Source organism: Gymnoscopelus microlampas (genome assembly GCF_963454915.1).
Source record: "Gymnoscopelus microlampas genome assembly, chromosome: 11".
NCBI classification, from domain to species: domain Eukaryota; kingdom Metazoa; phylum Chordata; class Actinopteri; order Myctophiformes; family Myctophidae; genus Gymnoscopelus; species Gymnoscopelus microlampas.
In genome coordinates this window covers 29942508-30009609 of record NC_139948.1, presented here as the reverse complement: position 1 = coordinate 30009609, position 67102 = coordinate 29942508, and the positions used below count along the sequence as shown (strand labels likewise).

The window sequence follows — 67102 nt, the reverse complement described above, 5'->3', positions numbered from 1 at the left end:
TTTCTGCCCCATACAAACTCGGCCAGGCCCACTCAGGCCCAGTTTCACAGTAACACTGAGTACAATTACAATATGCTTTGTACCGATGTTCTACTGTTTCTAATGTTAATCACCCTGTAACTCAACCACTTCGGAGCTGCTTTTAGCTTTAGATGCATTTTCAATGCAAAGCATGGATTATTACCATAGAATAGTGCAAGGATTGTTATAAATAAATGCTGGTTAGGCTTATCAGATATAATAGCAGTGTTAACAGCGAGCATTCCTGTATCGAATAGTTTTAACTTGGCATTGAAGACATACTGTATTGAAGATTCAAGATTTTGCTGTGCTATGTGTAACGGACCCGACGACGTCAAGACTTTTATTTTGAAGGCTATAGCCGGAACGCAGAAGCCAGGGTGGCTGGCTGTGTGAAGGGGGGCTATTTAATCCTAGTTCAGGGACAGCATGAGCAGGGAGAAATGTTTGTTACTGACGGCACGGAAGGAAAGGACTGCATAGAGAATGTATGTCTAAAATGGACCTGAAAGGATGGTCAAGGAAGGACGGATGGTTACAGAACTCTGCCAATATCACCTAGCTGGAAAGGGAAAAAGTTATTATTTTTGTGTAACTGTTTTCTTGGTACTGTTGTCACTGTGATGCTTCATTGAGTTTATTGTTTTCTTATGGTTGTTTATGTATGCTCTGTCTAATGCTATGGATAATGTAGGCTGTTTAAAGGTACAATGTATTGTTAATGATTAGGAGTTTATATTATATTTTGTCATGTTTTATTGATGCAATGATTTATGAATTGACTTTTGATGTATGTATTGTATATTTCTTTTCAGTTTTCACGTTGAGACACAAAATAAAAATGGTAAACTCATCAGTCGATCTTCAACTCCTTCATGTCCAGCTGGGTCCGGATCAGATGCGTATCAACGTATCAGATACGACGTCTCGAACGTTTTTTGGGTGTACCACTGTAGAACACACCACTGGTCCTCAGTCATTTCTATGTTTTTATAGGTGTTTCTGCAGGCTTTGTATAACGTAGTGGTTCTAATCTACACGCAAAGCACATCAGTGCATGCAGTGCAGGTGGTTTCAGAAAGTTACAGTACTTCTCTGGAACAAGAGTTACAATGTCCTATAAATTCATTGTGAAAACATTACATCGATTCGTTGATATAAGAATTAAGAAATATACATCTACTTTTACTTTTACTTGTACTTTAAGTATTTTTCAAAGCATGTACTTTTGAATACTTAAGTATATTTAAAAGCAATGACTTTTTTACTCTTACTTGAGTAACATTTTGACTGAGCTACTTTTACTTGTAGTGGAGTAAATTTGACCAAGAGTATCTCTACTCTTACTCAAGTACTGTGTGTGTGTGTGTGTGTGTGTGTGTGTGTGTGTGTGTGTGTGTGTGTGTGTGTGTGTGTGTGTGTGTGTGTGTGTGTGTGTGTGTGTGTGTGTGTGTGTGTGTGTGTGTGTGTGTGTGTGTGTGCGCGCGTGCACGTGCGTGCGTGTGTGCGTGCGTGCGTGCGTGCAAAAGAAACTAAATGCACAGACGGAAATAAATAAAAACTAGAAAAAGTGCTCCTCGGAGTCCGCCAGGTCAGGTAGGTTATTGTGGCATCCTGTATGGGAAGAGATTTGTCTCAAAATTATTTGTGAATCCAATTCCAAGATGCACAAATATTCCTTGATTTGCAAATGTGTTTCCATGATTTACAAACGTGTTTTGCAATCTACAAACACAAATTATTTATTTGTGACTTTTGTAAATATGAATTTGCAATTTTTACAAAAGATAATTATACTTGTGTGTGCATTTATCATTAAATATAATTTGTAAATCGTCAATTCTGTGTGTGAATTGTTGAATGTGCATTTGTGAGTAGACCAACACACGCATACATTCCTTTTTCCTGTTACATAATTTTGAGACAAACGTCACGCTTTTTTAAGAACATTTTTACAAATGTAGTTTCCTATGTGCAAACTTACTTGTAACTTGTAAGTTAGTATTTAAATACATGTGCTATGATTTGTACACATATATGACTATTTGTAAATATATCATTTGCAATTTGTAGAAATAATGTATACTTGCAGGCGCATATATCATGAAATATTATTTGTAAATCTAATTATGCGTGTGAATTGTTGAATCTGCATTTGTGAGTACACCAACACACGCATTCAGTTTTGAGACAAGCTTCACACTTGTCTCAAATTCACTCACAACCTGCAGATCCACACATGTGCATAGACTGCCCCACCCCCACCCCATGGCAATTACAGCCAGGTGGGCACTGCCTCTAATCAGTTAAACAGGAGGCATTTGGGGGTAAAAGTTGGGAAGCTGACTATTTTACATAATTCAAGGGTGCTGAATCTGAGGGGTGCATTTCTCCTTTCCGACATGTCGCCTTTCCGACGTTGACGAACCCTATACCTAACCCTAACCCTAACCCTAACCGCACGCGGAAGCCACTAGTCGGAGTGGTGAGATGTCGGAATGGAGAGTGAACACCGAATCTGAGTAACATGGTTCCAAAAAGGATGTTATCGTTTTTAACCTTCCAATTTGCGTAAACAAATGGCTGCCAAATGCTAATGTTGAACAATTTCTTCAATAACTAAATATTTCTGCAAACTAAATATGCACATTAGAGGCCACAATTACAGAAAACTGTTTAGTAAAGAAGTGCATGGTCCATACGCACCCCCCTTATTTTCTGTTCTTTTCTACTTACAGTATCTGTATTTTTGTGTGCACTTCAGACATTTGATATTAATTTAATCAGTTGCAGGTGTTCATACATACATACATAGGCCTACATACATACATACATACATACATACATACATACATACATACATACATACATACATACATACATACTGTTAGGAAAATTAGATTTAAAGTCTAGAAGTATAATGAATGTGTCTGTAGAAAACTGCATAAATGGAGTTTAGAAGAGTAAAAAGGGGGGCACATAGTGGCTACTGTTTATATACTGCTGTTTAAACATATAACTGCTTTAAGTTCAGCTATTCTAATCACTTAAGCCACACAGTGATATATAGACTATTATACTGTGTACTGTATATATACCGTATATTTTAATCATTCGTATGACTAAAAGTGTTAAGTTTTAGTATAACTGTTTTAGTACACCTATCCATTGAAAAAATGATCAAATCGTTTGGCGTTGGCTTGCACATGATACATCTTAATGTGAATTCTCTAGCAGGAGACAAGCTAACACAAATCAAGCAGATGTTTTATGATGGTAAGGTTGACATTTTAACTTTCTCTGAAACAAAACTTGATCAAGCGATAACTGATTCTGTGATTGAGATTGAAAACTACAAACTCTTCAGAAAAGATAGGAACAGAAACGGGGGTGGTGTTTGCATGTATGTTCATACTGACAATGTCTGCATCCTTCGGGAAGACCTGATGGATGAAAACATTGAAGCTGTGTGGGTCGAGATCATTTTTAAACATGCTAAACCTGTGCTAGTCGGTACCATATACAGACCTCCTAACCAGACTGATTTCTATGATAGACTTGATGAATGCTTAGCTAAAGTGGACCATGCGGAGACGATTCTTCTTGGTGATTTTAACACTGACATGCTCCGCAAGGAAGCGTCAATGTATAAGTCATTCAAGGCGCTTTGTGATCGGCATTCACTCCACCAGCTGATCACTCAGCCCACAAGGCTGTGTGTTTCCTCTCAAACTACCATAGATCTCATTCTAACAACGGACAAGGAAAAAAATCCTAAATAGTGGTGTTTCTACCTGTGGCATATCTGATCACAACATGATCTTCTGCACCAGAAAGAAACGTAAACCTAAGACCGGTTACCACAAAACAGTCACAATCAGAGACCTCAAAAATTATAAGAGTGAGGACTTAGAACACAGACTGGAGGAACAGGATTGGTCCGACGTTCTAAACAGCACACAGGTAGACGAATCCTGGCTTAGTTTCAAAACCAAATTCATTCAAATTTTGGACAGTGTGGCTCCCATGAAAACCATCAGGGTCAAAACCCGCTCGGTACCATGGATGAATTCGGACATCCTTACTGCCATGAAAGTCAGAGACAAAAAGTGTTCTGAGCTTCATAAAAGTAGGATCAAACTAGCCAAATGTTTTAACAAAGGTCTCGAATCCCACGTAGCTAAACTTGAAAAGGAAAAAAACAAGCTAAGAAACAAGGTAAACAGCATGCTCCTGTTAGCAGAAAAAAGCTACCTCGATGACAAGATTGAGGAAAATAAAAAAAAAACACGAGAGCTTTGGAAGCTACTCAAGAACCTCCTAGGCTGCAGCAAAAAAATGAAAACCAGGCTTTCAAACTTAAGCCTCAAGGTGAATGACACTCTCATTTCATCCAAACACGAAGTGAGTAAAATCCTCAACATATTCTTCACGACCGTAGCCTCAGATTTGGTTGAAAAACTTCCTCCACACTCTGGGAATATGGTGAGGAGTATGTTGTCTCATTTTACGAAAAACAGGGTGTTTGCAAAGATGACTTTAAACTCTCCCCTGTGAAAACAGAAGAGGTGTTTAAAAAATTGAGTGCTCTTCATCAACACAGAGCCACAGGCCTCGACAATATCCCCCCCAAATTTCTAAAAGACTCAGCCGCCTCCATTGCTCCAATCCTTACCCACATATTAAACCTCTCCACCATACAGGGACAGGTCCCTAACGACTTCAAAAAAGCAAGGGTGACCCCTCTGTTCAAAAAAGGAAACCAATTAGACCCTGGCAACTACCGCCCTATTTCTATTCTAAGCTCCATCTCGAAAGTCATGGAAAAAATAGTCTATGAACAGGTCGACAAGTATCTTGCCGAGAAAAATCTAATCTACAAATTCCAATCTGGCTTCAGAACAAACCACTCCACTGACACATGCCTTCTCTATTTGAACGACTCTATCAAACAAGAGATCGAAAAGGGCAAATATTGCGGCATGGTCATGCTGGACCTCCAGAAGGCTTTTGACACCGTTAATCACCCAATTATGATCAATAAGCTCAAAGCAATAGGTTTTGATGACACGTCAGTGAACTGGATGAGATCCTACCTGGAAGGGAGGGAGCAAGTGGTGGAAGTAAACGGCACCCAGTCCCCCCCCCTCCCAGTGACTTGTGGTGTTCCCCAAGGAAGTATACTAGGACCCTTACCGTTCCTGATATATGTGAATGACATGTCGTCAGCCTGCGACTGCAACCTGTTCCTGTTCGCAGATGACTCGGCCCTGCTAGTCTCGGACAGGGACAGGCTGCAGGTTGAGAAAACTCTCAGCTCTGAACTCAACAAGATCTGCATCTGGCTCTCCGACAACAAGCTCTCATTACACCTGGGCAAAACGGAATGCATCCTCTTTGGGTCCACTCCTAACCTCAGAAAGGCAGAGAGCTTCACGATCAAAGTGGGTGATGATATCATCAAAAGAAAAAACGAAATTACCTACCTGGGCTCTATCTTGGAGGCTGACCTCTCTGGTGACAAAAATGCTGATAAAACGATCAAAACGGTCCACAAAAAAACACGCTATTTGCGGAGTATTGATCGTAAAGTCAGTAAGAAGACTCTGAAGACTCTTGCAGTGGCCCTCATACAAGGTCATTACGATTATGCATGTACTTCGTGGTATCACAACACCTCCAAGGCCTTAAAAACAAGGCTCCAAACATCCCAAAACAAACTTGTAAGGCTACTTCTTGGCCTCAATTAGAAAACCCATCTAACCCCTGATCATTTTGATAGGATTGGATGGCTTAGGGTTGCGGACAGAGTACAGCAACTTGCTATGGGCCTGGTCTTCAAGATATATCACAACATTGGGATCCCCCTGTATTTGTCAAAATACTTCCAAAATGTTAATGATGTCCATGATCACAATACCAGAGGCAGCGCCACAAACCTTGTCCAACCCTTTTTTGGCTCAACAAAAGGAAGTAACTCGTTCTCATGCTATTCATCAAAAATGTGGAACGCCCTACCAAAAGGAGTAAAGGAGTGTAAAACCCTACTCTCTTTCAAAACAGCCCTAAAGATACACCTTCAGGAGGCTGCAATTGGAAAATGGCCCCTGTCTAAGTCCTAACCTAACCTACCCCCCTACCCCCCCCCCTCTCTCCTTCTCCTTTTGTACATATTTCTCACTCTTCATACCAGTAACCTGTAAACTGATTGTATGACATTCTATAGTAGTTGTGTATATCTGTCTGTCTCTTATATGTCATCATGATTTGTGTGCATGGGGAACTCATTTGAAACAAGCTCAGTGCTTTTATGAGTCTTCCAGTTTAGTAGACCTTGTATTGTGAATTTGTACTTCCATGTACTGTTGTTCTCATGTCTTACTAAATAAAGTACATCAATCAATCAATCACTGTGTCAATGTAACCTTAGTATTCAAAGAAACTGTGTTTATCAAAGCATGATAGGTGAGGGCCCTCTCTCTCTTCCATTCACTCCCCTTTTGAAAGGAATATTTCACTGAAAATACAGGCACTAGGGATGCCTCAAAAGTAATATTAGGTCATAACAATTGTATACTCTTGTTGTAATACTCTTATAGTAATATACTAAAAGCTTTAATATGGATATCAAAATGACATAAAATTACACAGCAGAAGTCAGAGTGTTAGTTCCCAGCCAGGAAATAGAAAACTAAAAATGCCATATACCTTGGCCAAATTATAATAGACAAAGGGTTCATAGACGCTTATCGCAACCAAAAGTAAGGGAGTGTAGGGCCATCGAAGGGAGGTGAGGAGTCAAGAGGCCTGTGACGGGGAAGGTGTGGAGTCAGCGTGAGAACAGCAGGAAGCCTCGTCCTCTGAAGCCAACATCAAGATCTTATTGATAATGTTTTTTATGATGTAACGCTGGGATAGGAAAAGGATGCTTCAGTGCAGAAATATCGCCCAGTCTGGAGCATCATTACTCTGTGATTAGGGAGAGATTTTTGTATCCAGCGCGCTGTTATTTGAGTGGTATTGTATCTTTTATTTTTGTATATGACAATTCATTTCTGATTGTTTAATAGGCTCATACATAATTGTAACTTAGATTAAAGGGTAATAAAACCATTTCGATTCATACAATTGTAATCACCTGTGTAGCAATTATTTCAAGGGGTGACTCCTCACACTATAGAACCACTGAACCAGGTACCTTATCCTTATCTAGATTTACTTTTATGGAGTTAAGGTTCAGTAATAAATCTAACAATACATGCATGCATACATGCATACATACATGCATACATGCGTACTGTACATACAGTACATACAATACATACATACGGTCAGCACCAAACTTCAACAAACTAGTCAGGGCCATCAGAATAGTCACACTAGGGGCCTCTACCGTGGATCCTGGGGGCCACAGGCACAGTGTTGCTCCAATCCTCACCAAACATGGCACTACATCAGTGTTACAGCAGTGTCTAACATTTCAAATGTTAGACACTATAACAACTCTGGACTGGATTTGAACGCCACATAGCAGGCTGAAAATCGAGTCATCTATATTTTCCAATGCTGGATGGTTTGGTTATATTGTAAAGCACATGCCTGCTTATGTCAGCTTGTGCTGGCATGCTAGACTGCATTAGCTAGCAAGCTCTCACTTAACTTGTGCTGATGATTTGGTCAATATCTGTGTTTCTAGTGTCGGCTTAAAGCTGCATGCACTATGTAACTTTTCTTTTCTTTATTAAGGTTTCGAGGCCAATAGGCTCGAAGCCTTATTACATCTGTAAGAGTTCATTATTCTTCCGCCGGTTTTGCCAGTTCTGGCCTAACCGCGTGGTCACTTTTTATGAAATTCGGCAATATGGTAGAGGGCTATGCCAAACGGCGAAAACCCGAAACTCACAAACATTGGCCAAAGGGTGGCGCTGTAGCACTCAATTGAAATATGCCAACTTTGAACAGGTACAACTCATGCCCTGTTTGACCCACAGCCATGAAACTTCGATGCACACATGCGTCTCCTCATGCCTAACAACTTTCACACTCTGACTTTTGACCTCTGACCTTTAGATCTCCCACCATTTCGAATTCTATGAAAAGCAGTAAAAAAGACTCTTCCTTCGTACAGATTGAGCAATCTGTACGAAACTGTATACACATGAACTTTGGACCAATGCCGACAGACGTGAGCAAGCGGATTTTCCATAAGTGAAAACGTTAAGCTTTTATAAGCCAATGAAAATTGCAGTTTTATGACAATTATTCATCTGCCCCTAAAACATACATGCAGACTCGCATTTGTTTGACACTTTGCAATATTGTAGAAGGTCATTCCAAGTATCACTGAAACCAATCTTACTCCAATTGGTCAAAGGGGGGCGCTATAGCAATTTTTTGAAAATGCAAACTTTAAACAGGCAAAAGTCATGCCTCGTTTGGCCGACAGCCGTTAAACCTGCTTACACATGTGCCTTGACTCATGAGGAACACATGTATCACTTTGACCAGTAAGCTCTGCCCTTAGATTGTCTGCAATTTTGAGCAGTTTGAAAAACATTTAAATCCAGGATTTCTGAGCAATTTGCGTGAAAGTGTGTCATGTGTGTGAACCCCCTTTTCACTAGTTCAGGTGTGTAGGTTCAATAGCTTGATAGCTTAATCATCTGCCTTGAAACCACAGGGTTGCTGGTTCGAATCCCACCTCAGGTAGACTTCATTATAATTGCATTGCACACAACATGACTGTATCAATGAGGAACATATCTATCACTTTGACCAGTAAGCTCCGCCCTTAGATTGTCTGAAATTTTGAGCAGTTTGAAAAACATTTAAATCCAGCATTTCTGAGCAATTTGCGTGAAAGTGTGTCATGTGTGTGAACTCCCTTTTCATCAGTTCGGGTCTGTTGGCCCAATGGCTTAATCATCTGCCTTGATACCACAGGGTCGCCGGTTCAAATCTCACCTCATGCAGACCTCAACTCAAATGCATTGCACACAACATGACTGTATCAATGAATAAACATGCAATTGTTAAATGAAACGCTTATTGAGAGTAGTTGTTTTCAATGTATGATGTACTTCATTCCCTCTTTTTTTTTTTTTTTGTGTGTTGGATTCTCCCTTCTCACTGACCAAGGCTGTTGATTGAATAGCTTGATCAATACAGTGTTAGTCTCATGTGCCAAAGGTCCACGGTTCAAACCCCACTCGTCACAGTTTACATTTAAATTGCATTATACAAAACATGACCCTGTTAATTCAGACATGTGCAATTTTTAAACAATACCATGAATTGCTTTTGAGAGTAGTTGTTTTTTATGTATGACATACTTTCTTGTGAAAATAGCTGATCTACAATCTAACACCTTTTTAGATAGCAACGCGTTGTGAGCTTGTAGATCGACTATTTTCACTAGTTTCCATTCCGAAATGTATTGAGCAGTTTGAAAAACATTTAAACCAAGGATTTCTGAGCAATTTGCGTGAAACTGTGTCAAATAAATGTTTGAGGCCCTTTTTCAAAGGTTCAGGTGTGTTGGTTCAATAGCTTGATCGCTTAATCATCTGCCTTGAAACCATAGGGTCGCCGGTTCGAATCCCACCTCATGTAGACTTATAATTGCATTGCACACAACATGACTGTATCAATAAATGCATGTGCAATTGTTAAAAATAACAAGAAATGTATACTTGAAAGTAGTTATTTTTAATGCATGACGTACTTCATTCGCCCTTTTGTTTTGTTTTGTTAGATTCTCCTTTCTCACTGTCTGATCCTGTGGATTCAATAGCTCCACCAGTAGAGTGTGAGCCTCATGTGCCGAAGGTCCCTGGTTCAAATCCCACTGATTACAGTTTACATTTAAATTGCATTGTACAAAACATGACCCTGTTAATTCAGACATGTGCAACTTTTAAACAATAACATGAAATGCTTTTTGAGATTAGTTGTTTTTTTATGTACAACATACTTTCTTGTGAAAATAGCCAATCTACAATCTCACAACTTTTCAGATAGCATAATTAACACATTGTCAGCTTGTAGATCAACTATTTTCACTACTTTCCATTCCAAGAACACAAAACAAAACTTTATTGCTAAATATTTGTCAACCAGTAATCTAGAGTAGTTAGCAAAACAGAGGCTTGGTTCATAACGGACTGAAAAACCTATAGATATCAACAGACACCATCAGGGAGGCTATATTTCTAGTTCAATAAGAAGAGAGGCAGCCTGTGAATCCATAGGTCGCTGGTTTGATCCCTGTCCCCAACAATGCATTGAGGTGATCATTATTTGGAATTCTTACTTTGTTACAAACATACTCCTGGTAGCCTGTCTGTCTGTCTGTCTGTCTGTCTGTCTGTCTGTCTGTCTGTCTGTCTGTCTGTCTGCCTCACTCTGTCACTGTCTGTCTGCCAATCTGCCACTCTGTCACTGTCTGCCAGTCTGCCACTCTGTCAATGTCTGTCTGTCTGCCAGTCTGCCAGTCTGCCACTCTGTCACTGTCTGTCTGTCTGTCTGCCAGTCTGCAAGTCTGCCACTCTGTCACTGTCTGCCAGTCTGCCAGTCTGCCACTCTGTCACTGTCTGTCTGTCTGCCAGTCTGCCACTCTGTCACTGTCTGTCTGTCTGCCAGTCTGCCACTCTGTCACAGTCTGTCTGTCTGCCAGTCTGCCACTCTGTCACTGTCTGTCTGTCTGTCTGTCTGCCACTCTGTCACTGTCTGTCTGTCTGCCAGTCTGCCACTCTGTCACAGTCTGTCTGTCTGTCTGTCTGTCTGTCTGTCTGTCTGTCTGTCTGTCTGTCTGTCTGTCTGTCTGCCACTCTGTCACAGTCTGCCAGTCTGCCAGTCTGCCACTCTGTCACAGTCTGCCAGTCTGCCACTCTGTCACAGTCTGCCAGTCTGCCACTCTGTCACAGTCTGCCAGTCTGCCAGTCTGCCGATCTGTCACTGTCTGTCTGTCTGCCAGTCTGCCAGTCTGCCACAGTCTGTCTGTCTGCCAGTCTGCCAGTCTGCCAGTCTGCCACTCTGTCACGGTCTGCCAGTCTGCCACTCTGTCACTGTCTGTCTGTCTGCCAGTCTGCCAGTCTGCCACTCTGTCACAGTCTGCCAGTCTGTCACAGTCTGCCAGTCTGCCAGTCTGTCACAGTCTGCCAGTCTGCCAGTCTGCCACTCTGTCACTGTCTGTCTGTCTGCCAGTCTGCCAGTCTGCCACAGTCTGTCTGTCTGCCAGTCTGCCACAGTCTGTCACAGTCTGCCAGTCTGCCACTCTGTCACAGTCTGCCAGTCTGCCAGTCTGCCAGTCTGTCACAGTCTGCCAGTCTGCCACTCTGTCACAGTCTGCCAGTCTGCCACTCTGCCAGTTTTCTCGAAACCGCTCATTGCTGCTTGCAGCTATATTTACCATTGATTTGTGTCAGATCCTGTGTCTAGGTGAGACATGACCTTTAACACGATCTAAATGTCTCAGAAGAGCAGCAGGCAACCACCCCAATTGTATAAGTTATATTGTGAGCAGAGGTACTCGAGTAAGAGTACAGAAACTCCTTGGTCAAATTTACTCCTCTATAAGTAAAAGTAGCTCAGTCAAAATGTTACTCTGTAGTAAAAAAGTCATTGCTTTTAAATATACTTAAGTATTCCAAAGTACATGCTTTGAAAAATACTTAAGGTACAAGTAAAAGTAAAAGTACATTTCTTAATTTTTAGATCAATGAATTGCTGTAATGTTTTCACAATGAATTTATAGGACCTTGTAACTCTTGTTTCAGATAAGTACTGTAACTCGGCACTGAAACCAGCACAGCACTGCATGCACTGATGTGCTTGTAGAACCACTCTGTTATACAAAGCCTGCAGAAACACCATATAAAAACATAGAAAAGACTGAGGAACCAGAACTAAATACTTCTACTCCTATACACCCATACAAGATGTAACAAAGATAGAGGCGAGCGGAGGGGGAAGACAGAAACACGGCACAGTATGAGAGCAGAAGTTAGGCCAATTGCATTTTAGGGAAGACAAGAAAACAGCCAACCTAAAGGACAAACCGCACCAAGAAAATGAGTCGCAACTCCTTGCAACAAAACCGTTTTAAGGTCAACCGCACCAATGCAACTCCTTGCAACTGCCATTGGGGGAAATGTTTGCAAGACAAGTAGTTGCAAGTAGTTCCATGTTGCAAGGAGTTGCATGGTGAATCATTGGTGTGGATGTGGAGTGGGCTTAAAAGTAAGTAAGAGTAATAAGTAGCAAACAAATCTAATACTCACTAAAGTACGGATCCTCAGAATCTGTACTCAAGTACATTTACTCCGTTACTGTCCACCACTGATTGTGAGTAGAAATCATGGAAACACATTTGCAAATCAAGGAATATTTGTGCATCTTGGTATTGGACTTACAAATACTTTTGAGACAAATCTCTCCTGATAGCATTTGGGGGTAAAAGTTGGGAAGCTGACTATTTTACATAATTCAAGGGTGCTGAATCTGAGTAACATGACCCATAACTCGGTGGCCATTGCTCTGATCATCAGTGCAATGTTGTTAATGAACCCCATGTTGTTAATTATCATTCATATTGTAGCTATTAACTATATTTAACTATTTGCCATAACTCTAATAGACATTCATTCAGAAACCCATGACATTTTATTGCATACCGTTTATTCCCATGTCAAAAGTGCCATTCTCAGACTCCCTAAATGGTTCTTTTTCCATCTACACCAAATCTGTAAAAAAAAAATCAAAGAATAGCAGATCTACAAGCTCACAAAGTCGCATTGAAACACATTATGAGTTTAAAATTTTGGGTTCTCAAAATACATATTTGTGCTCAAACACGAAGACATAGTACATGTGCACAGTAATGAGCAGGAAAATATCTGTATAGTTGTCTCCGCCAGGCCGAAAGGCATGGCGAGAGAGTATGTTTTCCACCCCGTCCGTCCGTCCGTCCGTCCGTCCGTCCGTGTGTGTGTGTGTGTGTGTGTGTGTGTGTGTGTGTGTGTGTGTGTGTGTGTGTGTGTGTGTGTGTGTGTGTGTGTGTGTGTGTGTGTGTGTGTGTCCGTCCGTCTGTGACCAGCTAATCTCCGGCACCGTTGTCTTGATCGCAGCGAAACTGTGCACACACACTCCCTGGATGCCAATTCAGAACCTTTACCCCAATTTTTTCTCAAGGGCCTTTTATAGCGCCACCAGGAGGCAGATTTGTGCAAAAAATCACGCAAATCGGTACACAGTATCTCTGTAGTCATTAAACGAAACAGGTCTTCCAGATTTCTCATATTCCATCCTGATTGGCTAAAAATGTCTTCCAAAGTTTGCAGGAGTGCTCCGTTTTGAACAAAATGCCTCAAATCATGAACACAGCAGGCAATTTCCGTGAAATTTTGCACGCTCATTCCCATTAGGCCGAGGAAGAACTACCATTTGAAAATGTTCAAATCAGCCTCATGGTGGCGCTATAACAGCCCGATTCGTGTTTTTACCTATAATTGCACCGATCTGTGTAAAACTTTGTATGCACACTCCCTAGAGGTCAAGGAAAAACCTTTGCCCTGCATTTTTCACATCTGCCTTTTATAGCGCCACCAGGAGGCCGACTTATGTAAAACACATTATTTTATACTTCTCCTTCCAATTTCATCCAAATTTCATGCAAATCGGTACACATGATCTCTATAGTCATGTGATCACGACGGATGTGTTTGATTTTTCATATTCCATACTGATTGGCTAAGATTGACATCTAAAGTTTGCATTATTGCCTTGTTTTGAACAAAATTCCGCAAATCATGAACGCACCGTCCAATTGCGCTCAAACTTTGCACGCACATTCACACTATGTTGAGGAACAAATGCCACCCTTTTAACATTGGCCTGTTATAGCGCCACCAGCAGGTCTAATTTAGCAAAACCAATGTTTTTAACAAAATGCCTCAAATCATGAATGCAGTCAGGGTCCAATTGTCGTGCAAGGCATAAGAACAAATGGCACCCTTTTCACATTGGCCTATTATAGCGCCACCAGGAGGCCACAATAGCTTACCTGACCTGGCGGAGACCTGTGCTCCGAGGAGCACTTTTTCTAGTTTACATATGAATTGTCTCCAGATTTAGGAAAATATACTTTTATTAGACCAAGTAGTATAGACAAACTGTCATACATAACAAAAAAGACAGTGGTGGAGGAAGTACTCACACTTCTTATTTAACACATTACCTGCCAATCACAGATATGTCCATTTAAAAAAATAAAATAATAATTGTTGTTGAAAAAATCATACTGTGGCGGCCAGATATAAGGTGTGGCGGCCCGCCACTGCTTAATGCATATAGGGGAAACACTGGGAGGCCCTTAAGGCTTTATACTAGTATCTTTTCCCTGCTGTTAGGACACCTAACAGGTTGACAAGTAGCCTTTCCTGAAGCTCCTACGCCAAATATCTCCCCTGCCAAGTGGGGATTCCCTCTTGGCTCCTATGCGGAAGACCCAGGTTCAAATCCCGGGTTTTATGGTTGTAATTAACCACTTGAATCTTAGCATCCCTCTTCAGGGGCTAACAGTGAACATCTGATCTACAAGCTCACAGCGTGTCACAAGTAACGTTATCCTGCATGTTGTGAGCTTGTAGATTTTTGGTTGGTTATCTGGTGTACAGAGAAAACAGGAGAGGGCCAGCTATTGAGCCCTGGGGAATATGGCCAACTAGTAAATGCTTGAAGTTGTTTAGTCTCTCCATCAGGAGAGGACATAAAACGTGGGATTACAGCTTTATTTTGGGGGGTTGGAGGGGTGATATTATTCAAGTCTCTTGCATGAACAAAAAATGATAGTTTGCATGTTTAAAATACTGTAAAATTGCGGATTTCATCAATGTTGGTAAGGTTGTGATGTCTATTTACACAGCTCTCCTGTGGCCAGATTATATTACAATCTAGGTAGCTGGCTAGCAGTTTGTGTGTTAAAGAGGCGCAATGTAACTTTTCTTAATGAATAGAATGTAATTTTGTCCAATCTACTCACAATCAGTGGTAGACAGTAACGGAGTAAATGTACTTGAGTACTGTACTTGAGTACAGATTCTGAGGATCCATACTTTACTTGAGTATTAGATTTTTTTGCTACTTATTACTCTTACTTACTTTTAAGCCCACTCCACATCCACACCAATGATTCACCATGCAACTCCTTGCAACATGGAACTACTTGCAACTACTTGTCTTGCAACCATTTCCCCCAATGGCAGTTGCAAGGAGTTGCATTGGTGCGGTTGACCTTAAAACGGTTTTGTTGCAAGGAGTTGCGACTAATTTTCTTGGTGCGGTTTGTCCTTTAGGTTGGCTGTTTTCTTGTCTTCCCTAAAATGCAAATGGCCTAACTTCTGCTCTCATACTGGCCGTGTTTCTGTCTTCCCCCTCCGCTCGCCTCTATCTTTGTTACATCTTGTATGGGTGTATAGGAGTAGAAGTATTTAGTTCTGGTTCCTCAGTCTTTTCTATGTTTTTATATGGTGTTTCTGCAGGCTTTGTATAACAGAGTGGTTCTACAAGCACATCAGTGCATGCAGGGCTGTGCTGGTTTCAGTGCCAAGTTACAGTACTTATCTGAAACAAGAGTTACAAGGTCCTATAAATTCATTGTGAAAACATTACAGCAATTCATTGATCTAAAAATTAAGAAATGTACTTTTACTTTTACTTGTACCTTAAGTATTTTTCAAAGCATGTACTTTGGAATACTTAAGTATATTTAAAAGCAATGACTTTTTTACTACTTGAGTAACATTTTGACTGAGCTACTTTTACTTATAGTGGAGTAAATTTGACCAAGGAGTTTCTGTACTCTTACTCGAGTACTGGGGTCGAGTACTTCGTCCACCTCTGCTCACAATATAACTTATACAATTGGGGTGGTTGCCTGCTGCTCTTCTGAGACATTTAGATCGTGTCAAAGGTTATGTCTCACCTAGACACAGGATCTGACACAAATTTTGACCTGATGGTCAAGATTCAATTTATTCCCTGAGCAAGCAGGCAGGCTCTATTAGCTCAATGGTAATAAAGAAAAGGAAAGTTGCATGCAGCTTTAAGCCGACACTAGAAACACAGATATTGACCAAATCATCAGCACAAGTTAAGTGAGAGCTTGCTAGCCAATGCAGTCTAGCATGCCAGCACAAGCTGACATAAGCAGGCATGTGCTTTACAATATAACCAAACCATCCAGCATTGGAAAATATAGATGACTCGATTTTCAGCCTGCTATGTGGCGTTCAAATCCAGTCCAGAGTTGTTATAGTGTCTAACATTTGAAATGTTAGACACTGCTGTAACACTGATGTAGTGCCATGTTTGGTGAGGATTGGAGCAACACTGTGCCTGTGGCCCCCGGGATCCACGGTAGAGGCCCCTAGTGTGACTATTCTGATGGCCCTGACTAGTTTGTTGAAGTTTGGTGCTGACCGTATGTTGAAGTTTGGTGCTGACCGTATGTATGTATTGTATGTACTGTATGTACAGTACGCATGTATGCATGTATGTATGTATGTATGTAGCATGAACACCTGCAACTGATTAAATTAATATCAAATGTCTGAAGTGCACACAAAAATACAGATACTGTAAGTAGAAAAGAACAGAAAATAAGGGGGGTGCGTTCTTTACTAAACAGTTTTCTGTAATTGTGGCCTCTAATGTGCATATTTAGTTTGCAGAAATATTTAGTTATTGAAGAAATTGTTCAACATTGGCATTTGGCAGCCATTTGTTTACGCAAATTGGAAGGTTAAAAACGATAACATTCGTTTGGGAACCATGTTACTCAGATTCAGCACCCTTAAATTATGTAAAATAGTCAGCTTCCCAACTTTTACCCCCAAATGCCTCCTGTTTAACTGATTAGAGGCAGTGCCCACCTGGCTGTAATTGCCATGGGGTGGGGCAGTCTATGCACACGTGTGGATCTGCAGGTTGTGAGTGAATTTGAGACAAGTGTGAAGCTTGTCTCAAAACTGAATGCGTGTGTTGGTGTACTCACAAATGCAGATTCCACAATTCACACGCATAATTAGATTTACAAATGATATTTTATGATAAATGCGCCTGCAAGTATACATTATTTCTACAAATTGCAAATGATATATTTACAAATAGTCATATATTTGTACAAATCATAGCACATGTATTTAAATACTAACTTACAAGTTACAAGTAAGTTTGCACATAGGAAACTACATTTGTAAAAATGTTCTTAAAAAAGCGTGACGTTTGTCTCAAAATGATGTAACAGGAAAAAGTTATGTATGCGTGTGTTGGTCTACTCACAAATGCACATTCAACAATTCACACACAGAATTGACGATTTACAAATGATATTTAATGATAAATGCACACACAAGTATAATTATCTTTTGTAAAAATTGCAAATTCATATTTACAAAAGTCACAAATAAATAATTTGTGTTTGTAGATTGCAAAACACATTTGTAAATCATGGAAACACATTTGCAAATCAAGAAATATTTGTGCATCTTGGAATTGGATTCACAAATAATTTTGAGACAAATCTCTCCCCATATCCTGGTGCGTCTATAATAGGCCAATATTGTGAAAAGGGTGCCATTTCTTCCTCTGCCTTTCACAGCAATCAGACATGATTGACTAAATCAGTTGATGATTTGAAGCATTTTGTTAAAAAAAAATGTTTTGCAAAAAAATGGCCTGCTGGTGGCGCTATAACAGGCCAATGTGAAAAGGGTGGCATTTCTTCCTCAGCCTAGTGGGAATTTTCACTGCAATTTTCACGGCAATTACACTGCTTTCATGATTTGAGGCATTTTGTTGAAAAAATACCAATCCTGCAAAATTTGGAAGCCAATGTTAGCCAATCAGGATGGAATATGACATTGAGATATTGTGTACCGGTTTGCATGATGTTTGGACAAAATCTGGAGTAATATAAAAAAATATGTTTAGCAAAAGTCGGCCTCCTGGTGGCGCTATAAAAGGCAGATGTGAAAAATGCAGAGCAGAGGTTTTTCCTTGGTCTCTAAGGAGTGTGCGTGCAAAATTTCAGCAGATCGGGTGCAGTTACAGGTAAAAACGCGAATCGGCCTGTTATAGCGCCACCATGTCCATGAGGCTGATTTGAAAAATGTTGATTTTGAAAAATGTTGGACAGGGTGCAAATCATTGTCTTTGCCACGCCTTCGGCCTGGCGGAGACAATAAATCACATTCCTTCTGATATCTTGCGAAATCTGAAATCCGTTTATGGGTTCCGCAAAAAGATAAGGGATTTATATTAGAGATAGCGGTAGCGGTGCACGGCCAGACGCAAATCCTATCACTGAAGAATACAGTAGGGCTATTATAATACAAGTGGCGTGATCCACCCGGATCCATGCGTCGCACAGTCTTCCCATTCGCCGGTCCACTCCCGCTGCAGCCTCTCTCATTAGCGGATCACAGGACGTCACAGCCCGCGGTGTGTGTCGGCATCAGCCAAGCCAACTGTCTCTACAGCGATGCAGGGGACTGACTCCAGGCCGGTGGTGCAGCAGCAGCAGGGTGATGACAAGTGACAAAGGAGAGATTGATGGGAATCACTGGACGTGCATGATTTCAGATATCTGAGTGCAAACGCCACGGACTGCACCGTGCGTCTTCTAGTTCTATGGTAGGATTCTGACGGCTTTTAAATCTCAGCCTCACCCTGACCCTGCACACATTCTGAACTGCACTGCACCGGGCATCGGTCTCTGATCATCTTCTCGCTAGCCTGAACTGCTAGCAGCACCGTTAGCCAGCTAGCCGGGATCTTGCTGCTGTATCGGTCGGTATCAAATCTCAGCAACAAAATCACCGGGACTGTTCCTGAATAACATCATCAGGGGGGGGCTAACGCGTCAACACCGGGCCAGAACGACAAGCACAATGCGCGACACACCATGTTGTCCGCGCGAAAGTTGGCGATGACCTCCTAGTCCTCTGCGCTCACACATCTGACCGCTAAAACCATTTCTTATATTATAAGCAGTATCAAGGTGACGGATGAATGGAAGCAGAAAGTGAGTAAAGCTAATGCTAGCGCACTAGCCAGTCTCATGGCTGTCAGTGGACGTGGATGGATGGATGCTCGGTGCAGAGCAGCAGCAGCAGCCGGTCATGTTCAGGTCTGTGCAGCGGAATGTCACTGAGGAGGTAACGTTGCCACGATGGTGAGGAGGAACATGTCATTATTATCACTGGCCAGCCTCCGATGGATCTTATTTATTGCACAGAGAGTCGGATGTCAAATGTAATGACCACCACGGACTCACAACATGTATGTGGTTGGCCGAGTCTTTGCCAACCCCTGCGGATGACCCTGCAGGTGCCGGTTTCTGAAGTCCACCAGCGGCTGGGAGAGCACGCTGCGGCCGGGTAGAGGCACCGCTGCGGCCCGGTAGAGGCACCGCTGCGGCCGGGTAGAGGCACCGCAGTGGTGCTGAGACAAACTCGTTTCCAGCTATGTGGATAACAGCACAACACAAACAACGCCAATGGTATCTAATAAGATTTTGGTTGCAATAATTCTGTTAAACTTGTATATAGGTGTACAGTCCCTTTTTTATCTTTTTGGCGGGGTCATTTTAACTGTTGTGGTGGTTACTATGGCATTTTTAAATGGACCCAGGTTACTTGACTGGGCGAATTCACCTCCCCATCTTCAGTTCAACAAATACGTCCTCACTGGATACCGACCAATATCTTCTGTGCAAGACTGTATCAGAAGCCTGTTTTACCTGCACAATGAACTTGGCAACATATACACTCATGGTGAGTATGAATCAGATGAGACTGGTACTAGTAGTGCATGATGTGTCAACTGTCAAGGACCCTACTTCATTACTCTGTTGCTACTCTATGGTTAATGGTAATAATCACTCAGTAAATGTGCAACTCTGCGCTTGTAAATAGATGAACTGAATATAATAGTATTTGCTGCCGCCTGCACTCCCTGCAGTAATAACTGCATTTCCTTTTAGGGATAAATACAATTGTATTTTGCCTTGATAAGTTAATCATCTGGTTGAAAACTATGTTAAGTTGAACAATGCAACAATACAGTTGTTTTGAACAGCTTCATGCAAACAAAAGATATGTTGTGGTTCATACTGCTTAATTTTCCATGCATAGCTTTGGGTGAGATTATTGGAATGGCCTGTCTTATTATGTGGAATCTATTATGCTCTCTGATTGATAGATCAAGCTTTGTCATGATAATGCGATATGCACCATGCAATGCTTGTTTTGTCCTCTCCTGTTGTGATCCAAGCTTTTTTCAATGGAGATATTCACACATCCAACTATCTCAGATGCAGGTGCATGCACTGTTAAGTCCTTGAGAAAGGAAGATCCACCACTGCTCTTGCTCAGCATCACAATTTGTTGATCATACTATGTCACAGTCCCTATGGACCTGCGTCAAAAGTATTTAAAACAATTCTTACAATTATGATCTTAATAGATAATGCTCCACCTTTTCTGTGTGCTCAGGTGTAGGACATTTATTCTCCTGTGGGAGTTTCTGTCAAGTGTCAAATTATAGTCCACTCATAAGAAAAGGATTAGAAAAACAAGTGAGGCACATCTAATTACTGAAAAACTAAAACTAAATAAACCTAATTTAGTGTATAAAACAAAACTAAATAAACAGCACTCAAGAAACTCATGTTTAGTTTCTTGCTGTTTTGATGTCCTGCCCTCACCTACACCAAGAATAAACAGTACCATGCATGGGGCATGTACCTGTTAAATAAGTCATCATTGTCTATAAGAATATTTACAGAAATTGCAAATCTAATGAATGAAAACATCGGACTTGTTGCTTTCACAAGTCATTAACAGATGTGCAATATTATGAAATGCTTGAGAGCACAACAAATAGATTTCCTTGGGTTCAATCCTGTGGGGATAAAGTTAGCAAATTAAATATCTAGTTATACTGTTATAATGTTGTCAGTGTTACGACTTCTCTCTGGCAGAGGTGTGTTTTCAATGCCCCTTGCCCAGGAATCTAAATTAAGAGATGTCATGTCTGAACTCACTCAAATATATGGCTATTGGGTAATCTCTATCATTTCTCCTTATGGAGTTTTTGTGTTCACTTATTCTCTGTTTTAATGAAAGTAATGTCTTACCACAAGGACATTTGATCACATAAATTACTTGAGAAGTCACAGTGAAACATGTGATGACATCATTGATAATATACCTTTTCCCTGTATGAGGATGAGTAAAATACATTTGACCATATCATCATATTGAGCACATTCTCTGCATTTGTAGCCCCAATGTTTTAACCAATTTCAAACTGGGATCCCTATTTTGGGAATGTCATTATAGGCCAAATACATTTAAAAGAATAGCGAAAATAGCCGAGCTTGTATATCGGCTGTACAAGGCTATCTCTGAGATTACATCCTTCAGTCTTCAATGACATATGCCCCATGTCATGGTGCATGGTGGTTCTTTTAAATCTATGGTGCTGAGTCTAATATATGTGTCAATAGCTTTTTTTAATATAATAGATAGGTATAGTAGATTGTACTAAACATAATGGAGGTGAAGTAGAAATAGATTTTAACGTTAGTTAAAGTTAATTTCTTTATTTCTTCAATGCCATTATGTTAGGCTTCCTCCATACTATCAAATAGTACAGATGTGTCAATAAAATCCTCTGTGGTGTGTCAAATTCATCTGGCTGAAGAATTGACTTATTGGTAGACCTCATTATTGGGGGGTGATATTAACAAGCTGTAAGGTGTTTACATCTGTACAATACATTTTCTGTATAGTGCATAGTGTACCAGACTTCTCATCAAGACAGGAAATGAACCCTATAATATGCTTTGAATATGGTTTAGATAGGTCCAGAGGGACAGAAATGTTAGTGTGATCAATACATTTATGATTCTGAGCAAGAGCAAATGTGTAGGATCTTACTTTCTCAATACAGAAGAAGTGATCCAACCTGCCGAAAGAAATTATAGAGCTGTACAAAAGATGATGTTAAATGTTTTTCTTTTCTTTTCTTTTCTTCACAGTAGCCAATTATCCCCCCCTCTTGCCAATTAACCCTCCCCACATATTTCTGTGTTAACAGTGACACTGCTATTGTACCCTACTGGCTCACCTGCCAGTGAAGGAATCATTGGCTTTTGAGAGTCTGCCAACTTCTTCAATCTGACACTCATTGCATGGTGCTCCAGTTGCCATTAAGAGGAGACAGGCAAGATTAGCGATCATTACTGCAAAGGATAGGCCTACTTGTCCGTTGGAAATTTTATTGCACTTAAATCGACATGTTATAGATTATCAACTGAGCAGTTGACCACAAATACTCCCTGACATTACTCTCTGTATACACCAACAACCTAACATTGGAATTTCAAGTGTGTTTGATCCAGTCGGGTATTAAAGCAAGCAACTTCTTGAGAAGACGCATTGATATGCCAGTAAGTCAAACATGCACAGTCAACGTGTGAGGACACTTTAAGTCAAGTTTCATTGGCCGGCTTGCTTGACATTGAAAACCAGAAATAGGCTGCCTGCGTTACTAGCACAGCTGTTAGACAGTAATGGAAGTGCCATGAAGTTCATGCTCAGGGAGCTTTAAGGGGGAGGCCCCATGTCCAGTAGCAAAGCACTGAGTGGTGCTGCTGAGTAGTGGAAGCAAATTGGGAGTCAAGGGAGTGTAGGAGATAACATACTGAAAATAGATGTGTTATATGGCACTGTCAGTATCACCTGGCTGGGACAAATGATTTGACATTGGGGAAAGGCAGAGCGAGCAAAAGAGAGGGAGCGAGGGGCAAGGTGTGTGTGTGTGTGTGTGTGTGTGTGTGTGTGTGTGTGTGTGTGTGTGTGTGTGTGTGTGTGTGTGTGTGTGTGTGTGTGTGTGTGTGTGTGTGTGTGTGTGTGTGTGTGTGTGTGTGTGTGTGTGTGTGTGCGTGCGTGCGTGCGTGCGTGCGTGCGTGCGTGCGTGCGTGCGTGCGTGCGTGCGAGACAGAGAGAGTAACGTGATACACTGTAAATCATGATGATAAAGTGTGCATACAGTATGCATGGGGATTGAATTTCAAGGACCATATTTCGCTCACAAAGCAGTAGGCACCTCCCTGTTGCCAAATACAGCAATGTATGGTGAGTCTTCTGCAATTTGGCCTACTGCTCTTTCAAAGTAAGTTATCAGTGCTGTTGTTTCCTTCCCTTAAGAAAACTTGTTTGAGATTGTGTGTGCCAGTATGACTGAGAATTCACTTATTTCTGTAATGCCCAGAAAACGTTTCTAGCCTACTACAGGTTGATATAACCACTTAAACCCCAGCATCCGTATTCTGGGGAAAACCTTCGCAGAACAAAGCTGACAACGCGTCGCGTTGTGAGCTTGTAGATCGGCTATTGTCAGCGAAGATATTTAATGTACAGCAAAAACAGAAAAGACACTAGTATAAAGCCCCGAGGGACTCCGGTCAACCACATACGGTTTAAGTGGATGATATTGTCGATCATCTGTACACAGCGATTGAGGAACCAGAAATAGGAATTCCCTTCACTCTGATTGTATGGCAAAAACAGGTCTTCAAATTATGCCTTTAGCACAAAAGAAAGGGGATTTTGCCAATACAAATTCTTACATTGCACAGTGAAACAGGTCTCATAGTCAGTCACCCTTTTGCAATTAAACAAAGTTACGAACGCTATCAAAGTAGATACATGAAATAGCATATTATATATTTACAATTTAGGCATTTAATTTAATTGCTCCCGATGAGCAGGTTGGTGTCATGCATGGTTTCCTCCGCCATCGGTGTATGAATGTGTGTGTGAATGGTGATTGTATGTGAATGTGGGAGGTGAGGACGATGGCGTCCACTGTTCGCCGCTTCACCTCCCAATGTATGAATGAATGAACCATTGTAAAGCGCTTTGAGTAAGTGAGTAGTTAGAAAAGCGCTATAAAAATGCAATTCAGTATTATTATTATTTAGCAGACGCTCTTAATCCAGAGCGATTTACAGTAAGCAAGGAAAACACGAGGTAATACATCAAATGTATAGAAATAGTAATCTAGGATCATATGTAAAACAAGAACCTACAGTATCATCAGTCTAAACAGTATAATATTAAAATAATCTATAATCTGTACATTGAAACTATACACACTATAGGATGCCAGGTCTACATACATCTGTCTACATAACATGCTATCTAAATTTAATTTTAGCCTTTGCAAAAGCCTGCAAGGTCTTCAAGGCTAGGGCAAGTGCTACGGGCTAAGGTTGAGTCTGAAGAGGTGAGTATTCAGACTACAGCGGATATATGTACAGTATATATATATTATTTTTAATAAAAATGTCAACTTCATGTTGATGTTACTATGTTAATTAATAGGAAGACCCGGACTGGATCTGCGGATCAGGATCTGAATCTTCAAATAGTAATATCAACAGAAGGTGATATATTAATAAAAAAATCAACAGTGTATCGGTTTCGGAATCTTAAACATTCGCAGAATGTAATTGAAAAGAATGGTTTTGAAAATCTATCAGAGCAACTACTGAAGATAGACACCAGAAACCCTTTCACCCAAAAAATGTACAATAAGTAGTAGTTTATGTATTGGTGGACTTTCTTTGTGTTGGAGCTAAAACTGTGATTTTGAAACCTGTTTCCCCCATACAATGAGAGTGAATGGAATCACACTGGAACATTATATTAGATAGATTGTATTGTCCCAATGAGGAATTGGTCTTGGAGATGCACTGCAACTGATGTGGAGACAAAAGACAAATACTAATAATTCTAATAAGATGGTACAATGAATTCATCAACTACATGCGCAAACCATCCAAGATAGAGATGACTGACAATAGTTGTACTTATATCATTCCCAAGTACCTACTGTATGCAACCCAAGGTCGTAGCAATGGTCTATATCACTTTTATATCCCTGAAGCAGAGCTCAGTTTAATAACCTTGTCCATCACCATTGCCACCTCTCTCTCTCTCCAGGCATCCCTCTGGTTTGCTTCCTGGTGCTTCTGCCGCTTAACATCCCTTGGTCTCAGATCAGCGTCACATGGCTGGGTGTGGTCCACTTCCTGGCCTGCCTGTCACCGCAGCTGGGCTCTGTGGTCTACCACCTCTTCATGAACCATGAAGGAGGGGAGCCCGTCTATCACACCCTCCTTAAACTCGACATGTGTGGCATCTGTATGATCAATACATTAGGTAAGCAAGAAAAGGAATGTGAGGTTCCTGGTGAATAACAAATATTCGTATTTCTTTGCCCCCTCCGTTTATTGAACATGTTTGTTATTCTAAGAATGGCTGTGTCGGTGCATAGGTCCGTCCAACACTTTGGTCCCAAACAAGATGAGTTGAAAATTACTTGCCAGATTGCCATGAAATTCACTGTGCAACTTCCTGCTCCCCAGAGGAGGAACATTACTGACCTTTATGGCTACAGGCCAGGGCCTTTTCTCTAGCATCATCCCTAGGTAAAAATGTACCACTTGCACACAAGATATCGCAAAATGTAATTGGCAAATTGCCATTCTTCTCATTGAGCACATTCATGCTCCTTGGAAGATGAACCATAACCATTTGAGTGACACCAGGACCTTTCCTCTTGCGCCAACCTCAAGCCAGAATTAGAGCTTTCGCAGTAACTGCACCATTGCAAACCTGGAGTGTTGTTAAAATTGTTATGAAACCCGCAGGGGAATGGAAAATAACTGCCACCACTGCTACTGCATAGCATGACTTAATTGTATATACGTAGGTCTACCTGCCCTATACTTCATAGATGTTATAAATACTTTATAAATCTTTGAGGGAGAGTGGGAAGAGAGTCTTTATATTTTTGCAAAACAGTTGATACCATGGCCTTTCCTGTAGCACCACCTTTTGGCCAAAATGTCCTGCTGTTGGGTTGAAGGAGCACCATGACCTCTAGGGGCTACTAGCCAGGCTATTAATGTAGTTTTGTTACATTTTCCTTTCTCTGCATTCTTTCTCATTCTCTCTTTCTTGCCTTGCCTTGTGTCTGTTTTGTTTGAGATGTCCCTGTCAAATCGAATTAGTTTTTGATAAGAGGACATGCAACATTATAAAAGTTGAATGTGTTGACTTTGTGTGTGTGTGTGTGTGTGTGTGTGTGTGTGTGTGTGTGTGTGTGTGTGTGTGCGTGTGCGTGTGTGTGTGCGTGTATTTGACACAGGGGCCCTGCCCATTGTCTACAGCACGCTACTGTGCTACCCCTTCACTCGCACCACAGCGCTAGTTGTCTACATCCTGCTGTCCAGCTATGCTATCTACTGCGCCATGACGGCTCGGAGCAGTGTACGCCGACTACGTTCCTTCGCCTGGCAGGCGCTATTCCGCTTCTCCTTCTTCCTGCTGCGCTGGGTGGGCGTGGGCGGCGGCAGCCCCACCTCGCTGCGCCACTTCCTCACCATGGACGCGCTGGCCGTGCTGGGCGGGGTCATCAACATCACGCGCATCCCTGAGCGCTTCCGGCCGGGCCTCTTTGACTACTGGTGCAACAGCCACCAGATCATGCACGTACTGGTGGTGGTGTCCATCCTCTACCTGCACTGGGGCGTGTTGGACGACCTGCTGTGGATCAACAGCTACGACTGTCCCTCCGACTGACGTCGCGCGGAGACAGGCTGCAGGACCTCTGTGGGAGGGAACGGGTTAATCATTGGGACTGTTGACCACGGAGGCTGTCCGCAAAGGTTAGAAAGGGAGGGGGAATTGGGTGGGGTTTGGGGAGGGGGGGGCAACTGCTGCTGATTTCATTAAAGATAATGCACTGATGAAGGGAAGGGGATGCATCATAGAGTACGTTCACATGCCTGACATGTGCGTTCAGCTCAAACAGAATGTTCATATCTTCGTCCATCCTGGTACATTTGTGTGGGGAAAAATGCCACGTCAAGTTAACACGCACAAGCATTGCACATTAGCTCACTCACTCACTACAAAGCATGCATGTACAGTATGCATGTATGACTGCATGCACACACACACACACACACACACACACACACACACACACACACACACACACACACACACACACACACACACACGGTAGAAGGGAATAATTTAATCACACAACAAATCTGCCCGAAGCATTAATTACAGTAAAGCCTCAAGTAAAGGTTTTCAGTAAGAGGTAACTACTGAATAACTATGCCTCTACTTAAATAATATACAGAAGTTTTACACAAGCAACAGAGAGAGCCCATGACTAAATATCAACGATGCTACTGAATGGCAAGTATCTTAATCTCAGATGTCAGTGTTGCTGCCCATGCAACATATCCATGTTTCACTTCAGTTGCTTTATACACACTCACTCTACATGCACATGTGTGCACTGCACACACATACACATACTGTAAGCATATATATATTTTACACTACACGCCCATAGCGATGCACAAAGCACTCCTAGACTTCTCAGAAAGTCCTGTGGAACTACTTGAGTTTTATTTATGATAGAGGATCTTCTCTCTCTCTTTTTCCATGTTTACCTTCCGGGTTTATCTTTCTTTCCTCATTCTCTTTGTGTTTATATCTGTGTTGGTGTGAATGATCCTCTCAGTGGTTAGATGACCTATGAATTGATTATATTCACATGGCGGTCACTTTGCTTGTACGTCACCCCTGTATGACTTAAGAGCAAAATGGCTGCCGTTGGAATACGGTCAATTGGGAAACGGATGAGGGGGTTCATTCCTTGATTTGGTTGCTGTGGGGTTTATGCCCTTCAGGTGGCTTGGGTTACACAAACTGAAGGCTGCAGTGTTAACAGACTGCTTAGTTTGCACCTGAACACAGTGCCAATGAATTCAGGCTTATGTTGATTGGGTAAAAAAGTGCACACGTTTACAATTTCTGTTGTTCAGTGACATTGCTCTTTTCCAACCTTGATATTCTGACACACTTGTTCTAAATGTTTATTCATGTATATTTATAATATCTCACATTGTGAGGAAGAGGATTTTTTTTTTAAATTATGACTATTTATGATGTTTCAGTCATGGAACATTGGATTTCATGAGCTTTTAAAAGTATATTTAACATACTTTTAGATGTAATATGCATTATTTAAAAATTGCTCTGATGTCCAGTGTAGGCACATACATTGATATCATTCCATGTATCAACAGTTACATTTTTTATGTTTCTCACTCAAATGTTGGAATGTATACTTTAACAGGAATGGTATATTTGTTGTCAAAGAATGTCGGACAACCTCCAGTTGTCAACTTTTACTTTAATCTTAAATTGTCAGAAAGCCACTTGGGCTTTTAACTCTGGTTTCAAATTTCAAGCAATTTTTGCTATTATATTCGCCCCAATATGAAGGGCCGCAACTAAAGACTGAGTTGGTTCTGCAATGCAGTTTTTTGACTAACACTAATTGTTTCCACCCAGTTTTAACAACAAAAGCTGGGATATTGTCCTCAGTCTCTAGTTGAGTGAAGCGTTTAGAGACTGACTTGTGAGTCTAATACAATGCCCAGACTTTTGAGACAAACATGGCACAATGGAAAATACAGCACTGAGAAAATATATTCCATTAATTGTGCTTAATTGTTAGAATGCCCTACTGATGCATGCATCTGAAAGCATTTCAGTTACAAAGAAGGCTTTGCCAAGCATTTTCACATTCCATGTTGACTATTTTGTTTCCAAGCTTCAGTAGTTTTCAGTTTCCTGAATTCAGGGCAGCGCAATTTGAAACATGTTGACTACTGCAGTTTTTAAAAATGTTAGGCTGTTTCCTAAACAAAGTGCTCTTTGTAGGGCTAAACTACTTGAGTAGAGAGGCCGCCTGGGAAACAGAAGGTCCCAGGTTAGATTCCTGGCCCTGGCTATGTGTCGAGGTGTCCATGAGCAAGGCACTTGACCCGTAACTTCTCCCCCCTGAGCAGCCATCAGCTGGGTGAAGCTTAAACTGGATTTGCCCCACGGGATTAATAATGTCTTCATTCATTCGTTCAATCATTTTATCAAAACAGCTAATCCTAAGATTTAGCACCACCTACTCATACTTTTCTATGCGCTGAAAAAAGAAATATTTAGAATAAGCTCTGTCCATAGCTCTGTTTTAGTTAAACAAGGTTTTACTGTATTTTTGACCTTCACTGTTAAATTAACCAGATAGAACTAGGTTGATTCATTATAGGACCACATACCACACAAAGGTCTTTTGCCACATTTAGTAGGAATGGTTGTGGCCAAATTTTATGTAATTTAAATGCCCTGTATACTGCTTTGCAGTTGGACATACTGTATATCCCGACACAGGGCCATGCCAGCGTTGCACTTATTTAACCTGAACAGAGGGAGTGTTTACACTCTGACAGACATAAAGTTGCGTAGTGTTTTAATAAGCTTGCCTAACCAGGCAGGAATGAACCCCCTAGCCCCACCCTTGTATTTAAATGAGAAAAACTTTGTTTGTTAGGAGATTCTCAACTCTTAACAGTCAGGATTTTGTTGGCACTACATTCTGCACTGATGTTTCTGCTACTGCTTTGAGCAGTTGTTATGAGTTATGTTTACTTATTATTACTTTGATATGCTACTTGATTTTGCAGAAGATTGTTGGTTGAGACCAAGATTAATTTTCTGGATTATATACCCCCCACCCCAAATCAATGGTACTGTTGGTGGTGAGAGAATAATCTTACTTTGTTTCTTAACAACGTTGCACTTCTATTTACCATTGCCATGCAACCCACCCACAAGTTCTCTGTACTTCACCCACATGTTGCCAAATTCTACGTGTCTAAAGCGTACGTAGCACTTCCCCCGCTCACATTCATAGGTGAGACTGAGAGGACTTTGCATAGTCTCACATGCACATAAGCCTCCCACCCCATCTCTGCAGCCTCGCCAAAGAGACTGCTGTTTCTCCTTGTTCTTTGCCTCGTTGTCATTGTAGTGATCACATTATATATCTATATCTATGGATCCTATGTAAAAGCTATCAGTAATGCATTGCTGGCCAGTGAATGAAAACAGATGTTTGCATGATAGTAGCTCTGAAACAGAAGCTGACCCCCCCCCCCCCCTCCCCCATTGGAGGGGTGGTCAAGCCCTTGTGTTAGCTAAACGCTTGTGCATCGTAATCATGGACACGTTGTGTCACTCACTCCAGGAAGTGTTCTTCTCACAAGCTGTGGGGCGCATGCAAAGATTATTCAAGGCGTAGTCGGTGGGGGCAGGCATAGACCTATAGTGGTGGAGTATATGACCTAGCAGAGGCAATACATTGATATCAAATAAACTGCACTGTTTATTGTTTTGAAAAGGGCTTTGGATCAAAGTGAATAACAATAACTAAACTTATTTCAAGTCCATATAAATAATGTAAATATGTGTATGTAGATTATATATACAGTACATACAGTGCAAACAAATATTCTCAGACAAACCTTTTTATACAAAACGCGGTATATAAAGAAAAGACAAGATGAGCAGACGTGGAATTACTTATCACACATCAGACAGTCATTGACCATATTCACACAGTAACCACTAACCAGTTTGTTCTTAGGTCACACCACAATGGCCAGTGTGTGAATACGGTCAATGAGACTTTTTTCAGAGGCAGAACGTAGTATAGAGGAAAACAGACCGAGGCTAGGTACTGTGCATTTGATTTGATTAATATCGACACATCTGTTTGCTTAGCTCTTTTATTTGTGAAACAACACAGCAAACGAATGGGTTAACTTTATTATTTTGAAACCCTTACCAAGAATGTTTTTTGATCCATTGGAAGATTCTGAAAGATTCTGGGGTTATTATATATACAGGTGTGTGTGAATACCTCTGACTACAACTGGTTAATCTATGCATTTATCAGATGACTAAATACATAACAATTAAGTGTGTGTGTAAGTGTGTGTGTCTGTGTGTCTGTGTGTGTGTGTGTGTGTGTGTACGCGCACACGTGTGTGTGCGTGTGCGTGTGTGAGAGAGAGAGAAAGAGCGTGAGTGAGTGTGTGTGTGTGTGTGTGTGTGTGTGTGTGTGTGTGTGTGTGTGTGTGTGTGTGTGTGTGTGTGTGTGTGTGTGTGTGTGTGTGTGTGTGTGTGTGCGTGCGTGCGTGCGTGCGTGCGTGCGTGCGTGCGTGCGTGCGTGCGTGTTTTAACAGGTATATCTATAATGTTAAAAAGAGACAAGCCAGTGGGCTCTCTGCTCTTTCATCCTTTGTAAAGGAGCGCTTCAACTCCTCAACATCCTGGGGTCTCCACTTCTCAGGGTGTCATAACAGTAGCTGTGTTAGCGTTAACTGGCCTCGCCTCTGCTGTCTGAAACAAAACAAAAAGACTCCTGGTCCACTCCCTCTGCCCACTCTGAAATTTGTGCTCTACAGTAGGTTGTTTCGTACAGCCTACTGCAGTTGGAGAATGACTTAAAAAAATAGTGAGAGATGGAGAACAGGGTAGAAGCAGGGACTTTAGTGTGACTTTTGTATGTGTGACTCTGTGTGTGGGTGTGGGGTGGGGGCTTCTCTGAGAAAAAGGCATTTTCAGAGGTGGAACTAGGCCTATCGGTCATTGTCCTTGTCTGTTTGTCCAATGATTATAACGGTGGTATAATGTACGGAAAACGTTACTAACAAAACAGATATGTTTTTTTTTTCTTTCTTTTTTTCTAATTACACAGGTGCCGGATAGCCTGTTAACGACTATTTATAATGGATTAATTGTCAGAACTATTGTTATATGATGATTATTATGATTACTGTTCTTCTGTGGCAGATTGGTACTGATTATGACACTTGTACAGTTGATGAGACTACCCCTTTCCTTTTGGTTGAAGGGACCTGGAGGGTCTGTCTGTTTGTCTCTTCCTGTCCGATCTGTTGTGATGTTTTAAGTCGTAAGTGAGTGGCACCATCTAGTGGATGTATTTGCGTACTGTTGCAAACATACCATGCCTATACACCCAAGCTATACTTTGTACTGTATTGGATTAGCTGATGAGGCATAACACTTGTATCAATGGTATGAAGCTTAAGTGTGCAAAACCTTTTTTTCTTCTTCTTTTCTTTGGCTAGGGTTGCATGAGTTTATTTATTTGTGTATGGACCATGTTTGTATGTATGTATGTATGTATGTATGTATGTATGTATGTATGTATGTATGTATGTATGTATGTATGTGTGTATGTGTGTCTGAGTGACTGTATAAACTGTGTTATGGATTGCATACAGCCAGTTTGAAAGTCATGTTTTAACTCAATTTGTTATTTGTCATATTCCCTCCTCGTGTGTTACGGGGAAGCTAACAGCATCCCTAGCGTGCCTCATTGTCAAGTCTGTCTTCTCACAAATATGCGAGTGTGTGCATAGACATGCAGCGTGTTCCTGTGTGTAGTCCAGTGGTTCTCAACCTTTTCATGATCAGGGCCCACTTGAAAATCTCGAAAGCGTCCGCGGTCCACCTATCTGGCCACTTAACACGGCAGCCGAACAGCTGCGGTGTTAAGTGGCCAGACGGGTGGACCGCATGCATTTTTTTCAGAGCATGTTTATTTTAATGATCCATCAATCAGTTGTGTTCCGGCTTGGATTGAACATAGTTAGGTTATTTGGTAAGTTCCTATTTATCGGTATCACAATGACCCCACAATCTCCTTTTTCAAGGTTTTAAGGAAAGAATATAATTTTGTTTTTGTATTAATGTTATATTATTTTATTATCAATAACATCTTAGTGATTTTTCAATTATTTGGGGGCCCAGTTGCAGTATCCTCATGGGCCAGCAGTGGGCCCTGGCCCACAGGTTGAGAAACACTGTGTCTAGTCCTTGAGTCTGTCCTACAGTAGTGTTATGTTACAGACAGGCCCTCGCACTCTTCAGTCTCCAGCAACGATTGTGCAATAAAACTGAAGTCTATATTTTTAAACCTGCCTATGGTCATCTGTTTTGTCTTTCTCTTTGTTTAATTCCAGTGTGAGAATCTGTTGTGGTGTGTCTGTCTGTCTGTCTGTCTGTCCCTCGGGCCATGATTGATTTATCAGAGGGGTTGAACACTTTTGCAAGACATTTTGATAAGTACTGTATGCCTGACACATGCCTGACACATGCCCCCCCCCAAACTAAGGAGGCAAACTAAAACACAACAGAGCTTTCAAATTAACCTTTAATAATGAACTGCTGTTGTTTTTGTTTTTTTTTAACCCATACCTCACTACAGAGCTTGTAGATCGGCTATTTTTGGCTAATGTTCCCCCCAGAATATGGATGCTGGGGTTCAAGTGGTTAAACACAACTTTCCATTTTCCTAAATATCTCACATAGTACCTCCATGTACCCCTAGGGGTACACTGCTCTACTGGCCAGGTTTGATCACTGAACTCCCCAGACGTCAACCAGTTTTTTATAAAATAAAATGCCACCCGGCAGAGATCTTCATCTGGTCTTTGACATCTTGAGAAGAATTCTTGCATTTTACATAATTTTTCGTCTCACAATGTTGACAGAGTGGTTTCATGAACAAAAGTTGCAAATGCAATATAGTTCCAGATCGTCTTTCACATCTGCAGGCTCTTCAAGCTCAATATGTAGAAGAAGTCAAAGAGGAGGACACCTCCCATTTCCACCTTCATGTCTCACTTCCTCCATCACATACAGATCTACTTAAAACTACCGCTTCTGGGTCCTCATTCCTGTTGGCTGTGCTGCTGACCCCGACTTGAGCTGAACCAACCACTCCAACTCCCAGGTAAGCCTACCGCATCCATCTCCTGCACAGTAAAATACCCTTGAACCCTGAGAGTGTACACATGTACACTTACACCCTTATGCGTCCATTTGGTTACGTACACAATTGGATAAATGAACACTGAAGGATTTCACTGTGCTTCTCCTGACATTCACCTATGCAATCAGTTCATCTGAAGAGATTTAATTTAAAATCTTACACAGTGTATACAAAACAGAAGGTTAACAAGGTTAAGGATTTTGCATAATTTTACTAAAGTTTGAACTCTTGTCCTGAAGTCACTCTACCCTTTATGTTGAGTTAGTGAAATGAAATGTGTGAGCTTTTGCCTGTAGCAGGCATGTCTTCCACTTTTGACAGTGAGAGTGAGCAACCCACATTTAGGCCACTGATGAAATTAAGGCTCTCTCTATAAAGGATTATTGAATTAGGTGCAGGGTGGCCAAAGGGGTCTTGTGATGCACATGCCAACAAAAGAACTGTACGTTTTAGACTCAAAGCATACTTTAGGCGCGGCTCTGGATTTGAGGAAGTCAATGCTGCAAATGGAGGTAAAACTAAAACATATTAAGTCTATCAGTCTGATGTTGATGCAGTTTGGTGGGCCTGCACTTATTTCAGTCATAATTCACTGAAATTCCATCAGGTTTTAAGCTTAAGGGTAAGACACATTTGTTTTTCAAAATTGAATTTCAGCTTTGCATCATTTACATTTTTAGTTTGACAGTGGAATCATTTCTTTGCATGCATGTCCATTGACATAAGCGATCAAAATCATACAAAACACATGAGAACAAAAGAGAGCATGTGTGTGAGGGGAAAGAAACTGTGATAGATATGTTGTGGTTTGCGAGTTGCTGCAGGATGTGGTTTAACCGTTGCTTGGTGTAAAGGTGCATGGTTGTGTACAGCCTGCTTCTTGTTCTTGATGACACATTTGCACTCGTACAGTAGTCCCATGCAACTTTGTGATACTACACTGGTATACTGCACACTACCGTGCTGCCGTCCTTTAGTTTGTATGCATAAGTATCAAGTAATGCACCAAATATGAAGCATACCAGTTTCAGGCAGACTGGAGGAAGTACTTGTGAAAGACTCTTCTTCCTCTTTTCTCAGTTTTCCTGTATTGTCTGTTTCCTGCAACTGTGTGTCTGTTACTTGATTTCCACATGATAAATCAGCCTTGTAGCCTGCTAGGCAAACAAAGACCTAATGACCCTGAAGTTGCCATTCAGTTCTCATTCACAATCCCTATACTGTATACTGTATATTCTGTCATTCAAATGAGTAGTGCGCTTTGTGCCTTTGTATTTATACCTCAGAGTAACGTTTATAAGCCACAGTTAAGAAATTAAGATGGCTGTAAAAAAGGTCTCTGTTCTTTTGTATTTGCAACTCACTCAGTATGAGGGATTTTAAACAATTTAGTTAGATTTGATATTTTGCATTAAGTACCAAACATCATTACATGTTTTGTGTTACAGCCATAAAGTCCTGCTAGTGACATAATATACCTTCCATTCTTTTCCCCCCCTCCTCTTCCTCTACATGATTTTGCTGCTTCCCATCAACAAACAGTGCACCATGTCTCTAAAGGGTATTGTGAGGTCCAGTAAGTTCCGCCACGTCTTTGGCCAGGCGGTGAAACATGACCAATGCTACGATGACATCCGTATCTCCCAGATGACATGGGACAGCAACTTCTGCTCTGTGAATCCCAAGTTTGTGGCCATGATCGTGGACGCCAGTGGAGGGGGGGCCTTCATGGTGCTGCCCCTGAGCAAGGTGGGCCTAAGCAAAAGTAATATGGAAGATCTATGCATGAGGTTATGCTGGTGAAAGTTGGTAGGGGGAAGTGGCCAAAGGTGATACCGTATAAACTTTAAGACAGACACTTGCATTGAAGTCTTACCAGGAAAGTACTGCAATGTAAAATCAACTTAGATTTCAAGTTTACATGAGTAAAAAAGTGGGAGAAAAATATTATTCTGTACTAGCTCCCACACTTTGAAATGACAAAATATATCTAAGAATAGAGAAAGAAACAAAGCAAAACAAATAAAAGTGCTAAATGCGAGATGAGATGACATGAGAAATTATATGATACTTTAGTTTAGTGTCTTCTGATGCAGAAAATAGCTTTTCCTGCAAAGCAGTTTCCCACCAATTATATTTGAAATGTGTTGAAGCTGTAAGTCTCCACCCTTTTACCTGCTAGATGTGTCAAATTAGGTCATAATGCCAAAGAACCATGTTTCAAAACACATTTGTCTATGTTTGGCTTATAGGCGGCATCACACATTCAGCTGAAAAAGGAAGTTTCATGTGCCATTTCAGCACTACACGTCACTCACTCTGCTGTTGCGAGTTTTTTGCCATATTAGGAGTGCTTCACTGTCACATCAATATAGACAGGATGTGGCGTGGACTTAGTTGTTTTGCAGTCACTTACGTATGTGGAGTACTTTGGTGGCTTGCACAAGTTCTTTATGGTATTTCATTAGCAGGCAAATTACACAGTAAAATCCTGTGTTCATTTAATTTTGAATTCATACAGAATTCAGAATTCATTACAAGCCTATAGGCCTACAATATGTACCACATTGATTATGTGAAACCACTCAAAGACTTTTCCAGGAAGTATCTGTACTGTATGTTTCCTCGGGCCAATGTTCCTTTAGTATTAAGCAATGGCACTGGCACTTCATGGCATTTATGGTTTAATTTTCAATGTCATATAGCTGTTGAAGGAAAATATGGTAAAGAGAGAACACATTTCTGAAAGAATGCACCGCACGGACCCTCTCGGTGCGTTTTAACAGCGGGCAACTCTGGGCGACGTCGCCCAAAAATACAATGAAAGTCTATGAGAGCCGGCGATCGGGCGAAGTGGGCGGGGGGGCGATGAAAGATGGATTTTCTTTATCTTTTTGGGCGATATCGCCCGGCATCGCCCGGAGTTGCCCGCTGTTAAAACGCAGGGTCTGTCTTGGGATGAATACTGGTGCTGTCAAGCTGGTCTAAGGGTGTATTTAGGTACCAATAACTTGGTCAGTGGTTGTCATTGTTCCTGTGTCAACCAGAATGGTTAATGGACCCTCTTGTGTGATTTATGGGGGAATTTACCATTTAGCACTTAAGTCAACGCATCTCCTCTTGATCAAATGCATGCCTCATAGCAATGGGTATTGGAGATAAAGCTAGATTGGATTAAAATTAGTAAAATGAGTATGACATAATATGCTTGAATGCACTCTTAATATTCCAGGACTGATTTGAGCTGACATGACAATTAAGGATAAAGATGGCAGCCCTGGCTGGGCCAGACGGCCACAGGACTTTGTGATCTCACTGTTGATTCCTCGCCACTCAAACCCAGTTAACAGGCATTAGGGGTAATTGGGAGGCATACATATACAATTTCAGTATCAGCTGACTATCAAGTTTCCACGTCCTATCTATGGTAACACATTCATGTTTCCCAATCTCTCATCCAATTCCAAAATCACAGTGGCCCTTTACATTGCCTCTGAATTCCTTTGTGTTAGCCAGTTTGCTATAATGTTTTAGCTCCTTGTCCTATTTAGCCTGAGGTACTGAGGTTGGAAAATGAAGTGTCATGTTTTGAAATGTATTTGTTTAATTGTTTTTCCTGCCCTCTAATATTTACTGCCTACTATTGCTTCCTTACATTTATTGAGTTGTTGCTAAACTTGTCTTTTACAATATTGTATTGCTGTTTAGTTAAACACTTTGTGTGATAAGTGTATATATTTATTATTATTACTACTACTACTACTACTACTACTACTACTACTACTACTACTACTACTACTTTGTTTATGTATATATATATTGTTAAATCACATTTCTCTCTCTCTTTAGTCAGGGCGCATTGACATGTCATACCCCACTGTATGTGGCCACACAGGACCTGTTCTAGATATTGAGTTTTGTCCTCACAATGACAACATCATTGCCAGTGGATCTGAGGACTGCAGTGTCATGGTATGATATTGCATCACTGCAATTTCTTTAATGTTTTCAATATGAATCTTGCAAGGGCGTTGAGTAATTGTTCTAAGTTATTAGGCAAGTCAATTAAGTGCTTATGTGCCTTTGCTGATGTCTGACAGATTTGGGAGATCCCAGATGGTGGCCTGGTCACGTCTTTGACAGATCCTGTTGTCAAGCTGGAGGGACACTCCAAGCGTGTGGGCATTCTGAGTTGGCACCCCACTGCCCATAATGTACTCATGACTGCAGGTATTTCACTCATCCATAAAGCATGCCTGTAAACAGGGTTTGATTTGTTGGGGAGATGGTGGGAAATCCATGCCTCTACTTTTGATATTGCCCCTTTGGTCATTATCTCCGACAGGCTGGGAGGTGGAGATTGCGTTTTCACCCTTGTCGGTGTGTGTGTCCGCGTGTGTGTCCGTTTGTCTGTCCGTCTGTATGCAGCTAATCTCAGACACCGCTAGACAGATTGGCATCAAACTTTGCATGCACACTCCCTGTAGGGCTTGCAAAGTTAGCCTGTAGAACATAGTAAGTAAAAAAAAGTAAGTAAGCCATGCCGAGCTATGAGACCCATAGGGCAGGAGCCTATCTACTGTTTCTGTAGCGTGACGCAGCTTGATGTACAAGTACACCCCCTGGACATGACGCTAGTATGTCACAGGGACTTAATCCCATCCAACCCCTGATGCTGTAGAACATAGTAGTTCAAGTAAAGGTTTTCAAATCTGCCTTATGATGGTCGCTTTAACGGGCCACTTTACATTTTAACTTGTGACTCCCTGGATTCCTTGGGTCATGACGTAAATCCCCACATAGGCCACACCCATTTCTGATTTTTTTTACACCCATTTCTGAAGTAGTTTTTGGTACCGCTTGCATGATGAGGCATCCTCCACCACTATCACAATTTATAAAAATTGTGATAAAAATTCTTACTTATGTTTGCTTTGATCTCCATTGCATGCTACTGCCCCCTGCAGGTTGTGACAATGTGCTGATTCTGTGGAATGTGGCATGTGGTGAGGCAGTGATGAGGCTCGACACAGTACATACCGATTTAATCTATAGCGCCTGCTGGAACAGGGATGGCTCCAGGATCCTCACCTCATGCAAGGACAAGAAGCTGCGTGTTCTGGACCCGCACAAGGGGACAGTCATTGCTGTAGGTTCTACCTCTAGTATTACTGGTCACACTAATAATAATCTTTACATTCCACAGTACAGGTATGTACATAAGTCCATTTTCTGAAAAATGCCCCGGCATGTTTATTAATACTCAGAAAGTTCATGTCAGCCTTCAAAATGTCATATCTTTGATGCCACAACTTTCTTACAGGGCAGAATCTTAAATCTCCCCAACTCTTTTCTGGAAAAGTTTTGTTAAAATCCCCTTTTAATACAAAACATTTTTATGGGGCCCAGTCCTGGTTTACAACTATTGATTTTCTCACAGAACAAACCTCTGTGTTCTCTGTTCTCTGGTAGCCTACACACACTGACACCACCTTTCTGTCTTAGGAGAAGGACAAGCCTCATGAGGGATCCAGGCCTATTAAGGCATTGTTTGTGTCTGATGGGAAGATCCTCAGTACAGGCTTCAGTCGTATGAGCGAGAGGCAGGTGGCACTCTGGGACCCGGTATGTGTCAAGTTTTATACATAATAACATATACATGTAATAGCTCTTCACTATCATCTGCTTGAATAACATGGAACTACAATTTTAGTGTTTAATTTAAGTTTTGTTTTACTAATGTGCCAAATAAGTTACATTAATCACAGCAGTCTGGAGTCATTTTAGATTTAATTTTATACTTTGGCTATTCAAAAAAAGCAGATACACAAACTCATATTGGAAGAATTGTGAATATGTGTGCAAATCTTTGAATATATATATATATATTTTAAAGCTTTTTTTTAAAAACTCAAATCTTTGCTTCTGGGGGCCCCTGGCGTAAACTATTTTGAGATGGGGGCCAAATACATATCATTTTGGTGGATCCTTGACATAAAAAGTTTGAGGAACCACTGATATAGCAACATGCGTTTTTCAGAAAACTGTTCGACATTTGTAGAATCGGCATGACACATTTAATTTCACATTATTATATATAGACATGTACATTTTTTCATTCTTTTTTTAATTCTAAAGATTTTCCTTTGCCTGAATGTGTGTTTCAACAGAGCAGCTTTGGAGAACCACTCACCTTGCAGGAACTGGATACCAGTAGTGGTGTCCTCCTCCCATTCTTTGACCCAGATACTGGCATTGTCTACCTCTGTGGCAAGGTTGGACTTTTAGAGATCTCTCTCTTGCTCTCTCTTCCTCTCTCTCTGGGCATCTCACCCTGCTCTTTCCCTCTGACCCATACACACACACGCACGCACGCACGTCTTCAATTGATCATGTCCCCAGTTAGACATGTCCCCATTTAGACATGCGGTCACCAATAAACAGGTTTGAAGTAAACGTTTCTCCCAAAATTAGGCCTATGTGGCCAGGAACACAGATGCATGCATATGTGCAGTGCATGCACACGTGCATGCACACACACACACACACACACACACACACACACACACACACACACACACACACACACACACACACTAGAGTTCTCAAATTTTGCCCGAACCCGACCATGGGAAGAAAAAAAAACATTATGGTAATTGTTCGGGCCGGGCCCTGTTCGGGCTGGCCCAGTTAGGACCCAGTTAGGGCCCAGTTAGGGCCGGCCTTAATTTTCATAACTCTAACGTACACGCATGCATGCACGCACAGTCGCACACACACACACACACACACACACACACACACACACACACACACACACACACACACACACACACACACACACACACACACACACACACACACACACGCGTGCACGCACGCACACACACTTAAAACATGTAGTTTCTTTATCCTTTACATAGGGGGATAGCAGTATCCGTTACTTTGAGGTGACAGATGAGGCTCCATATGTCCACTACCTCTCCATGTACGGCAGCAAGGAGAGCCAGAAGGGGATTGGATACATGCCCAAGAGGGGACTGGAAGTCAACAAATGTGAAATTGCAAGGTAAAATATTTACAGTTGCAAATTGATGAATTAACACGGCAGATTTTACTGTGGTGCCAAAATGTGGACATAATATTTTGTATTTTTTATATCCAGATTCTACAAGCTCCATGAGAGGAAATGTGAACCCATTGTCATGACCGTGCCCCGCAAGGTAACTAAGATCTTCTGATCTCAGTACAGTTTCATATTGTGTTATTGTTAAAAATTGATGCGTACCAGAAAATATCTTTGCCCTCACAACTCTGGTTCGCCTGTTCAGTCGGATCTGTTCCAGGAAGATCTCTACCCAGACACCATTGGTCCAGAGCCATCCGCCGAAGCTGACGAGTGGTTCGGTGGCAAGGATGCCCAGCCTATTCTGATCTCATTGAAAGATGGGTTTGCAACAACCACAAAAGCCAAGCAGTTCAAAGTTCACAAAAGTCTCCTGAAGACCACAACGGCTTCCATGGGAAATCAACAAGACAGCTGCGGGGTGAGGAAGTTCAATTTAGCCATCCTTATATAAATTATGCAAGTCTCTGTGTGAGTGTGTGAGTATGTGTGTATCCGTCGGATCAATTTGAAACTTCAAACCGAGGGAGTGCAGTACCCAGCGTGAAGTCGGTTTGGATCGGCGGTTGTCCAGAACCACCAATCTGACCCGATATGCCCATATAAACACAGACGGGTATAATAGGTACTCTGACAACGGGTACAACGGGTATTACAAAACCGGGTAGGACATGCATTCACAACTTGCATTGTTCCCGACTTGCATCATTCCCGAGTAGGCACAGGTCTACAGTATATATAAATCCTTAAATCCCCATACATGGAGATCCCTGATGTTGTCAATAGGACATCATAGTACTGACAACTGGCCTCCAGGTACTGCATGCGCTAAGTACTCTGACGACAGGTACAATGTGTATTGCATAACCGAAGGGGCATTGTACTAGTTCTATTGAAAACACTGTCTCTGTTCTCTGATCAGGGTCTCCTGAAAACAAGTGTTAGACTTTTTCAAAACCGTTTAAACTTGTTCCACCTTGGCAAGTGAAAGACACAGTTAATTAGCCTTTACTCTCTGTCTTTGTTAGTATGACTAAGTCTCTCTCTCTCTCTCTCTCTCTCTGTCTGTTTCTTAGGAGGTCCAATCTTTGCGGAATGAGGTGAAGCAGCTCAAAGAAGCAGTAGCAGACTTGACCAAGCGTATGAGCGAGATGGAGAGCAAGCAGTAGAGGAGAGAAGGAAAGAGGTCTAGCTAGAAACAAACAAACAAATATGAGTGTACAGTGGAATGAAATGATGTGTAGAACAGAAAGAAAAGTGTGACTTTCAGTTTTCTGATAGCACAAGAGACAAAAGGGAGAGAAAAGAGATTTAATTAAATTTCAGGTGCCACTGCCAAATATACATTTTTGGTTTTGTTTTGCTTGAAGCTTGAATTCAAAAATTAAAAAAGAAGAAAAAAATGTTTTAATATATGCTTTTTCATACTTTCAAATAAAGTCTTCATTATTTTCAAAGAAATTGAGTCATGTCACTTTACCTATCCTACTGATTTTGGTTGACCCCATGCCTTTCCTCTAGCACCACCCTTAGGCCACAATTTCCAATCGCGCACTATACAATCTCAAAATCCAAGCACACCTGCTGATCATGGTGGATGAACCCAAACCACTTGAGGGATCCTATCATAGATACACATAAATGCCTCATGTTAACACAGCTGTCAGCCGTGTTCATTGGAGTTATGCGTTAACATGGCAGCCGTGCATCCTAATGCATGTATGCCCCATGTATGTCTAATGAACGAGTCCAGAAGGTCTCGCAATGAAAATAATCAGTGTTTCCCCTACCATTGCCTTGGGGGCAAGGAACCCCCCACCCCAAAAGTCAAGAAAGATGAGAACATTTTATTTTAGCACCAAATCACAACTCTCTCTAATTAAAGGAAACAAAATATGTTGATTTATATTATTTATCAAATGTATGTGATTTCAGACCACTGAATTAGTGTCAATTTAATTTGGGAATCCATTTGATTCTTCCCAAGACTGTCAAAAACTAAGTAGTAGTAGTATCTGAAACTATTCCTGAAATAACTATTCAGTATACGGCACAGAAGTGTTATGGGAACAATATACTTTGGTAGCATAGTTTGTAGAATTGTAGAATGGTCAAAATTGTATGTCACAAAGCAGGATAAGAAAGTTAGCTAGATAATTGGGAAAAATATTATGTATCCTGGCAATACTCACTCTCCAATCTGCATCTGCATTTAATTGTATTTTTCTTAGCTAACTGCCAGTGTGCATGTCACTGACAAATTCGTTAAAAATCCCCTGAAAAAATATAGTTTCAATTATTACACGCATATTATATATATTATTACTCTACACTGAGGTCTTGTCTCTACAAGGAAACAAGAGGGATTAAGATAATCTGAAACTTACTTAGGCTATTGTTGATGATCTATACATGTAAAAAAAGAAAGAAAATCTGTCGCTTTGCATTCTTGCTTCAGCTGCTAGTGAAGTGTTATGTAAATGATTCTAGGTCTAGAGTGGGTATATTTACGGAAATTAATTTTACCGAAATTGTCAATGGTACCTTTGGACCGTCTTCACCTTTGGACCATGCTACCTTTGGACAGTGCAAGTGGGAAAGTGGCTTAATATGCAGATTGCAGGATGATCCCTACAGATTTTGGTGACCCCATGGCTTTCCCCCTAAATCATATATTTAAAATGTTCGTTTTTATACCACGGGTGAGAGCATGGGTCTCTAAGAATGGCATGGCAGGAATGGCATGCCGGTCTGTTCAAAACACTTTGGTCCAATTGTGTGTAAGGAGCTGAACAGAATCTTTGGGCTGCTATTGGTCCTTTTTGACTCTTAGGCATGTTAGTAATAATAGTAATAATAACTTTTTTTATACAGCATTGAGTCACAATGTGCTGCACAAACATAGGACAGAATGCACAAGTAAGAATTTAATAAACAGAAACACATAAAACGTTTATTTTGTATTACATTTTAAGTATTTATTGATCGTTGCACAACACTGAACATTACAAAATACAATGACGCTGATGAATAACTACAAATACTATTGTTTGTTTTGACCTATATGATGTTTTGAAAGTTTTTTTTTTTACACATGTTCCCTGAGGCCAACTTAGGTGCCTTTTTAAAATATTGTTTTTACAGCATTTTTGATACATTTCATAGTGAAAAGGAAAAACTACAAAAATAGAAGAGAAAGAGGGAATGGGATAATATGACACAACCTGAATGATACATACAGTATATGAACAAGCTAACCTCAAGCAGTCTCTTGCTTGAACAAACTTGAACTGTTGTAGGCTGTAGGTTATGAACTTAAATATCTTGCCATATATATACGATAAATGTATTTTGGACACAAAATTGGAAAACCACACAATCAGCTCCCTACTTCCATTTGGCTTACAAACCCAACACCTAACAGTAAAACGAATGAAATTGAGCCTGTCATTAACCACTTAATAATAACCCCATATGGTTGACCGATATGGAGTCCCTCAGGGCTCTATACTAGTGTATTTTCTGTTTTCTGTTATTGTGGGGAAAGCTTTCGCTGAAAATAGCCAATCGACAAGCTCACAAACGAGTCACAACGCATTTTCTCACATTTGCTATTTTCTACGAAAGCTTTCCCCACAATATGGATAGTGGGGTTTAAGTCGTTAATATTCCATATTTACAGTCACCCTTTCCCCCTCTGTTTCTATATCGTCAACAAAGCCCCCTGCCTTACATCCTACAGCCCCCCCCCCCCCCCCCCATCCAATCAATCCACATGTCCCTTAAAACCACCTTTGCATGAATATTACACATAGTTTTTGGCTGGGGCAGAAGCGCTACTGTTGCTGTAGTATTTGGCGGTTCCCCCTGAGCTACCAGATTTGGGCCTGCTGAAGCAGCAGAGAAGGCCCCCAGCCAGAATTAGCAGAGCTCCACCAGCCCAGCCTATAAAGATGCAGGCTCCCAGTTCCCTCTTCTGGGAGGCCACCATTAATGGATTGTTGAAGTTACGGATGATGTTGTGGGCGTTCCAGCTGACGGGGATGATGAGCAGGAGGCCGCCCAGTATCATGCCTATCCCCGCTACCAGGCTGATCTTGGCCTTGGCGTCTTCGTTTTCCACACATGTGGTGAAATCGGCACCGGCAAAGAGAATGAGGAGCGTGAGGCCAGTGATCATTAAGCTGATGATGATCATGGCCCGAGCAGCCTGTATGTCAGATGGGAGCACCAGCAGGGAGTCATAGGACTTGCACTGCTGTTGGCCAGTACTCTGACTCACACAGTTCATCCACAGGCCCTCTTGAGTGCTCTGTGGAGTAAGAGAGAATAACAGAGGAAGAGAGAGATTTTACTTAATCTTAGGATATTTCGGCTTGGAATTCTGATGTTTTCATGTTTCTTATAGTGACGGTTATGATGGTACATTGACCATATTCATGTGCACCCCCGAGTATGACATGAGAACACAATGGCCAATGTGTGCATAATGGTCAATTGTCCTGTTTTGATTACCTGTGCAGTGACAATGTTGGATCCTACAAATGAGGAGACTTTCCATCTTGGAACCGCACAGCATACAATGCCCCCAACGAGACCAATGACCCCAAGGGCCACACAGACGATTTGTACACCAGCAGCTCCCATTCTAGGAAGAACAGAGAGAAAAGAAAAGGTTAGGGACACCAGATAATGAATAATGACTTATAATAAATTCACATTAATTCAAGACTAAAGCTATGGTCTATATTGAAATCATGGTTATTTTTCTGTTACAGTACGTCCTACTCGGGGTGTGTGAAACCCCACCTGTTTTTTCCTGCTGTTATAGAATACATTTTGTTTTTGTAATAGGACAAGTGACAGTAACTATATATATATATATATATATATATATATATATATATATATATATATATATATATATATATATATATATATATATATATATATATATATATATACTGTATTAAAAAGCAGTTATGTTTGAGTTATAACTGTGGATTTCATACATTTGTATCTCATTTGTATCTCTTCATTCTTCTCATTTTAACATATCATTAAGCAACTGAGTATGAAGGCACACAGTGTATGTGTAATATTGTAACTGTGTCACACACGGTTTTTTAACTGAACAAAACAACTAACCCTAACCCCACACACACACACGTCCAGACAGGCCTCTACAGAATAGTACACTGTAGCTCTGTGCTATGATTAAAAACAGGGTCTGAGAAACAGCCACAGGGCTTTCCTCAGGTCCTGACAGGCCCTGTGCCACCCCATTCTGCTGCTCTCTGCTCTGTGCAACACAGCCACGCCTACATGGAAACATGTAGGAGGAGGGGGAGCGGGGGCAGGGGGGGGGGGGGGGGGGGGGGGGTCCATGCTTCAGCATTTGATATCCCTCCTCTGGTCATTCATTTATATGGCCGGGGGGATTATCCCTGCTTCTGGTCAGACTGAGTTAAATACATGCATTTCCTTTTTGGCAAATGTAAACTGTCTGATATTTTATTTATGACAATATCACAATCCCCATTAAAACTGTTTTGTATCTATGTTAAGCACATTAATCTCTGCATAACAATTTAGGAGATTTCTCTAAAATATATATATATTTTTTTTGAAAAGAATAGCAGATCTACAAGCTCACATTCACAACGTATTGGAATGTGAAGAAAATACCCCTGCATACAGATTATCAGAATAGTGCAGGCCTCACCCATCTCAAAACCTTAACATAACTGATCTCATCTCATCTTATCTGTGTATGTACACCTACAGAAAATAGTTGCATGAGCATTTATTTTAAAAAGGCTATGTTTCATTCTTCTGCTGAGAAACCATTCTGTCCTGTGTAAAGGTTTTTGTTTTTTTTATCTGTATTAAAATAAAAAAAATCTTTGAATTAAAAAAAAGTCTTATTACAAAGTGTCACTGAATATCAAATAAATACATTTCTGAGAATTTACATTGAGGACCAGACAATTAGTGGGATTTACATTAAATACAATATAAAAACACGCCTATACCTGAAGAAACCGTTCAGGTGAAGTGCATTGTGTGCATCCATGTAGTTCTTAACAGCTTTGTTTTTGTCCTTTTTTTGTCCCTATTTTTGGGACATCTGCCCTAATGAATTTGATTTTGGGGCATTTATTGGTGGGCTCCCTTTTCTTGTTTGTTCAATAATATTAAACATTGAAAACCACACACCCTGACTGGATTACACAGAAAGGGAGGAAGAACATTCAAACTATTCCCCTAAACTTCTGAAATTTCAAACAATTACAGAATATTGCATCTTTTTCAAACCCGCCAAAGGTTTTAGTATGTTAAATTAAATCAAATTGAAATATAAAAGAATGCATACCTTTTATGTTGTGTCCTCTTGTCTTGATTTGACAGCAGAAAAAAAACAAGTCTATTCTCTTGTTGTGTTAGATGTTTGTTCTGAGTCTGTGTAATATGATGGGGGTATTTGTAGAGGAATGTGGGGTGTAGGGTGGGGTTGGAGGCAGGGAGGTGGGAGGTACCTCAAGACCAGCATGGACTTGTCTGATATCTATCTTTCCCTCTCTTTTTCCAACCCTGAATCAGGTCTCCATTCAATTGAAGACACGAGGAGGTACTCCTCACACAGTTTTGTGTATGCAAAAGTGTTTTGAAGTATGAGCTTACTTTAGCATGTTCTCTAAATTATTTGGTCCATGATGCCACATGCCCTGTAGAAATCTATCTTGATTTATCACCATTACATTAATGTGTAATTCTGGCTAGAACCCTCCAAGCTAAGGTAAAACCTCCCCAAAAAGCAAAAATAGTTGTGATAACAATGACAATGGTGAGTCACTTGGATTTCTTGGATTTAAATGCTGAACAAATAAGTCATGCCCAGTATTCCACATCTGCATACCATGGCCTCTCCTCTCTGTCGAAACCATGGATGACGTACAGTATGTCAGTAGACGAATTTAGGAGACCGAGACTGAGTGGGCTGAACATTTACGTAATAATGATCTGAGTGTCATGGATTTGTGGATCATAGGATGGAAAGAAAGAGGGATAGGAAAATGATTGTTGTGAAACACAAAGCTGTTACAGATACAGTAGTAGCCTACATAGTACAGTACACACAGATACACACGCACACACAAAAAGTAGTTGAACAAACAACTGTGTGTGTGTGTGTGTGGGGGGGGGGCACGCAGACATACACGCGCGCACGCATACGCGCGCACACACAGACAGACACCCACCCACACCCGGGGCAATTCTAGGATCAGGACACACACACACACACACGCACGCACGCACGCACACACACACGCACGCACGCACGCACGCACGCACGCACGCACGCACGCACGCACGCACGCACGCACGCACGCACGCACGCACGCACGCACGCACACACACACACACACACACACACACACACACCCCCCAGAGGATCAGGATCAGACCCTTACTAGAATCAGACCCTTAGGCGGGCTCAGCCCCTAATGAGAATGTAACATGCATATACAGTGCCTTGCAAAAGTGCTCAAGCCCCCTGATAAATCACTTACTTCACTGGATAACAATTCATACATGAATAGGCAACACTTTTCTATATGTTTTAATTTACAACAATAATATGCTACTTTTAATGAATTACTAAGTCATGTGAGTTTTTACTCCACAAAATAGACAGACACTAAGATTTGTGCGGATATTGTCAGGGTTCCCACACATTTATACCAGTACAATGAACTTTCAAAAACGTTTTCACAACATTTTACCTAATTTCTATTAGGCTACTTTTGGAGAGCATATTTTGCATCCTTTCTACAATGTCCTGAGCTGTTGGGTGCCCTATGAACTTACACTCCCCCCAGTCCCAAATCTGGAAGTGCTCTCTCTTGAGCTCTTGAGCTTTTGGCTTTCGAAAGCCATACAATATTAATCACACACTTTCTAGGCATGTTTGCAGAAAAGCAAACTTCTTAAGTTTTTAAACTTTAACATCCCTGACTCAAAGTGCATACTGTTACACCAATGTGTATCACGTGATTGATTTATATTGCATCCAATTCAATTCAATTCAATTCAATTCAATTCAATTCAATTCAATTCAATTCAATTCAATTCAATTCAATTCAATTCAATTCAATTCAATTCAATTCAATTCAATTCAATTCAATTCAATTTTATTAAAGTGTCAAATCAAGTTGTCTCAAGACACTTTACATGTAGAGCAGAGACCCGACAGTCCCACCCTGAGCATGCGGCCCGCGCCGTCACTCCAAAAAAGGCCAAAACAAAACAAAACAAAACAAGTTTTTTTCTTTTTTTTAAATCAAATCACAAAGAAAAAGTAAGTAATCTAAACATATCCGAAATGGTGAACTATTGCCTTCAGCTGTTCCAAACATGCAACTTTCCATGAACCATTTTAATTACAACAGTCCACCAGTAGAGCACGCTCTCGTTTATTTTAATAGAAGCCTTATTAATTATAATTCTAGTGTTCATTTTTGTATATTTTTAAGCCAAGGTTACAGCAATACTCTGAAAGGCATACTCAGGAATGTGAAGTTTTGTTTAGCAGTACAGCTGTAGTAAGTTGATAGAAGCATTACTAAATGCTAAATAAAAAAAAGTTACAACGAACAATAATTGTTAATATCCCTTATTTATCACATATGTGACTATTATGGGCTTTTTGAGTAATGGGGTACTACTGGCGAGAGTGCCGATAAACAATGCGGCCCCCCAGAGTGAGTGTGGGAATTTAGTGGCCCTCACCATCTACAAAGTTGCCCACCCCTGCCCTAGGCTCTAGGGTGGGGGCCTTCTGCCTCGACCGTGTCGGGGGGAAAGAAGAGAGAGAGGGAGAGACAGAGGAGAGACAGAGAGAGATACAAGTAGTAACAATAACAAACAGCCCATCCCAACAGCTCAATGACTCCAACGTGCGAGGGTGTCACGTGGCAAAAATAACTAATTGACAACGCATCATGGTCCTATGATTGCGGTGGGTGCAATGTTTTGTTTTTTGTCATATGATGTCCGTCATAGTATGGAGTATAAATTTGGCTACACTCACATGTGACATGTCACGCAGCCTGTGCAGCGCAGCACTATATTTTATTAGTAATAAAAGATATGCATTTTGTATCATGTAATGCATGTTTTGGTATGTGTTTTATTAATTTCATCAATAGTCAGAAATAACTAATCAAACCTTTGCCAAAACATTATGTTAATTCCAAACCCTTTCCAGGACTGGAAAACATTTTAATTTTTTTCCCAATGGAATTGTGTTGGAGGGACTGCAAGCATGTTTTCTGGGACTGCCCTAAATTGGAAAGTTACTGGAAGGGAATACGCATGGAAATCCGGGCCATCCTTTATATAGATTTACCATTAGACCCAAAAGTATATATTATTCGAGTGGTTCCAGAGGGGGGGGAGAGAGAGAGAGAGAGAGAGAGAGAGAGAGAGAGAGAGAGAGAGAGAGAGAGAGAGAGAGAGAGAGAGAGAGACCCACCCACCCCAGGGGCAATTCTAGGATCAGACCTTTAGGGGGTCTCTGCCCCTACTGAGAATGTGTCATGCATTGCATACAGTGCCTTGCAGAAGTGTCCAACCCCCCCTGATGAAGCAATAAAGGCAGAAAAGCCAGAAAAATACTTTTGAAAAAATTAAATTGGAAAGCAGTTATGTTTGAATTCAGTCAAAGTTATTTAAAACTGTGGATTTCAGGCATTTATATTTCTTCTTTCTTATGATTTTAATGGATCAATAAACATTTGAGTTTTAAGGCAGTGTATGCGTAGTCTTGTAACTGTGTCACACAATAGTTTTTAATTGAACAGACAACTAACACCCCCACACACAAAGACACAAACACAAACACAAACACACACACACACGCACGTGCACACACACACACACACACACACACACACACACACACACACACACACACACACACACACACACACACACACACACACACACACACACACACACACACACACACACACACACACACACACACACACGTCCAGCCTCACAGAGGAGTACAAGAGCACCAAAGTCAGGCTGGAGATGATGCTGACAGAATCCCAAGACCCCTGTGTAGCTAAAACTGCTCCCACCCTTGCAAGCAAGCGGGAGGAAGTGGACTCCAGCTCCAGCTACACACCAGGCAAAGTCCTACGACTCGAGCCACATACAATGTCCTACCATCACCACAGAACCTCAGCCAATGTTACGGAGAAGACCCTACATGCCCCCTCTGTCCATCTCCAGCAAACTTGAAGCACATTCTAGTCGGCTGCAAGACAAGCTACACAAGGCCGCTACACCTGGCGGCACAGTCAGGTATCTGGCAGCCTCACTGGAGAGTAGATGGAGGGTATAGTCAACGCCCTGCTTCCACTGTCCTCTCATCCTGCACCTTAAGTTATATAACTATTATGATCTGCCTACCTCTGTCTACTTTCTCATCTACTCATCTACATCTTTTATATTTAATTTTATATCATTCATTTGACTGCATAATACATTTAATGTCCAATATTTCAACAAATGCTACAAATTGAAGAAGTTGAAGGGTCAATTTAATTCTGATAAAATCATTTATATTATACATTATTTCCCACCATTTTCCAAAGCATATATTTTTTTCACGTTTTGGGGAAAAAAACAGCCAATTTAATGTTCAGTTTAAACAGAGTGGGCAATGCATTCAGGTGCCTCAAAACAGGGTTTGTTCCAATGCCGGCAATATTACTGTCTGTAATATACCACAAAACTATCAGTTTTATCATTTTAAAGCTTATCCCCACAATATATTGTTTTAGTCACAGTAAAACGCAACCAGTGTGCAAATTTGACCCAGGTTTATGAACATTCAACAATTTTATGTGCAAATCAACTTTGTTTTAAAACTACTACTACTACTACTTTGTTTTTTTTTACTGGCAGCCTACGAACCTTAAAACTTAAAAGTGTATTTCGCCAACTACTGTCATACATGATACATCATAAACCAAGCCCCCAGAACCGCGGTAGAACGGTGAAGCTGCGTCACCTGGTGGTCAAATATGAAATTGCAATACTTCAACATTAAAAACGCTACTGCGCATGCCTCTATCGTCTGAAACGCTAGTGCGCCTGCTAATATTGGAGCCAATTCTGAGAAGGTTTTGAATAAATTCCATAAATTCCAGGAAGTAGAGGTACTTCCGGGTGCTTCACGAGGGGTGCTTCATGCGCTTGTGAGCAACTTTCATTGAAATGAATTGGTGGGGCCGTGGGGGCGGGCCCAGTCCACTCTCTAGATATATTATAACTCTATGTATTAAAAAACCCATAGATGATTAAACCTGTTTCATTGTGCAATTCCAACTTTGAACACTAGATGTCACTCTTTGGGGATCTCTTCCCGTGACGTCTAAGTTGCCAGTGCTGTGTTGACATGTCCGCTTATTTTAAGCGACGTTGTGCTTATTTTTCTCTAAAGTTGCTTGTAAATATTCGTAGTTGCGGGTTACGTTTTTTTGGGCTTGTTTCTAGTGTTGTTTAAACCAGTGTTTCTCAAAAATGTTCAAGTCAAGGACCCCCAAATTAATGTTAATTTGTCTGCGGACCCCCATCTGAAAATATTTTATGCCAGGGAGTGGGATAGATTTGTATTGTTAAAATGCATGCAAGTATTTTTGGGGGGAAATAGCAGATCTACAAGCTCACGTGCACGCATTGTGAGCTTGTAGATCAGTTATTTATTTGTTAAATGGCTTCTTTTGGGCTTCTTTTCATAGACCTGGTTGCTTGTTTCTCTCGCAAAATCTGGCGTGCCATTGATGCTATGCATTGATGTCATCGTGAACGACCGGAGGCGGAGCAGCACTACTGTAAAGACCGACGCAGTGCGTATCCAATCCGGTGCCAGAGTTGGGGTTTTAAAATTGTACAGTGAGCCAATCAGGACGTAGTGAATCTAAAGAACTGGCCGTGAGTCAACCTCTTTTCAAGAGTGTGAAAAACACAGCCCTTGCCCCTTTTAAAGTTCCGTTCCGTGCTGCTGGGGGAAGATAAGGGGCCTGACCTACGGAGGGAAACGGATTACATTGAAATTAGAAACAAAAACCCAAAACACCCTCAGCATCGTTAATATACACCGGGAAGCATCGTTGTTCAGTCGAAGGACAAGGTCTGGTGCTGTTAAATGTGGCTATATATATTTTTCTAATAACGCTGGCTAACTTGCTATGCTAGTTTAGCCTGGTGTTGCTAACCCAGTTGCTAGTTAGCTTAGCTTCCACTGTCAGCTCATTGATTGCTCCAGTCAGCTAACATAGCTCTACTGTGAGATGTAACTCACTAAGCTATACGGTATGCTGTGAATAACCGACTGTGTCCGTCTTTGTTATGCTTCTGTTCTTACAATCGAAGGTGCTGCATGACATAAAGGTGCTGACTGACTGAGAACGTCAAAAAAATAAAGAAAATGGCGGAGCCGGACAAATTAAACATCGACTCCATAATTCAGCGTCTCTTGGAAGGTGAGAAGGACTCGTGTTTTAAACGCTCCCTGTTCAAAGCTATGTCAATAATCTATCTGCCGATCTTCATGGTGGTTTGGTGTGTGTTTCCTATTTCCTGGAGCATTTGGTAAGTCAACGCTAGTCAGCTGAGTTGCATAGTGCTAGCTAGTGGTGGAAAAAGTACTCACATTTTTTACTTAAGTAAAAGTTTAAATAACTACAATGTAGACATGCTTTGTTAAGTAATGGTTTGGTATTCACAATTTACTTACGTACAAAAGTAATGGCATCAACATGCACTTAAAGTACCAAAAGTAAAAGTACTCAGGAAGGTTCCATTTCACATGTTTTCCAAATGTATATACACATTTGAAAATAGCTGAAGTGGTTAGTGTATGTTTTGTAATAATCAAAATCTACAAAGTAACTAGTAATTAAAGTTTTAAATAATTGTAGTTGAGTATAAGTATAATATTTGCCTCTGAGATGTAGTGGAGTAGAAGTAAAAGTATTAAATTGAAAATACTCCAGTAAAGTAAAAAAAAAATCAAAATGTTTTTTAAGTACAGTACTTGAGTAAATGTAATTAGTTACTTTCCACCATTGGTGCTAGCCAAGCTCACTCACTTTGGACGAGCGTTATCGTTAGTTCTTGGGATGTGGACAAAAATGGCTCAAGTTTGTGATACTACTTTTGGGGAATCCATTTCGCTGTTCGATAGATCTTAATTGAGGCTATGCATTTGTTTGAGATGCTGAGAAATGTGCACAGAGTACACGCAGTGAAGTAGCATGTGTTGGCCTTACACCCCCTTGTTGTAGATGGAATACTAGTTTAACTCTACTTCACTCCCAGCCTGCTGCTTTGTAAGCATGGCCTGTAATGATACAGAACAGTTGAAATTATGCAATCCATTTTTTACACTCATGCTTGATCATCTCAACCAATACAAAGGGCTTGTTTGATATCAGAACTATGTAGCAGCATGGGTTTAAGTTAATGTTGGTTCAGTGTCTGTTTTTAGTATATATATATATATATATATATATATATATATATATATATATATATATATATATATATATATATATATAAAAAACATAAAATAATACACTGTTTTCTACAGCCATAGCTCTCCAATTCTAAAGTGCGTTATATACCCCATTTGTGGCCCTTTATGACAAATGTGAATAGTTACATGGGCATTATACAATTTATCATTGTAGCAAGTAAGTAGCCTTGAGATCCAATGATTCCCAAGCCATGAGGTTAATGGGGAAAGGATGGTTTATCTGGCTGACTGTTTGGTTTTGTTGACTGAAGAATTTGTATTACCTATTCCTCCACTCTAGATTTATGAAGCAAAACAGTCATATTTTAGTTAACATGCTGTGTTACTTCTATGTGTTACTAGTGGGAAAAGCAGATTACTTAAGTAAGCATCAGTGTAATTTACAAATTGCAAAACACATTTATGTTAATCATTCAGAGGCAAAAATGTGCAAGAATGCCTTTTTATGAATCATAATTTAGATTGACATTGAAAGATGTTGAGCAGGATTAGCTTTAACATTCCCAATCAGATAATTCTTAATAAGTATAATGTCAAATGTCTCTGTATATGAGCAGCACAGCGGGCAGTTTAGACTATTCATCATGGTTGTACTTAGCGTCTCAAAATACTGGTCTTTTCAAACTTAAGGTCCACATGATGGTGGTTATATAATAGGGAGGGAGCCCTTAGGTTATCACAGAAGCATAAATGTCCTCTTGACTCAATGGTATAGTTCATATAAAGATCACAGGAACAAGGTTGTGAACTCCAAACACTGTAGACTTGGTTTATTATCCTGTCCTTGCAGGGCAGGTGCATAGAACACTGGCACTGCATCCATTCTCGTCTATGACTGGTTACCATAGGAATGAATGTATGTTTACCTGTGATTCATAAGAACATTACTGACTCGGATGGACTTTGTCTCTTTGGCAATTATGTTTTATATTTATTACATCTGTATTGCCTGCGGTCATTCACATGGAAAGTTAGGTACGGTTGCTTGTGCGTTCCTTTTTAAATGTGTGTGTGGCAGGGTATCTTAAATTTGGCTAATACCTTGTATTTGTTTACATTCCTAAATATAGACCGTATTAGTTCAAGTTGTGCTGGTGTAAGTGATTTTGATTATTCACAAATGTGTGTGCAGCTTGAACCTCCTGGGAGTTTGACTTTGACTGTGGGCCCCAGCAGCTGCAGGACTGTGTTTTGTACACAGATTTACTTGGGCCGTGATAAGGTTGTCTGCCAAACTCAGGAGAAAACAAACGGGCTCGATAATGGCAGTATTTATATCCTATTATGTAACCTAGCTGACTTTTTTTTTTTTTTTACCAGTTGCAGATTGTGGCTTCAGTGGTCGACATATCTCAATACAGATGTAATGTTCATATTTTATTATCAATTCAACCTGTCCACTTCTGAGCAAACATTTATTGAGAGAGGAATAACTGTCAACTACATATGTTATTTCAAAACACTTGAGTTCATTATCGCCTTCAGACTTTACAACAGCTCAGCAAACCCACCTGCCTGTGTTTGCAGATCAAAACCAATTAAATGTGTTTGGATAGTGAGAGGTTTCAATTGGATTAGCTACTAGGAGGTCTCTGTGAACCCTGGGGGTCAGTCTGTCTTGCCAGTAGTATGTCTGAGGAGCATGACATCACATAATCCTGCCCACCACGGCACCCAGCATGGGGCAGGGAGATAGGCACCAAACAAACTGTTGATTCTGCTGCTCCCTACTCCCCTCCAATGGCTTTGCTATTGTGCTGGCCCAACTTTTTCTTTTCTAGCCCGTGCTCAACACAGCGGAAAGCCTTTTGTCTGTGGCCCCCAGCCTCTCTCCCACACCCCAATCTAAGCTCACGGTTGCCCATCGGCTATGTGGCTAACTTTGGAATAAGCTCCGTGATGGCTTAGCTGGTCATAATCCAGGTTTAAAGTGACGAGCACCGCTACAGTATTTATACCTACTTTTCACTGTTACGAACAATGTTTGTAGTTTGTGCCTTGAGATAGAGGCTGCTTTGTGTTTTCTTCACACCCATTGGTGGTTTCTTCTTAACATTAACCCTTAACAAATGTATATAGATTCAATTCCAAGTTTTTACTTGCTCTTCTAATCATCCATTTTAGCATCCCACTTGGTTATGCTTGCTTGGCATTTTCAAGCTGTTAGCTTGTGGCTGTGTATTTCAGTGTTGAATAGTTAACAACTGTTCAATCAATCACACCCATATGTTTATTATAAAGCTTCGCTTGCAGCCAGCAAGGTAATAAATGTCACCGGAAAAATGTGATACTATTCCTTTGCCAACATACATGAAGTAATATGTGCACTTATGTAATCCCCCCCTACAGCTTCTGTTCTGTGCTGCTCATGCATCTTGTTGAACATGTAGGAAAGATATGATTGGTTCTGTAATGGTACAAACAACCACGGTTCCAAATTCCATCAATTCTTGCTCAAGCCACCTACATTCAGGGGCGTCATTTGGGGTCCCAGGGGATGGCAATTGCCACCCCCTAGAGTTTTTAAGCTCAAGTTAATTTATTTTTGTGTATATACTCCATTATTCTTTCCCCTAATTTAGGTTTTTGCAGATTATTCAGATTTTAGATCTTTGTTGTTCAATGAAAAACATCTACATGTGAAAGTGAAACGCATGTTGTAGACACGTTTTCTTGTGTGCAACCATACTTAATCACTTTCAACCTGGTGTCCCTATTTTGGGCTTACCGGCAGTGGTAAGTGTTGGAAAGCGTCTGTTGTTGAGAATCTGCTGTTGAATGGCCACCCTGCAGTGTAGTAGTTGGTTATCTTATCATTTCTTAAATGATTTAAGCATGCACATGTGTGTGTGTGTGTGTGTTGTTGTTAAAAACACCATCAAGGCATAGGCTAAAGCCAGTAGTAGCCATCTGTCTGTGTTGGCTCTCAGGTGCATTCAGCAACTTTGTTTCACACCTTCCGACCGACTGATCCCCCGACTTCATTCGACTGCCAGTCTGTAATAATCTGTAGTAGTGTATTTGGTGGGGAGACACTTTTTTAAAGGGGGAAAAATTGCAGATCTACAAGCTCACAATACTTGAGCTTGTATCAGCTATTATTTTGCCCTTTTGAAATGGAACTCAAGTGGTGCCTTTTTTTGCCACCCCCCATTTTTTTTCTTGAATGACGCATCTGCCTACATTGCACAGCTAGCCATCAAAATGTCCAATACAATACATCTAAAATCTAAATCTAATGTAGAACATTATTCGTCCTGTGTTTCTGATGCAAAAATAATCTGAAAGGATGCAGTAAACTCACAATTGATGCATCCAGGGGATGCATGCTACTTTTACCCTGATAACGGTACATTGTGATCAACAAATCCGTGCATCTGTGTGTAGTCTGTTGAGTGCGTAGCTGCGTGCAGTCACGTCAGTCTCGTTCATCTAAACAAGCTGAAACACATTCCACGTTCATAACATGCCCGCAAAACAGTGCCGCGTTGCCAACGATTCAAACTGAATTATTTGTATCCATCCGGAGTGAATGCACCTTAAAATGACTTGGTACGACACAAACTGCAAAGCATGTGGGATTTGGACAGGTGGACAGACGACTATAAACTATTGTAGAGTTAACCACTGAAACCCTATATACTTAGTTGACCAGTCCCCATGGCTCTATACTGTCTAGGTCGGCACCTTTTTTTCTGTACCTATCATTACGCGTTGCGAGCTCGTAGAGCCAATATTTTTACAATGTTTGCCCCAGAATAGGGAGACTGGGGTTCATGTGGCTAACTGACTTGACAATAGAAAACTAAACTATTCAAGAGTTTGACTTTGACAGGTGGAAAACAGAGTGACCCATTATTTTATAGGCCTGTCAAAAAAAATCGATTCATGATTAAATCGCGATTCTTAATGCCACGATTTTAAAAATCGATTCAAAATATTAAAATCGATTTATTTTTATTTTTATAAGTTAGTACCTTTTTCACTGGCAATTTGTCTGAAATCAATGTCAGAAAGACTGCCTGACATGATCTGGCTGCATTGAAGTGTCGAATCGAATCGAATATCAATTAATCGCAGAATCGCAATTTTAATCGAATCGGCACCCTAGGAATCGATTTTGAATCGAATCGTGAGGTAAGTGAATCGTGACACCCCTATTATTTTAGCTACATTATATGCATCACTTTCTATGCAAAAATAAACCAAAAAGTCAATACATTCAAATATAATTTTCTGAGCTCTTGACAGCCCTAGCCTACATTTCTTTTACATATAATTCTTTTTAGATTTGGGATTTTTTTTGTTTAATTTTCAGATTTTTGTTTTGTTTTCCAACAAGAAATTTCAACTGCACAATCATTTTTGTCAACAAAATGTTTTGGGTACCCACTTAATTTCCCTGGGACCCACTCGAGAGATCACCAGTGAGTCCAACGGCTCATTGAAAATGGTTCAACATCATTGCTTAAATTTGCCTTGTAAATGACAAAGTGTCATCACTCAAATGCTACTATTCGGCCCGGACCTCTGGCATAGCGGTCCGGGCACCTAGGCTTCAATGTAGCCTGACAGTGCGTTGCCGATTCTAATCCCGATCCCGACGGCGTTTGCTGTGTGTCACTCCCCATTTCCTGTCAACCCACTGTACTATCAATAAAGGCATACAAATATTTTATTTTATTGGAAGAAAAGAGAAACTTGTCATGAAAAATCATGCTACGTATGGAAATGCAGTGTTTTCCCCTATAATCTTTTAAGCCCTGGTGGTATGAAGTATGTAAGCTATTAAAGCTAACATTAACTAGCTAGTAGTAATCCCAACTAGAAAAGCGTGCTCCTTGGCACTGGAGCAACTCAGCCTTTTTTATATTTACATTGCATTATGCAAAGAACAGAACGACAACGTCTCGATTTAAGGTTGTATCTTCATCAGGTCATAAATAAATACAGGCTACAGGTGATTTTTAAACCGGTGAGAGGCAGGGGCATGCCATTCAATTAGCCAATGTCCAGAGGCCAACAGTAATGAGATGTGCACCTTACTACGTACATGGGAGAGATACACCCGGTAACAGCTTAACTATGGTAATGTTAAATTCATCGAAAACACACGTTCTTGGTTCCACGTTCTTGGTTCGGCTGACTGATATTGTTATTCTAATAAGTGAGGGGGGGCTTGTTTTTTTTATTTTCTTTATTTCATTTTCCCCAAAGAATATTACAAATAAATAATAATTTTCAATAAATAGTAATTGAAAAAACACGGCCCTTCACATTAGAAGGACCATCAGTCACAAGAACTAAAAACGGGTGTTTTCGATGAATCTAACATGGTTAAAATGGAGTTTGAAGTTACAATGGGTTTGTATAGGAAGGAGGCGTGACTGATTAAATTCATATCTAAATACTGAATCAAGCAACTTAAAAACTGACTGGGGAGCTCACAAAAGCCTGAGTAGATGATAAAATGACCCAAAACATGTTTAAAAGTGAAATAGCCCTTAATATTGGCAAAATAAAAGGCTATAATAAACAGGCTGGCACCAAAGTAAAATAAAGACATTTTGACAAATGTAATACTTTAGTGGCACTTAAATATGGTGGTGCTACAACTTTGCACTGCTGTGTATAAAGGAATTGCAACTGAATGAAGGAATGTGCATTTTCTTTTAGATAATGGCAATTATTGTGCATAATCGTCATTATCGTTTCCATGTTGAGAATGTTACATTTTCTAAAATGGTGGAAATAGCATATCTTCAAGCTCACAATGCGTGACAATGAGGCGTGTTGTGAGCTTGTAGATCGTCTATTTCCACTATTTCCACTGAAAGTATTAAATCATTAAATATGGCCCATTTTGTCCATAGTGCATTACATATTTTGATTATTGGTACTGGTCATTGTCAGTCTCTTTTGTATACTGAAGTATTTTTTTCCCTGTGAATTTGCGTTTATAAAGCCTAAAAGGCAAACAGAAATCTTATTTTGATTTATTTTCCAATGTGCAATCCCAAAAACTTGTTAATCACTATTATTTGTATGACTATTAATTGTCAAGTAAAATGTCATGATTGTGACGGCACTAATTGTGGAGACATTAATCGTTAACAATCTAATATATAATCATAGCATACCCCTACAATAGGTAGACTGTACGATTATTCAGAAATATGAGGGGGACGAATTCATTTCTTTTCAGTCAACTCAGTAAAGGGTTCCTTTTTCAGTTCCTTTTTAATGGAGGCAAAACAACTATCTCTGGAATATCAATGCCACTACAACACAAACACTTGAAAGGTTGTGTTTCATACACACCGGGTGATTGCCTTACATACTCTATATGGAATTATCAGCAGCTGTATTGCAGTCTACTTCTGTCATTGCCTGCTCTTGATAAAGTTCTCATTTCACTTTCCCACAATTATCTACTAGACAAAAACTAAATGGGCTGCTTGTCAAAATCCCTGCCAACATGCATGCATGGATGGTTTCCTTTTGATAGCTGAAACTGTGTGAAAAAACAGTGAGTTGACAAACCTGCTACATTCCACTGCTCTTATCTGGTAACAGCAATGGAGCTACTGACGTAACAGCAGCTGAGCTTAGTTTTGACTATTTTCTTAATTGGTTATACTGTAAGTCGTTTTTCATGGTCTTGTGAATTTTGTGTTTTTATTTTATTAAACTGTGATAATGCACCTCAGCTCATGGCATTTCAACTCTGCTTCTTTTGTAAAGATGCTCCTCTTTGATATTCAAATGCTTACTGGCTTCTTTCAAAGTTGTGCGCTGTGCTCCTTTTGCAGGCTCTTTGCTATAGTTGCATCAGCAAAACCAATCGAGTGGGGTTGGCGGGTGTGTGAGGTTCTCTTAGCCTGGGTTTGATCAGCTTCAGAAGCAGCCAGCCCTTGCACTCATTTCAAGCTAACCAAATCAGACTAGTTGCATCTGACTTTCTGAGATCACATCATCTAACTCGCACCTGCATGCACACTGCAAGTTCATCATGTCACTTTGTGGTTGAAAAGTGCTACACATCTACCCTTTTGTTTACTTCAGATTCTAAGTGTGTGTGACAGTGTTCGGACTGAGCATGGGTTTGTCACTTCTAATCACTACTCTGTATCTTTGTCCTGCTTCCAGTTAAGGGTTCTCGGCCAGGGAAGAATGTCCAGCTATCAGAGAATGAGATCCGTGGCCTTTGCCTCAAGTCTCGTGAAATCTTCCTCAGCCAGCCGATCCTGCTTGAACTAGAGGCTCCTCTTAAAATCTGTGGTGAGTTATAAAGAACTCGGGTCAATGACAATTGAAAATAACAAGAGCCACCAGTATGTGCTACATTTCACTGGCCAAGAGTTGAATCTGCAGCCTTCATTCCCATTGCCCTACCTGTCACCCAGACTGCATTCCTACTCTTGGTCTCAGAGTAAGAATGCCAGGAGTAGAATTAATGTGTAGTAGAATGTGTTACCCTTTACAAATCGGTGCAATAAACTTGAAATGAGAACCTAGCCAGAGAAGGTTTGCAACATACAGTATTCTCACTGTAATTGACTGATCTCTGTGTATGGTCTGGTAGCCTGTTTGCCCTATTTGTTGTCAAGACATGGTGTTCAAATTTTACTTTTCTGCTGCCCCCTACAGGTGATGTCCATGGTCAGTACTATGATCTCCTGCGATTGTTTGAATACGGAGGCTTCCCTCCAGAAAGCAATTACCTGTTCTTGGGTGACTATGTGGACAGGGGGAAGCAGTCCCTGGAGACAATCTGCCTGCTGCTTGCCTACAAAGTCAAATATCCAGAGAACTTCTTTCTGCTGCGTGGCAACCACGAATGCGCCTCTATAAACCGTATCTATGGCTTTTATGATGAGTGTAAGTGCAACAGAAACCCTTAGACCAACATGCTTTCCTGTTTATTGTGTCATGCCATAATTGTTGCGCCCAGTACTCATCTTCTCCCCACCTTTTTTATTAGGCAAGCGACGGTATAACATCAAGCTGTGGAAGACCTTCACAGACTGCTTCAATTGTTTACCTGTGGCTGCCATTGTAGATGAGAAGATCTTCTGCTGCCATGGAGGTAGGCCTGGACAGTGTACATATTTATGGATAAGACTTTTATTTACTTTTTACCACAAGTAGGGTCTTAGGTTGTTGTTGTTTTTTTGCCTTCACTATAGTTTTTGAACTCTGTAGCACTTTGAGATTTGGAAAAAATTAAAATGCGTTACAAATAAATTGTATTTTATTAGAACATTTTATGGTTCTAAAATTATATTCTCTGAATTAGTAAATTGATTGTGTCATGTCCACATCTTCCTTACAGGCCTCTCACCTGATCTCCAGTCTATGGAGCAGGTACGCAGGGTGATGCGCCCCACAGACGTGCCTGACCAGGGCTTGTTGTGTGACCTGCTGTGGGCTGACCCCGACAAAGATGTCCTGGGCTGGGGAGAGAATGACCGTGGGGTGTCCTTCACATTTGGGGCGGATGTGGTCGCCAAATTTTTGCACAAGCATGACATGGACCTTATATGTAGGGCACATCAGGTAAATGAAACCAGACAGTCTGAAAGCTGGGCTAGCTGCAATGTTGAAGCTTTATCTGTTGCTTTTGTGAGGAACCGGTAATACGATTCCATTGACAGTAATTGCATGGCGAAACAGGTTTCAAAATCACACTTGGCACATAATGAACATGAAGAAATCAAACAAAGCCAAGTCTGACGAGTCTGATTCTGTCTTACATTTGTGGAATGAGCAGCACAGCTGAGTATGGGTTGCGCCCATGAAAAATCTCTGCCAATGCAAACGGCTTATTCTGCTGCTGTTATTGTTTTGAGTTTCCTACCCCAGGTGCATGCAGGTACCCGCCCCGGGGGTCCAAGGGGTCCTGGGGGCTCGGTGTCACCCAATAGGATCCTACTCTAACAGACCTCCAGGCCATTAAGGGGCCGTTCTAATTTTATCCGAAGGACAGGCCTTCATTTTCCCATGCACCTGCTGGCCTGAGTCCTGTTTAATGGAGGTTTTCCCCCAGAGAGGGGAGAGTGCAACAGCTTAGGAACTCGTGGGCCCTTGTCTCCCCATAGTATCCTATGGGGAGACACGAAGACCCCATGTACCCCCAGGTCAATAGCAACAGCAGGATAAGCTGTTTGGCACTGGCAGAGATTTGTCACAATTGTCATGGGCGCAACCCACATACCCCGCTGCGCTACTCATCCCACAAATGCATGGTCGTTACAAATGGGGCACCATTTAAAAGGGAAATATACAGGCTTTCCAACGATGTACAAGTTATTGCCAAGAGGGATTGTTCCAACAGAAAAATAATCTATCAAACACACATTTGGGATGGCTGCAGAGGACTTGTATAGAGCCCTGAGGGACTAGGGACCCTAGCCGAACAATGTTCAGCGTTGGTTGTATGCTGCAGCCTTTAGTCTGTTTTCCTCCTCATTTCACATGTACTTTACTCGCACACCAATTTAATTTAAGCAACGTTTTGGTCAAATAGACCTGAGATGCTTGAAGGTGGTCTGTGCAGACGGTGTGCGGGTCATTTAATTGTATTCTCTGCGTTTGATCCCTGCCTACGCACGCGTCTGAGCCGATCAGGTGGGCATAAGACTTTGTTTCCTGTCCATGTAATTTCCATGTAATTTACTGCCATGCAATCTCTGTCCTGAAGGTGGTAGAAGATGGATATGAGTTCTTCGCCAAGAGGCAACTTGTTACGCTATTCTCGGCCCCCAACTACTGTGGAGAATTTGACAATGCCGGTGCCATGATGAGTGTGGATGAGACACTCATGTGCTCCTTCCAGGTGGGTAGACAGACCTCTCATGGCTTTCCAGCCTACTGTCTCTTTAAACCTTTGTTTTTGTTTTCAGCTGCCTAGGTTTCAAGCATTTCCTGCCTTATGAGTGATTCATCATAAGGCCTGTCAGGGTTCCTGAAGGGCCTAGAAAAAGTCTGAAAATACCTTTCATAGTTTTTTTTTCTTTTTTTCTCCCAGGCCTCAATGTTTTAAATACTGTCAGTCTCAAGAAGAAGTCATAAAAAGAAATGTTCTTTTAGAATCTACCTAGTCACCCTGACCTGGATTCTCATTTTTATTTTCTCTGGTAAAATTGGTCCCTTGAAGGGCAACATCGGTGACTTTTAACCTGAATCGTAGCAAAATGCTGCCAGCGCAGTCAGAACGTGAATTAATGTCCTCACAATTGAACCAAAATCTCCAATTTAAAGCATCTTTTAATTTAACTGGCTGAAACATGCAGTCACCCTAATATCCTTAGCTGTGTAAAAAAACAACACATCTCTGTCCTGTCTGCCAGATTCTCAAGCCAGCAGATAAGAAGTTGTATTCTTATGGTGGCGGAGGTGGAATGGGATCTGGGAGACCAGTCACCCCACCTCGAAATTCAGCCAAGGGCGCCAAGGCCAAGAAATAACAGCCGCTGCTGGATCCTATTCCCAGAACCAGCCAGCCCTGTCGCTTCAACAACACTCTTCCTCTACCTCCCTACTCGTTTCTCCCTCTTCACCAAACAAAGCGACAAAGCAAACAGTATCCAGGGTTCAGTTCTGCTTTTTTGTTTTTCTCTAAAAACTACTATTTTTACCCGTTTGTGTGTCTGATTGTGTGCGTGTATGTGTATCTGTGTGAACGAGAGAAAACGACAGTGATGGGAGTTTGTTGTATACAGTGTGTATGTTTTCTCCTGTACCCCCTGCTGTTACTCTGTCACTTTGTAGATTAAATGAGTCCTAAGCCCTCAGTGATGTAAATGCTCACCTGGGGGATGGGTGGGTGGGGAGGGAAAGGGGGAGGAAGAGAGAAAGGAGCCTTTACTGTTTATGTTAAGGTCCTGCACTGTTTAATGCTAAACACAAGCTTTTGTACATCCTGTTTGAGAGGTGTGTATGTGGGTGGGGTGGGTGGGAGAGGGAGGGTTTGGGGGGTCGGGGTGGAGTTGCACGGTGAGATGTTAAAACCTGATTTATACTTGGTTGCACGACGGTGTCGTGCATCGACCATAGCAGATCTGCAAGCTCGCAGTGCATCGCTCTGCAAAGTCTTGACCTTGCAGATCTGCTATTTTTGGTGCTTGTCACAGGCATGCAACTAAGTGTAAATCAGGCGTAACAAGCACATACTGTACCACACTGAGAGCCTAGGTGGATATGTGCAGATGGATTCTTAAACTAAACGGATTCACCTCAAGCTATAAACTTTTTTCCCCCTTTGAAAACCAAGAATTGAAAATACAATCATGGAAGTGGAATGGTTTTTCTTTTCTGAAATTTCTTTTTTTTTGTTTTTTGTAGATGCATAAAACAAAGGGTTTGAATTTTGCGTTTTTAGTCTTATCTGGAAGTCGAATAAAGAGAACCATTTATTTGAAATGTGCCACCGTACTGTCCACTGTGTGTTTACCATTGGCTTGTCATGTTCATGTATTCCTTCTCAAGTCTTTTCCATGCTTATTGTCTGCTCTTGTCTGAATATTATTATATTACATCAGGAAAAGCATTTTTTAAAGAGCCATTTAGCAAAATGTTCAAATCTAGTTTAAATGGGCACTGACCTCATTACAACTTTTAAAACTTGTTGTTTCATATTGCTACTTGTATGTGGATAGGATGATGTTGAATGGGGGAGTGGCAGATAGGAGGGATAACAATTGAATGCAAGTCTGAAATCTTGACATGGTCATTGAATCACCAGGGTGCCCCTATCTGTACTTTTATTGGTATCTGTGCCATTTCACATCTGGCTTCAGTGTGCTGAAAGGAGACACTTGAGTAGGGACTGACAGTGTTGCCATTCAGAGAAGGCAAGAACCAAAGTTTTTTGGTATTGTAAAATGAATTGGTTGTCTCTTCAGTACCTGAAAAGCTACTTTTTCCACATTTGAGAATGCAGCTTTTTGACCTTTTGAAGCTTACTGTAAAATGTATATGAATTGAAGCCATAGATTCTACCATGGAGTCACTCTTAAGTGAGTGGTTCTGCTCATTGATCTACTGGGCAGTTTAATGAAAGATTGTGCTTAAAATATTCTGTACATCCCCTAAAACAATATATATTTGAAATGCACATGGTTAATACAATCTACATGTGTAACCGCATAGACATTGACATGTTAAATATATTTTGCTATTTTTATTATTTTTTATCTAAATGGCATTCTTTGTATACTCAAAATGCCTTTCAGCTTTCCATAATACTGTATAGAATTTTGTCCTTGAGTCTTGATTCAAAATGAAGCCCTTCAGTCTCGATTCAGACTGCATTCATTCTTCTCTCTGACACTAGAACCTGTCTTCTGCTTCCTAACCTTTTGCACTGCTTTGGCAGCTTGGAAAATTGAGAAATCCTTGCCAAACAGACTAAAGTCAAGTCCACCTCAGTTTGGTATATGGACCAAGAATAAGATCATAAACTAAAC

The 67102-nt window shown here is 40.9% G+C and overlaps 4 protein-coding genes across 4 annotated transcripts; 3 read left to right on the top strand and 1 right to left on the bottom strand.

Annotated features, from left to right (window-relative positions):
• Window positions 1–17146: 17146 nt before the first annotated feature.
• Window positions 17147–26817, top strand: paqr4a (progestin and adipoQ receptor family member IVa). The gene is made up of 3 exons (XM_084071480.1): window positions 17147–19856; window positions 25098–25316; window positions 26308–26817. The coding sequence occupies exons 1-3, from the start codon at window positions 19580–19582 to the stop codon at window positions 26739–26741; spliced, it is 930 nt and encodes a 309-aa protein (XP_083927606.1). The 5' UTR covers window positions 17147–19579; the 3' UTR covers window positions 26742–26817.
• Window positions 26818–33741: 6924 nt separating this feature from the next.
• On the top strand, window positions 33742–42475 carry coro1a (coronin, actin binding protein, 1A). The gene is made up of 11 exons (XM_084071459.1): window positions 33742–33849; window positions 35431–35637; window positions 37738–37860; window positions 37989–38118; window positions 38856–39037; window positions 39394–39513; window positions 40059–40163; window positions 40812–40957; window positions 41054–41111; window positions 41220–41435; window positions 42091–42475. Exons 2-11 carry the CDS (start codon window positions 35437–35439, stop codon window positions 42181–42183), a joined length of 1374 nt encoding a protein of 457 aa, XP_083927585.1. The 5' UTR covers window positions 33742–33849; window positions 35431–35436; the 3' UTR covers window positions 42184–42475.
• Window positions 42476–43928: 1453 nt separating this feature from the next.
• Window positions 43929–47539, bottom strand: cldni (claudin i). Its single transcript, XM_084071485.1, has 3 exons — window positions 47391–47539; window positions 45530–45662; window positions 43929–45326 (listed from the first exon to the last, which is right to left on the bottom strand). Exons 2-3 carry the CDS (start codon window positions 45659–45661, stop codon window positions 44820–44822), a joined length of 639 nt encoding a protein of 212 aa, XP_083927611.1. The 5' UTR covers window position 45662; window positions 47391–47539; the 3' UTR covers window positions 43929–44819.
• Window positions 47540–53067: 5528 nt separating this feature from the next.
• ppp1caa (protein phosphatase 1, catalytic subunit, alpha isozyme a) lies at window positions 53068–65467 on the top strand. Its single transcript, XM_084071479.1, has 8 exons — window positions 53068–53225; window positions 53468–53577; window positions 61782–61913; window positions 62283–62513; window positions 62617–62721; window positions 62968–63191; window positions 64336–64470; window positions 64985–65467. Exons 2-8 carry the CDS (start codon window positions 53523–53525, stop codon window positions 65099–65101), a joined length of 999 nt encoding a protein of 332 aa, XP_083927605.1. The 5' UTR covers window positions 53068–53225; window positions 53468–53522; the 3' UTR covers window positions 65102–65467.
• The last annotated feature ends 1635 nt before the right edge of the window (window positions 65468–67102 follow it).

Excerpts from the sequence above, each read along its gene's own strand:
- paqr4a (XM_084071480.1), top strand. The coding sequence starts at position 19,580 with ATGGTATCTAATAAGATTTTGGTTGCAATAATTCTGTTAAACTTGTAT. Across the intron at positions 19,857-25,097 it reads TGGCAACATATACACTCATG|GCATCCCTCTGGTTTGCTTC; the intron begins GTGAGTATGAAT and ends CTCTCTCTCCAG. Across the intron at positions 25,317-26,307 it reads CTGTATGATCAATACATTAG|GGGCCCTGCCCATTGTCTAC; the intron begins GTAAGCAAGAAA and ends TATTTGACACAG.
- coro1a (XM_084071459.1), top strand. The coding sequence starts at position 35,437 with ATGTCTCTAAAGGGTATTGTGAGGTCCAGTAAGTTCCGCCACGTCTTT. Across the intron at positions 40,164-40,811 it reads TTGTCTACCTCTGTGGCAAG|GGGGATAGCAGTATCCGTTA; the intron begins GTTGGACTTTTA and ends TCCTTTACATAG. Across the intron at positions 41,112-41,219 it reads TCATGACCGTGCCCCGCAAG|TCGGATCTGTTCCAGGAAGA; the intron begins GTAACTAAGATC and ends TCGCCTGTTCAG.
- cldni (XM_084071485.1), bottom strand. The coding sequence starts at position 45,661 with ATGGGAGCTGCTGGTGTACAAATCGTCTGTGTGGCCCTTGGGGTCATT. Across the intron at positions 45,327-45,529 it reads CCAACATTGTCACTGCACAG|AGCACTCAAGAGGGCCTGTG; the intron begins GTAATCAAAACA and ends CTTACTCCACAG.
- ppp1caa (XM_084071479.1), top strand. The coding sequence starts at position 53,523 with ATGGCGGAGCCGGACAAATTAAACATCGACTCCATAATTCAGCGTCTC. Across the intron at positions 62,514-62,616 it reads CTATGGCTTTTATGATGAGT|GCAAGCGACGGTATAACATC; the intron begins GTAAGTGCAACA and ends CTTTTTTATTAG. Across the intron at positions 63,192-64,335 it reads TTATATGTAGGGCACATCAG|GTGGTAGAAGATGGATATGA; the intron begins GTAAATGAAACC and ends TCTGTCCTGAAG.